Source organism: Quercus robur, chromosome 3 (genome assembly GCF_932294415.1).
Source record: "Quercus robur chromosome 3, dhQueRobu3.1, whole genome shotgun sequence".
NCBI classification, from domain to species: domain Eukaryota; kingdom Viridiplantae; phylum Streptophyta; class Magnoliopsida; order Fagales; family Fagaceae; genus Quercus; species Quercus robur.
The window spans coordinates 54,218,401-54,290,489 of NC_065536.1; the positions used below are offsets into that span (position 1 = coordinate 54,218,401).

A 72,089-nucleotide genomic window follows, 5' to 3' on the forward strand; every position below is an offset into this window, starting at 1 on the left:
ACCTGGTGGAGGGAGATACTACCATTTCTACCCTCAAGAGGTTAGGGCTTTTTACACCCTCGAGGAGGTGTGTGGGCTAGATGTTGACACCGTGGGTAGATTTAAGCATAGGTTTCAATTTTTAGAGTGAGTTCGTGTTTGTCGACCCAACAACGAGGATAGAGCTTGTCACTTCTTCCCTGGTGAGGTATGCTTCTATGAGGCCGCCTTCACTTGTGGACTTAGGCTCCCCGTCCACCCATTCATGATGGAGCTTCTAGATCACTTTGGCATTGCTCCTAGGCAACTTATGCCCAATTCATGGAGGATAGTGGTCAACTGTATGGAAATATGGTTGGCCGCTAATGGGGACATGATTAAGGTAGGTGAACTCATCTATCTGTATCGCTTGAAAAAGTCTAAGGAGTACAGATACTATGAGCTAGTACCCTGGGAAAAGAAAACGAGGATTGTCATGGGTTTACCTTCGTCCTTCAGGTATTGGAAGTCAAGATTTTTCTTTGTGTCCAAGGACAATTTTGAGACTCCCTCCAGTAGGGACTAGGGTGATATCCCGAGGTTGCTTCATCGATGGGGAACCTCGACCTTAGGTGTGTCAGTATTTCTTTCCTTCGTTTTTAGTTTGGTTGTGTTTGTTGTTATCGTCATTGACTCCTATGCTTCTTGTTTTGCACAGTTAAGAGACAACCTAAGCTCAAAAGCAGGCATAAAGAGGATGTTGAGAAGGCAATAGAATATGCCCTGACGATAGAGAGTTGGGATGATCTGGTAGATCTGCGGACCCTTGAATTTTATAATCTTGGTCCTGACCCATCTCCCTACGTCCTACGCAGCATCGAAATCGAGGAAAAAAGAGTAAGAACTCGTCAGTATTGATTCTCTCGTGTACACTTGGATTTTTTTTTTTTTTTAACAAGTGTTTTCTTCTTGTAGAAATGACAACCAAATTCAATAAGGATATGTATGTGAAGATGAGGGACAAGAAGGACAAGTCGTTGTCCAATATTGGTAAGAAGGGAGTGCGTGTCACGGGGAAAGGTCTGTCCGTTATTCCAGTTACCTCTGCCACTCCCATTGTCTCCGGGGTTGAGACTTCAAGGATAGCCTCTCCAACTACTTCAGTTGAAGAGATCCCTACTCCTTCGAAAAGGCAGCGATTATCGGACAAGGAAAAAGAAAAGGTTGATTCTCACTCGTCTACAGTCTGGGATGACGAGGGACTGGCCGTGGAAAGGGCGAACGGAGTTGTGACTGCTGAAGACTTGAAGGTTTTTTCCGGGGTGTCACTCAATGTGGTTACGAATCAGCACGTACACAAGATCATCCAGGTAAAATGCTTGTGCATTTTTTTTTTTTTTTTTTTTTGCGTTTAAGACTTCAGTTTTCTTTCCCAGGTGTTGGGGGAGAGCCTTCATATTGCTTTTGAGTTCCTTACCCAGGAAGCCAAGGTGGCATCTCTGGTATCCAGGATGGAGGCATTGGAGAAGGAGAACTCCACGCTGAAGAAGAAACTCATTGATTCCATGGGTGAGGCAAACACCTTAAAGGAAAACGTCAGGGTCTTAAATGACGATCTCAGAGTTGAGCGTCAGCTAAACCTGGAGAAGGACGACCAACTTCAGGTAGCCAAGGAGAAGCTCAAGACTATCGCTGCCAAGTCTGTTGAGGCTTTCCAGCAAATCGATGAGTACAACACAGTGCTCTTCAGTTGATATTTTAAAGGATTCGAGCTTCTGCAAAGGTACCTCGTCAAGCATCCCACTAGAGTTGACCTGCAGAATCTGGATCTCGAAGTGGTGGACCAGGAGATGATGATGGATGAGGCTACCCAATCTTCGACTCTTGAGGGTGACGCCCTTGAGAAGGCTCCTACTGATGATGCCCCTACTGATGCCTGAACCTGACACTTATGAAAATTTTCTTCCCTTTTTTTTTTTTGGATGCCCGTTATGTTTTGGGCTTTTGTAAACCTAATTTCAGAACAATTTCCTTTTAATCTGTTTTGAGAACAATAGTTTTAGCCCAGCTTTTATGGGTTTTTAGATGTAAAAACAATGGTAACTGGCCGTTATTTTTGGGCTTTAATTAAATTTATGGCTGCGTACTTACTTGCATTCGTGATTGTACATTTATTGGCTCGTGGCATGCTTGTGATGTCTTACATCCGTCTTGCCTTGTATTTGGTGAAATCTTCGGTTATGACTTTTCCTTTTTCTTCATTAGCGTCTTGCTTCTTGTCTGCGCTGGTTCTGTTACTTAGTTGATTCCCTGCAACTTGAACTTCTTCAAGGGATCTCGTCGAGGGTTTTGGTGAACTGGTTGGGAGCTCAGATTCAGCTTGAGCTTTGTTCTAATTTGTTGCAAGGTTCTTGTCTCTCTCTTCTTCTTTTTTTTTTTTCTTTATGACTTCGTCAGTAACTTACATCCGTCAAGGCGGAATCTTGTTACTTAACCATTTTTGTTTTGTGACTTACACCCATTGAAGTGATCTTGTCATGTTTATAACTTTGTCAATAACATACATCCGTCAAGACGAAATCTTGTTACTTAACCATTTTTGTTTTGTGACTTACACTCATTTAAGGGATCTTGTCATGTTTATGATTTCATTAGTAACTTACATCCGTCAAGGCGGAATCTTGTTACTTAACCATTTTTGTTTTTTGACTTACACCCATTTAAGGGATCTTGTCATGTTTATGACTTCATCAGTAACTTACATCCGTCAAGGTGGAATCTTGTTACTTAACCATTTTTGTTTTGTGAATTACACCAATTTAAGGGATATTGTCATGTTTATGACTTCGTCAGTAACTTACATCCATCAGGGCAGAATCTTGTTACTTAACTATTTTTGTTTTGTGACTTACATTCATTTTACAGATCTTGTTATGTTTGTGGCTTCGTTAGTAACTTACATCCGTCAAGGCAGAATCTTGTTACTTAGCCATTTTTGGTTTTACAGCTAACTAGACCTGCTTGCATGAAGACTTTAGCTGAATAATTCTTTTATTGATTTCAGGAATGAATACAATTACTTGTTACATCTATTGGTGGTACTTCTTCAAATGCTCAATGTTCCATGGCCATTGGAGCCTCTGTTCGTTTAGGGTTTCCAGGTGATAGCTGCCTTGCCTGGAGTAGTGGACGACTCGGTAGTGTCCTTCCCATGTAGGGCCAAGCTTCCCTTGGGCAGAATCTTTAGTTACTAAGGTGACTTTACGCAAGACGAGGTCGCCTATGTCAAGTCATCTGAACTTTACCCTCTTGCTATAGTATTTGACCATCTATTGCTGGTACTTCGTCATTCTATTGGAGGCTTTGTCTCTTACTTTGTCCAGACAATCCAAGTTGATCCACAGTTGATCATCGTTGTGTTCTTCGTGCAAAACCTCTCGTCTGATACTGGTTACTCCTACTTTAATTGGGATTACCACTTCAGTGCTATAGGTGAGACTAAAGGGAGTCTCTCCAGTTGGGGTTCTTGCTGTGGTCCTGTAAGCCTACAAGACATTGGGCAATTCTTCTGGCCACGCACCCTTCATATCATCTAGCTTAGCTTTGATAATCTTGAGCAGTGCCCGATTCGTCACCTCAGTCTGTCCATTCACCTGTGGATGCCATGGGGATAAGAACTGGTTCTTGATGCCTAAGCCAAAACAGAAGTCTCGAAAGCCTTGGCTGTTGAACTGCCGCCTATTATTTGATACGATCATCCTTGGAATCCCGAACCTGCAAACTATATTCTTCCACACGAAACTCCAGATTCTTGCTTCAGTGATGGTTGCTAGTGCTTCTACTTCGACCTACTTTGTAAAATAATCAATAGCAACAAGTAGGAATTTTACCTGACCTTTACCTCGGGACAACGGGCCGACGATGTTGATTCCCCATTGTGCAAATGGCCAGGGGGATGCTATCGTTGTCAGTTGCTCTGCTGGAAGTTGCTGGACATTCCCAAACCTTTGGCACTTGTCACACTTCTTGATGAACTCTACTGCATCCATTTGCATAGTAGGCTAGAAATAAACTGTTCGAATGACCTTGCTTACCAGGGATCTAGGGCCAGCATGGTCTCCAAAAACTCCTTGGTGGATTTCTTCCAAGATGTACTTAGCTTCATCTTCGTCGACACACTTCAGATATGGCATGGATAAGCCATTTTTGTATAAGGTGTTATTTAGTATTGTAAATCTGGCTGCCCTCTTCTTGATATTCTTAGCCTCCTCAGCGTCTTGAGGGAGGCGCCCGTATAGGAGGAAAGATGCGATCGGTATCATCCAGCTATTTATGCTCTGGACTGCAAATGTTGGGACTTCTTTGATGTAAGGGTGCTTCTAAACCTCCATGTCTAACTCCATGCTCGTTTGCTCTTCCTCTGCATTCTTTCCTCCTTTGCTTCATATTCTTCTTTGATCTGCCCTATCACTAATTTCAAATCACTCTGGATAAGCAGGTTCTTTACCCCAAGTGCCTTCCCGAGTCTCAGCCCCGTCAGTATTCCTTCATACTCGGCCTTGTTATTCGTGGCTGGGAACTTCAGTTGAACCTCGTACCTGAGTATTTCTCCGTCGGGGGCGACTATGATGATCCCTACTCCCCCTCCCCCCTCTTTTGAGCTGACGAACCATTAGTGTAGATCGTCCACTGTTCTGTCTCAATGGTAGGGTTATCCTCCTCTGGAAGGGTGAACTTGGCAATGAAGTCCTTGTGCTTTGATGGCTGTTCTGGGGTGGTACTCGATGTCAAACTGGCTGAGTTCTATCGCCCATTAGACCATTTTCCCTGCCGTCTCGGGTTTGTTCATGAATTTTTTGATGGGCTGATCTGTCGCTACCAGAATGGGGCTTGCCTAGAAGTACAGTCGCAATTTGTGCGAAGCCACTATTAATGCGATTGTAATCTTCTCAATCCTTGGGTACTTGGCCTCGGCCCTTTGGAAAGCCTGACTAACATAGTAAACAGGGAGTTGCTTCTTGTTTTCTTCTTAAATTAAGGTTGCACTCACTGTCGTAGCTGATGCTGCCAGATACAGATATAAGTCTTCTCCCTGCTTGGCCGGACTTAGGAGGGGTGGATTACTTAGGTAACGTTTGAGTTCCTGAAATGCTGTCTCGCATTCGTCAGTCCAAGCAAAAGCCTGTTTCAACGTTTTGAAGAAGGGCAAGCATTTGTCTGTCGCTTTAGAGACGAACCTATTAAGTGCCACGATCCTCCCTGTGAGTTTCTAGACTTCTTTGACGATCTTGGGTGACATCATGTTGAGGATGGCTTGCACCTTCTCTGGGTTTGATTCTATTCCCCTTTGAGACACCATGAATCCCAAAAAATTTCTCGAGGCTACACAAAAGGCACACTTACTAGGGTTTAACTTCATCTGGTATTGTCTGAGCGTGGTGAACGTCTCCTTCAAATCGTCCAGATGTGTCAGTTCTTCCTTACTCTTGACAAGCATGTTGTCCACATATACTTCCATGTTTCTCCCAATTTGTTCGTTGAACATTTTGTTCACCAGCCTCTGGTAGGTTGCCCCTGCATTTTTTAATCCAAAAGGCATTACCTTATAGCAATAAAGCCCTTGGCTTGTAATGAAAGTAGTTTTCTCTTAGTATTCTTCAGCCATCTTTTTTTAATTGTACCCCGAGAATGCGTCCATGAATGTCAACAATTTATGTCTAACTGTAGAGTCTACTAGCTGGTCTATCCTTAGTAGTGGGAAGCTGTCCTTTGGGCAAGATTTGTTCAAGTCCATGAAGTCCACGCACATTCTCCATTTTCTGTTTGCCTTCTTCACTAAGACAACATTCGTAAGCCACTCTGGATAATACACTTCACATATAAAGCCTACCATCAATAACTTGTTAACCTCGTCTGTAATAGCCTGGTTCCGTTTTGGGGCAAAGACCCGTTGTTTCTGCTGGACGGGCTTCTTTTCGGGATTCACGTTTAACTTGTGCTCGATAACTTTCGAAGATATGCCAGGCATGTCTTCATGGCTCCATGCGAAGACGTCAAGGTTTTCTTTAAGGAACTGAACGAGCATTGACCTTATCTCGGGACTCAATGTTGTCCCTATCTTTGTTTTCATAGTTGACTTTCCTTCTACCAGCTCTACTTCTTCCAGGGCTTCTATCTTATCTTCCTCATTTTCTTCGATCATCCACATATGGTTCTCCTTCGCAGCCAACACAGCCTAGTAGCATTCTCTAGCTAGGACTTGATTTCCTCTTACTTCGCCTACACCGTTCTCCGTTAGAAACTTCACCTTCAGGCAATAGGTGGACATGGTTGATTTCCATTTGTTAAGTCTGAGCCTTCCAGTGATTATATTGTATGATGAGGGGTAGTCTACCACCAAGAAGTTTAGCTGACGGGTCAATTGCCTCAGGTAGGTCCCCACTGTTACCGTCAACGTCACTATGCCCTTGGCATATACCCTGTCTCCACTGAAACTAACAAGAGGGGAGTCAAATGGGTGTCGTCTTTCTGGATCTAGCTTCAGTTACTGAAAGGTGGGAAGGTAGATGATGTCTGCAGAGCTACTGTTGTCTACAAGGATCCTTTTGGTATTAAATCCTTCTATCGTAAGCATTATAACTAAGGGGTCGTTATGAGGCTCTTTCACTCCCCTAGCATCTTCTTCATTAAAAGACATGTCTTGGTCTGTCCGTCTCTGCTTGAACGGGGGTATCGTGTGGACGCTGTTCACCTGCCACTGACATGCTTTTCGGAGGGATTTGAATGACCCACCCATGAATGGTCCTCCTGCAGTTGTCTTTATCTCCTCAATTATATTCTGTGGGGGCTGGGACATGTTATCTTCGTCTCTTGACGAGGAGTCATGCTAATTTTTGTTACCGTCCCTGAACCTGCTAGACTCTCCTTTCTTCACATACTATTGTAGTTTCCCTTTCCGTATCAACTCCTCTATCTATTCCTTTAGGTCCCAACAATCTTTTATGTAGTGGCCATGATCCTTGTGAAACCGGGAGTATTTATTCTTATCACGGATGTTGGGGGATGAATGTAATGGCCTCAGCCATTTGAGGTAGTGTTCATCTTTAATCCGTGTTAGAATTTTGTCAACAGGCATAACTAGAGGGGTAAATTTTACCGTTCGAGGAGTTTTATTATCTTTCCTTTTTCCCCTGTCATTGCTTTGACGATCTGGGCATTCCCTCTTTTGTCCTCTACGATCGTCTTCCTTCCTTCTCTTAGCTCCTAGCCTCTTTGCATCCCTTACGGCTGTTAATGCGTCTTCAACATTCATATACTTCTGTGCTTTCAAGAGCGTCTCTGTCATTGTCTTGGAAGGATTCTTCACAAGTGAAGCCACGTACTCTCTAGACCTCAGTCTCGCTTTGAAGGTCGTCAGCTGCACCTTGTCGTCAGTTTCGTCTACCTCCAAGGTCTTCTGAGTAAAGCGTTGTACATACGACCTCAGGGTTTCTTTCTTTCGTTGTCTGATGGTGAGCAAATGGCATTGTCCTCCAATGAAGTGGCGTAAAAAGGCATTACTCAGCTGCTCGAAGCTATCGACGAACGATATTGGCAACTTGGTGAACCATTGTCTTGCCGCTCCTTTGAGGGTGGTGGGAAAGGAATGGCATAGTATCTCGTCAGGTGGCTATTGAAGGCCTAGCATTGTTTTGAAGGTGCTAAGGTGATCTTGAGGGTCTTTAAGCCCATCAAATGGCTCGAGTTGCGGTAGTCAAAATTTCGACGACACTAGACACTCCAGGACTGCCGTAGTGAAGGGTGAGTCTATTGCCCTGACCATTCTATCCACACTCCGGTCTATTTTCTCCTTGATTGCGTTCCTCAGTTCGTCCATCTCCTTCCTCATCTCTCGAAGAAGATCCGAACTCTGTTCATCTAGAGTTGTAAGTCTTCGATGGTCACTTCTTCTATGGCTATCTCCTTCGTCTTCTAAGTTGCCTTTGGATCGATTTTCCTCTTGTTGAAGCCGTAGTTTCATTTCCTGATTTTGTTTAGTAAGCTCTTCAACAGTGGCTGCTAGGGCCTGGACTTGCTGAGCCAAGGCTACAGAATCTTAATTAAACTTCATCTAGATGTTACAGTTGATCGGAAACTACATTTTCGAATATGAATACGAAAATGTCTTTCCCCATAAACGGCGTCAAACTGATGAAGCGTAACTTCGTCAGTCGAATTGAACGTGCCCAAATGGATCCAAATTCTCGCTTGGATACCTGCGTAAATGAGAAGACTGCTCCTTTCAAGGTGGTCACCAGTGTGGTGCCTGCCACAACGTCTTCGATGCCCAAGTCAAAATAGGAAAATGCTTTGTAAAATGAAACAGAATAGCAAGATAACAATGAGTGTCTATGTACCTTGTGTTGGCAATGTGAGGGCCTAATATATGTTACCTTGGATTTTAGCCGTTGTGGTTGATATTGTGGCGTTAATGCCTTTCTTGGTAATGCCTCCTGCATAGTAATTGGGCTTCAATATGCTCTCAACAGTCTGTACAACTGGTTTTGTAACCATCCGAGACATTATTGGTGGTATTGAATGGTCCTACTATCCTCGTCGGTGACGTGGGCACTAGTTTGGGCTCGTCTTAGAGAATGACTTTGTCTATCTTATTGGATTCGTCTGTAGTTGATTTCGTTAGTCCCATCAAGATTTATCTACAGTTAGCCTCTGCTTTCAAGCTTTTCACCCCAACTAAGTCAACCACACCTAACAATCCATTTAAGAATCGCACTCAAAATTTAATATGAACTTTGATGATTGAGAAGCCCGTGCAAGATGGGCAATTATACTTATAGGCTATTATTTATGTTAGATTTACTTTCAATTTTACTATTTATTTAATTCATTTTTTTAAGGTAAAGCGTCGAGGAGATTTGGATCCAATACTTGGCCATTATTCTTTGTTGAAAAGTATCTTGTAGTGTTCTATCAGCTTATGTAAAATACCATATAGCCCAAAAGATAGGCAGAGAAGCATAAAAATCACCCTCGTCAGATTATGAACCGGTTATATAAAATGTAATTTTGCTACAATATTTACGCATATATACAAGTTACTGTAGCTTATGCAAAAATATTTTTTTATTATTTCTTTGCATTTCTCGAAGACGAAGAAAGAGGGTAAATGATGATTGTTTTGTGTGGAGAAAAAAATATTAAAAAATAAAAGTTTTAATGAAATAATGTACAAAATGGATAATCACATGTGGGTATTTTGAAAAAAAAAAAGTTAAAATAGAAAAAAGTAAATTATTTTTTCCTAAAATAGATAGTAATTTTTGCACAAGCTTACATGCATGAATGCTCTTATAAATAAAATGTTTGCATCTTCCTCACAATATAAGAGGAATGATAGATTTATAGGATCTATAGTGTAAGAAGGTGGATACATATATTTGAGTATGATAAAATTATTAATACTAATGGGAAGTAAATGGGTTACTTTATCCAAAAGTCTTTAATACTTATCTAGTCATTAACAATTGATTTGTTTGTTTGAATGACTGAGACTGGCGGTAATTAGATTAATGTGTTTTGGGATTTGGCCTACTTTAAAAGTCAAATCTGTTGCAAGTTACATATTTCCACTCAATACAACCAGTAAAGTATTTTATTGTTGAATAAAGGATCTAGATTAGAATTTTATTTACACCAAAAATTTATTGATGTGTTGGTATGATAGTAAAGAACAATTATCAGGAAATGAACAATCATTAAAAAGTGAATGTTATAGGTTTTAAATCCTATTGTATCTATTAAAAAAACAGATCAAGTTTTTTTTTTTTTTTTGGGTTTGTTTAGGATAATTTAAAAAGAAAAAAGAAAGAAAGATCAAGTTAGCAAGTTTTAAGATTAATTAAATAATGTATTTTCTACTTCTCGTACTGTGGGTGAGTCCTTAATATAAGAATTGTTAAAATTAGTCAATAATGTACTGATTACGTATAAAGAAAATTATTTTTTTAGTACGGCATTCATGCTCAGATTAAAAAAATGATCAAGAGACTTTCTTTTAGTCAAAACAAGAATTAGGAATATGCCAATAAATTGTAAGTACAATAACACTGCCCTTATTTGTTGGCTTGATTGTTGTAGTGAATGTTCATTTAACAAAATAATAAATAAATAGTAAGCTAAAGTGTAAACTACGCTCCTATAGTTTGGGTGTATTTTGGATTTTACACTGAAGTTTTAAAATTTTAATTTTACCGTGGAATCATTTTATTGGATGAATTAAACATAAGTGGCAAACTTATATAACTAAATGGAAAATATGGACGAGTGAGCAATTGATGCAAACAAAATATAATTTTACGCAATAAAATTCAAACTCTAAAATTTCAGAATATAAAATTTAAATACTTTCAAATTTTAGGGGTTTAATTTGATGGTTTAGCCTAAATAGAATAACAATATCTTTTAATTGAAATATAGGGAAGCAAGTATGCCTCCCCCACAAAACAAGCTATTAAGGATGCAAACAATCAAAGAGAATAAAAGGGTTTGAAATTGTAAAAAAAAAAAAAAAGAGGAAGGTCTAGTCTAGCGTCTATACCAAATTTTGGTCACCATTTGATGTGGAAGCAGCAAGAGAAATAGTGTATGGAAGGTGGCTTCCTAGTTTCCACTGCGCAATCAATTGGTGTGACTTTTAAAACTTTGGTGACGATGAGGTCAAAGTCCACCTTTAAGAATTGGTTTCCAAGACTCTCTCTCTCATCACAGAGTCACAGTCCTATCTAATTCCAGATTGCTGCCATAAATGGTGGACTACTTCCACGTTTCCAAATGGCCCAAAATCAATACATTGACTGTCATTACTATTCTATTAAATTAAATTGAGTTTCATTCATTTGCAATGGCATGGGAAAAAATAAAAAATAAAACTCATATATTGTGATGTGTCTATAATCCATTGCCTAATTTCCCACCATAATGGTCAACATGGTTTTTATTTTTTGAAATAAAACCAAGCATGCTTCCATAAAAAAATTAAAAAAAAAAAAAAACATGGTTGAAAGTTTCACTCACTTTCTTATTTGTGTTATTTTTTTCCCTTACTACACAAATTTATTTATTTATTTATTTATTTTGACAAAAATAGTGTAAAATATAAGGGCAATAATTTGGTGGACCTCATAACAAGTTGTCCTTGGTAAGATAAAAGTCCAAGAGATTAAACAAGAATTTTTCTTCGTCTCAAGAAAAATAAATAAAAATAAAGAAAAGAATTTGTCTTGGCTTCAAAAAAGAGAAATAAAATTTGTCTTGTTTCTCAAAAAAAAAAAAAATTGTCTTAGGAGAATTACTTGTGATTGTTGCCTAAAATGCCAACTTGCCACTGAATTTTGAAATTTCGAATCCTTTGGTCATGGTCTACATTTCAGCCTTCCGCGTCGTCTTTCCTTCTCAGAAAATAATAATAATAATAATAATAATAATAATAAATTATATTAATAATAATAAAATCAGTGGCTTTAATACCATGGACCCGGATCGGTTTGTCTATACTCTATGGGGCTTTCCTCCCACGTAGCAGAAAGTGACACTTTATCCCGTGAGATGGTACATTCTGTTAGATAATTTCTACTTTTCAAAATTTATTATTATTTTTGGAAATTACATTAAAAATATTTCAAAGTTTAATCTTATTTCAAACTAGTCGCTAATCCGTGCGATGCACGAGATAGTTAAATAAAAATTAAAAGTATTTATTTTACTTAAAGGTCTATGATTTGACTTTAAAAAAAATGTATAACTTGAAAATGAATGAAAATAAGTAATTTTTTTGTTTAATATAATGGTTTAAAAAAATTCTTTTTCTTTCATATCATTGGTTCCACATAACACATCCCGGTGTGAGCTATTTTATAGTGAAGACTTTACACAATACTCAACTGCAATTAAATCTACTATCCACCACCAATCTAATCTAAGTTATCTTGATAGCAGATCTACAAATTGTATTCTCATATCTTCCATCATTTAGAAGGTAACTGAAGTAATGATTGTATGTAATGTATAAATTTTATTTTTTTACAATATAAAATTATTAAAATAACTAAAATAAAATCTAATGTTCTCGAAATTTTTTAAAATAGAATTTTAAATTTCTTAAAACTTAACTAATAGAGTTTCTATTTTATCTAAAAGTGAACTATCACAATTAATGAAAATTTAACCATTTTTTGCAAAGAGAAGATAACCATAGGCCCAATTTTTATTTTATAACATAGGATGTTACAGTTAGATACGTACTATGTGTAATATGTTAGTCCATTATGATAGTTCTAAATAATATCCTAATACCTATCTATATGAGTTTTCTTTTTAATGATGCCATAAATGATGGAGTTTAATAGAAGTTATTTAAGATCCAACGTATCCGATAATTTTAAAAAAAAATGTAATTTCAAAAGTCTTTTAATTGTAAACTTTTTTTATCATAAAATAGAATCTATCTAAACTCTAAAGGAAAGCATTCAGAATGATCATATCATGATGGTTGCAAATAACAATATTATTATTTATGATTTATAGATGAACAATGAAACTGTGAATTAACAATTTAACAATTCAAATACCAAGTTTAAACTACAACAGCACATATACCAAGACTCCAAATACTGGAACTTATTTCTTCTGCCATTTTCATTATTCAATCAAAACCAAAGTTTCAAAGATAATTCAAATTCAATTAAACTCAATAAATACATACACATGAACGTAAAGAATTCCAAAAATAAAAACAACAATCTCCAAAAGCCTCTGCCTAATATAGTCACTACTTTTTTTTTTTTTTAGATTGTGCGTTCTTTAGTTCTTTTTCCTTTTATGTTTCATCAAACTTTTTCTAATTGACCAAAATATCGCTCATATATGTTAACATTAAATCAAATAAGAAAACTTTACATACCTTTTGTTTTGAAGGCGCTCCAAGAACCAAAATCAATATAAGAGACTGGATAGCAGAGCAGTGTTGGAAGAATAATCCAAAAAATATATATATTTAAAATATAATATAGGAATGAAAAGCCGAGTTGAAATTGTAACAAATAATTCCTAAAAAAACTATTTATAATATAATATAGGGTTATGGATTCCTAATCAAATTTAGTTAAGGTTTTGAATTCTGTAAGGACCTGATTCGAGTTCCCTAGCCCAAAGGTTGGTGGACTTGGGCCCAAAAAGCCCCAAAAAAATGAATTTGTAGAGAGTGGGTTGGAAAAATTGGGCTTTAATGATTCAAACCAATACTAAGGTAGATTGAAATAACAAAAGAATGAAAACAGATGAGTTTATGTTGAAGAAAAACGTCATTGGCAATATCTGAGGAGCACAACTCTTTTATATTGTTCTTAGGTTTGATTATAAGATTGGTTCCTGATTGCTACGACATTTCTCCCTTGATTTCTTTATCCCCTTTCCATGGTGGGTTCCTTCTATTATATAGTTCCCTTTAAACGATCTTGGCCTTCTACTTGTTGACCATCCAAGCCTTCACTTAAGTGTCTGTCCCATCGGACACCTCTTTAGGCTCCTTTGTGCGTTGGGGCGGCCAATATAGTCTTGTTCAGGAGTTTTTTCCACATTAATGCAGCTAGAAAGTTAGCTGCAGAGTTTTTAATGCGGTGGTATCAGCTTTCCCTCTAAATATTTTAGGACCTCCCTCTGCACTTTGTTTTTACAATGCTTATTCGTGCCTCCAGAATTTCCGGGAACATCCCCCTGGATGGCATACCACCTATTTGGACCTCGGCTTTGTTTATCCGAGGTGACATTCATCCTCGGCTTATACTTCTATGCCATTATGACCAACACCGACCTCATCATTTGCTAACATGGACTCCCTTCATAATGTTTACCCTTTTTCGGACGGTCTTAGTCCTCGGCTCGGGCTTTAGGCCCAGTACGTACATGGGTAATGGGCTCCTCGGCCCAATGTCCCTACAGATTCCTAATCAAATTTGGTTATATAATTTTTTTTAAAGGATGAATATGTTGGTAGAGTCCATTTGATATAAAATTTAAATCCTATTGAAATTATAATTTCTAATCAACGTTAATATATATATATATATATATATATAAAGGAAAAAAAGAAGAGAAAGAATTTATTTCATCAACGTTAATATGATAGATTTTTTTTTTTTTTAAATGTCATCAACGTTGAAATTATCAAATTAATGGAGATATATTCCATTTTTTGGGATATATTTATATTAATGGAGTTATTATAAAGGTTGTTAGGATTATCTAAAAATTCCCTGATTAGGTGATAATTTAGGTCTCCTTTAAGTATAGTGTTTGTATGGCACCAAAAAACTAAATTTAATTTAATTTTTTTTTATAAAGAAATTTAATAAACTTTCTGCAATTTGGTGTTATGAAATCAAAAGAATTAAATCAAATTAAAAAATATAAATAAAAAATGCTTATGTGGAAAATTGTGGAGAGATCAACCAAAAGTCAAAGGCTTCAATTATATATATATATATATATATATATATATTAGAGATCTAAAAATTTTAATTTTATATAAAAAAAAAAAGTTGTATTTTCCCTTTCATGTTTGTGGTATATTACAATTCATCTCCTTATTTTTGAAACCAACCAATTTATCTTAAATGTTTGAAAAATGAGCAAATACCCAAAAATCTGAAACTTTTTCAATTAAATCCAAATGAATCACAATGATTAAAAATATAATCCAGAAAAACAACAATGCAATTTTCAATTTTTCTCTACTTTGGGGTGTACAATTAATAACTTCAAAAAATTCTATTGAATTTAGCTGAGAAAGTAATACATTGGGAGTATTTACTTATTTCCCAAACATAAAGGGAAAAATTTGTTAGCTTTGAAGATAATGGGGGGAGATTGTGAACTACCTCAAAAAAAGTCTACAACTTATGAAATAGTTTCAATTTGAATCTTCTATCCTTATTTGTTATTCTTTTACTTATTCTGGAGTAAGGGGACAGGGAAAATGAAGAAATTGTTATAAAATTCTTCGATTTTCTAGCTATCACTTTCTCACTCTAAATGAACTAGCATTTAACTCATACATACACATTAATACATTTAAAATTAAACACAATTGTTATCCTAAAAATATAAATTATTAGTCATTTTTTTTTAATTTAGCATAATTAGTCACATATTAAAAGTTCTTACTTAAATCTAATACTAATTATGATAAAAAAAAATTTTTAATTTTTAATAAGATAGACCATGTGGTGATCTTTGTTGTGTGGTGATTTTTATTTAGTATTAGCATGTAACCCATGAAAACACATGGGTGTATTTAAGATTAAACACAATTTTTATTATAAAAATAAATTATGAAAATTAACAATTATTTCAATTTGAAATGATTTCATTAATTTAGGATTTTAATTGACAATATTAAAAATAACCTTGGAACTTAATCTAAAATATAATATAAAAAATCTTGGTCATTTTAGTTTTTAGGTACTTCTCCCCTCCCCACCCTCGCTACTTTTTCTTTAAAAGGAAAAGAAAAAAAAAAAAATCTTTTTGTTACATTTTCTTAGGGCACGTCAGGTAGATTGTAATAAGTATTATAATGTAATTGTTTTTTTTTAGAGAGTTTCAACCTATAGCATTCGCTCCTAATAATAGCTCTTTTATCATCAGACTAAGACACCAATCAGTTTTTTGGTGTAGGCAGGGATTGAACCCTAGATATCTTATACAATATAATGTAATAGTTATTTCTATGGTTTAGCCATTTTTTAGTTTGGTCATGTTTTTATTACAAGGAATAGTAATTCCTTATAAATAGTTATTTTTCAAAATGAGGAATAATTATTTTTCTATAAAAGGATTGTAATAGCTATTTCTTATTATGTGTAATAATTTCTAAAATTAATTTATTTCCAAATAAAAAAACTTTCCATATATATGTAACAATTATAAAAATAAAATATCATAAAAAATAATTCATCTCTAGGTGCAATAATTTCTAAAATTAATATATTTCCAAATAAAAAAACTTTCCATATATACGTAACAATTATAAAAATAAAAAATCATAAAAAAATAATTCATCTCTCTCTCAAATTTAAAAATTACTATTTTTAATAAAATATTATTGTATGAGTAAGATATTTCTTAAAATAAATTTTAAGTTTTATTTAATGTTACAACTCACAATCAAATTTATGAATACGTTTAGTTATTCCATTACAACACATTTTATTCTTAGTAATAAAGATTACAATTTCTATTATAATCCTCATTCAGTGTACCAAACGTGCCCTTATAAGAAAGAAAAATTAACACATATGACCGACCTCATTCCTCAAAATTTTATTTTTATTTTTTATCTTTACCATTAAGTGACGATTCAATTAACTAAATAGCCCTTATTCTTAGGAAGAATTTAATGGGTTAATTTATGTAAAATTTAACAAGTAAATCTATAACTATAATTGAAATCTCATTTTCTTGTGTGCATATTATTCTATTACAAACTTTTAATTATATTCTATAATTTTGCACATCTATCAAATAATATTTTTCTTGGATAGAGATCAAGTGTAATACCCACTTGATGCAATACCTCTCAATGGTTGAGATTGAGAGTTGAAAAAAAAAAAAATTCAATTCTACCATTGATTAAAAATTTTAAGAGAAGTAAAAATGTGAAAAAAAAAATTGTGAGGGGCTAGAGAGGTATAGGTATTGCACCAGATCTTAATTCATTTTTCTTAAATAGTAGAATAAATATTGTTTCATATATAAACATAATCATAATAAATGCATATTAATAAAAAAAAAATCATAATAATTATCTATTAACAAGTACCATAATTTAGTAAATTTATTACTTAGGAAAAAAATAAAAGATACAAAAAAAATATTTTGTTAACATTTTCCTTGCATTGTATGGGTTACAAGTGGTCATAAATGGTTGAAGGAAAAAAAATCAATACAAATCCAATGAAGTATTATAAAATAAAGGAAATAGATAAAACATGGTGAGAAGAAAACAAGGAATATATATTGTGGGGTCCAATAGTTTATGGGTCCAGCCCACACGCTTATGGGAAGCCCACCGGTCTTAAACTGAAGGAGGCCAGGGCCCAAGCTCGAAACTAGGATACATAAAAAGTAGCCCGAAGACATAGCCGAGGACGGTTTCGTCCTCGGCAGGTCCAAAACCTCATGGATAGAAATGGAATACGAGTAAGTTGGAAAGATCAGAAAATATCCTGGGGAAGTTGTCTTTAATACCCTTCCCTGACATGACACTGCCCCTAACAGAGCCGGGATCTTAGGCTTTATGGATCATCTCCAGCAATTTTTAGGATTAGACTGATGGGACAGATATCTGTCCCAGAAAGATCGACCCTACACGTGGACGAATGACAACAAACGTAGGCTAGTATAAAAGAGAATGTTATGTGACCAAAGGGGGGGCTCCCATCTAGCTTCTGGAGAAATACTTGATGAAAGAGAATGCCTGGATAATATATACCGGACACCACATAAAAACCCTCCGACGGGTAACCGGGGACAGCACCATCGTTCCTCGGACATGATCCGAGGAGCCAAATCCTCTTAGATACAAGATCGAAGGGCCTGAATATCCAGCCCAAAGCTCTTTCTCATATTGGTTCATCCATAGTTCGGCTCGAAATGTCACCCTGTGATCCAACGCTGGCCTTTCAAGCCCACTCTTTACAAATATTATTGTGAGGGACTTTCCGCGTGCGAGCCCAACATCGATGTTGGGCCGTTAAAGATTTTGTGTCCTTACAATTGGCGCCGTCTGTGGGAAGGCTTGCGCGTTGGCGCAGGAGGTGTTTGAGTCAACTCTCTAGCCAGCTGAGGTTTGTGGGATTCCCTCCATCTCCGGCGACATGCAGTCGTTGCTCCGACCCGAATTTTTGCTAGGGGCTACACCCTGCAGTGTCAACAGCGCGGGCAGCTCTAGGGGCTTCCGGCTTCAGGCCAAATCCCCCCGCCATGGTCTAGGGGCTGATCTCCAACAAGTTTTGGACAGAACCAAGGCCTTTCATGGTCCCCGGACCCAAGCCTCTGGGGAAACCAACTACTTAAAAGGAATCATACAAGTTTTGGACAGAACCAAGGCCTTGCATGGTCCTCGGACCCAAGCCTCTGGGGAAACCAACTACTTAAAAGGAATCATACAAGTTTTGGACAGAACCAAGGCCTTGCATGGTCCCCGGACCCAAGCCTCTGGGGAAACCAACTACTTAAAAAGAAGCATACAAGTTTTGGACAGAACCAAGGCCTTGCATGGTCCCCGGACCCAAGCCTCTGGGGAAACCAACTACTTAAAAGGAATCATACAAGTTTTGGACAGAACCAAGGCCTTGCATGGTCCTCGGACCCAAGCCTCTGGGGAAACCAACTACTTAAAAAGAAGCATACAAGTTTTGGACAGAACCAAGGCCTTGCATGGTCCCCGGACCCAAGCCTCTGGGGAAACCAACTACTTAAAAGGAATCATACAAGTTTTGGACAGAACCAAGGCCTTGCATGGTCCTCGGACCCACGCCTCTGGGGAAACCAACTACTTAAAAGGAATCATACAAGTTTTGGACAGAACCAAGGCCTTGCATGGTCCCCGGAGCCAAGCCTCTGGGGAAACCAACTACTTAAAAAGAAGCATACAAGTTTTGGACAGAACCAAGGCCTTGCCTGGTCCCCGGACCCAAGCCTCTGGGGAAACCAACTACTTAAAAGGAATCATACAAGTTTTGGACAGAACCAAGGCCTTGCATGGTCCTCGGACCCAAGCCTCTGGGGAAACCAACTACTTAAAAGGAATCATACAAGTAATGGACAGAACCAAGGCCTTGCATGGTCCTCGGACCCAAGCCTATGGGGAAACCAAGTACAAAAAAGAAATCTTACAAGTAATGGACAGAACCAAGGCCTTGCATGGTCCTCGGACCCAAGCCTATGGGGAAACCAAGTACAAAAAAGAAATCTTACAAGTAATGGACAGAACCAAGGCCTTGCATGGTCCTCGGACCCAAGCCTATGGGGAAACCAACTACTTAAAAAGAAGCATACAAGTTTTGGACAGAACCAAGGCCTTGCATGGTCCCCGGACCCAAGCCTCTGGGGAAACCAACTACTTAAAAGGAATCATACAAGTTTTGGACAGAACCAATGTCTTGCATGGTCCTCGGACCCAAGCCTCTGGGGAAACCAACTACTTAAAAAGAAGCATACAAGTTTTGGACAGAACCATGGCCTTGCATGGTCCCCGGACCCAAGCCTCTGGGGAAACCAACTACTTAAAAGGAATCATACAAGTTTTGGACAGAACCAAGGCCTTGCATGGTCCTCGGACCCAAGTCTCTGGGGAAACCAACTACTTAAAAGGAATCATACAAGTTTTGGACAGAACCAAGGCCTTGCATGGTCCTCGGACCCAAGCCTCTGGGGAAACCAACTACTTAAAAGGAATCATACAAGTTTTGGACAGAACCAAGGCCTTGCATGGTCCCCGGACCCAAGCCTCTGGGGAAACCAACTACTTAAAAAGAAGCATACAAGTTTTGGACAGAACCAAGGCATTGCATGGTCCTCGGACTCAAGCCTATGGGGAAACCAAGTACACAAAAGCGCCATCGGAGTTCCCTAACTCCCAGTCGATTGCTCGGATGGAATATTTATAAATCATCAGCCTTGGACGATATTCACGCGCTTATCACAGAATACCCAACTGATATCCCGGTTAGTTTCTTAAGTTTGATTTATTACAAGTTATCGATATAATGCCTGATAGTGCTGACAGATGAGAGTTGATTAGATTATGCTTCAAAGTAGATTTATCACAAATATTTTCAAAGCAACACATACATAGAGCACATTCGTTCACAAAGTTGTGTTGCCCATTAGATCAACGCTTAAAATATGTAAATCAATTTCCATTTTTATTACGATGAAGAAATAGTACAGTGTACAAACGAAAAGCTGGAATCAGCCTACGTCAAAGCTTACTACATAAGCAAGAAAAAGAAAAATACAAGAAAGCTGGAGAAAGCCGAGGAGGTATGTCGGAGGAAAGGTTGGCTACAGCTCCGAGACCTTATTCTTCCCCCGCGCTCCTACATGCCCATAACTCAGGCAGCCAAAGAAACCCAACTTGAGCCTGACACCGTTGAAGGAAAGATGCAGGGAATGGGAAACTGAGGGGCTTTCTCTAAATATTCGCCTGCTGCTAAGCAGAGGCGCTGATGGCGGAGAATCTTTCTTCTGACATACCAAAGTGTTGGCATGAACAGAGCCTGCTTCGGATTTTGACTGAAAGAGGGAGAGACGCCGTTCCCCCTCGGTGGAGATGGAGTACTTTCCTGAACTTGTGCTTCCTGTGCCCATACCTTACTGTTGTAAGCCTCATGAGGACACGGCGCTTCTGCGGCAGAGAAAGTTCTTTCTTCCCAACCCTCGCTTTCAACATGTTATGCCAAGAAAGGAGAACTCCGGATATGGGAAGCGTGATGTGAGAGAAAAATAAAAGGATGGGTGTATATATAAAGCAACCCTCTCTCCCTCCTATTTATTTGAAAAGACAAGATAATGGTAGTCAACTCACGCGGCGTCCCAAGGAGCACTACAGACAAAGTGGTCTTGGCTCAACTTCCAACGTCAACTGTAGCCAAGAGACTCAAAGAGCCTCGTAAAGGCGCGCCTCGATCCTTGGGGCGTCAGAGAAGTACTGCATGGCCAGAGGTTGCAGAAATATCTCTTAATCCGCGGATTCATTTAAATTCGCGGCCCAGGCCCGCTTTGCGTGAAGGCCCAGGGACACCCTGTTTGGCACCTCGGGAAATGCTCAATGAAAGGGAAAATCTGAACTCAAAGTCTTGGACAGAACCTAAGGCTTGCATGGTCCTCGGACTCAAGCTAAAAGGGAAAACCAAGTACTGATGCAGACATTGGTCTTGGACAGAACCTAAGGCTTGCATGGTCCTCGGACTCAAGCTAAAAGGGAAAACCAAGTACTGATTCAGACATTGGTCCCGGACAGAACCTAAGGCTTGCATGGTCCTCGGACTCAAGCTAAAAGGGAAAACCAAGTACCGATAAAGACACAATTCTCGGACTCAAACCTAAGGGAAAAATCAAGTACATAAGGTAAAACGCATAAGTCCTGAACAAAATCCAGGTTTTGCAAAATCCTCGGACTCAAGCTTCTTGGGAAATCAACTGCCCGAATGAAGAAATTTCTCGGCTTAAATACTGGAAAGGGTTAAGTCTCGCGTATCATGGAAATGGCAGAACAACCTAATGATCGTCAACCTAAAGAGGCCATTCATCCGGTGGGTAACACGTCCTCGGATAGCTACTTCTTACATCTTATCGAAGCATTTAATACCCATCACGGCTAATTTTAAGACAAGTCTCATTCCTCACTGGTCGGATTGCTATGTTGAATAATAATTTTGTTAAAGTCATCGTGGCATCTTTTTATCAACGATTACTTTGGCCTTATTTATTATTAATTGAAATGCTATATTATTATGCCGAGCAGCGCTTTCACATTTGTTAAAATATATAAACAAGACATACGAAATAGAGTAACAATAACTTTTATTAATATGAAAAATTGTTACAACGTACAAGGAAGGGCTTAAACGAGCCTATACAAAAAATGAACTGCTAAAACAGTAACAACATCCGTAACACAAGTAAGTAAACCATCAGGTGTCTTCTGAATTCGCCTTCAAAGTCTTTCTGAAATCTATGCCTCAGTACTGCTCATATCAGGAGAAGATCCTTATACAAAAATAATGAAGGAGAAGGAAGAAGAATTGGAAGACATGGAAGCACTTCAGCAAGCTCTTGTCACTGAAGAATGCAAGGGAAAAAGAAGATGGAGGACATGAGCGGGAAGGAGGAGAAGAAGAGGGAAGCAATGAAAAGAAAGTAAAAGGAGCAAAAGAGGGAGAAGGGGAGCCTTATTAGGTATGCTCATGAGAGAGCAGATGGAGATGACAAGGGAGGTTTTCGACTCAGTCACACCAGAAATGGGGTGTGACGAGTCCCTGCTTCGGATTTTGGCTAAAAGAATGGGGAGGCAAATCTTAAGCCTCCGCCATCCTTGCCCTGACCGAGCCATCTCGAGTTTTGTTAGGACATGGCATTTCTGGGAAAGGAATGATTTGTTCATGGTGGATTACTATGAGATAAGTATTATTGAATAGGGAGTAACCGGATGGAGGAAGTGGATTCTGGGAAGAACGTGAGGGATTCGGATATGAAAAGGTCACCCTCAGTCTTCTCTCTTTATATAGGGAACGAAGAAGAGGGTATGTGACACATTCAGATCCCCAGGGAAATCCAGAGTATAACGCGCCGTTTCGTTCTCCCACACCATCAGTAACCGTTGCATCTGGGAGGTCTCGTGAATGGGAAGATATTAAAGACACGTTGTAGATAACCACGCGGCATAATGGTAATGTACGCAAATCTAGGAAAAACGGCTCGTAGACCGGTACGTTCCTTGGGGAGGGGAAGAGTCGCCAGTGTAGATCAAGATCCGAAGAAAGTGAACGGCAATAAGGGCTTGACATCATCAAAATCCACCTGTCCTACCATGACGTTGGACAGCAGGATTTTGAGGGGCTAATGTGGGGTCCAATAGTTTATGGGTCCGGCCCACACGCTTATGGGAAGCCCACCGGTCTTAAACTGAAGGAGGCCAGGGCCCAAGCTCGAAACTAGGATACATAAAAAGTAGCTCGAAGACATAGCCGAGGACGGTTTCGTCCTCGGCAGGTCCAAAACCTCATGGATAGAAATGGAATACGAGTAAGTTGGAAAGATCAGAAAATATCCTGGGGAAGTTGTCTTTAATACCCTTCCCTGACATGACACTGCCCCTAACAGAGCCGGGATCTTAGGCTTTATGGATCATCTCCAGCAATTTTTGGGATTAGACTGATGGGACAGATATCTGTCCCAGAAAGATCGACCCTACACGTGGACGAATGACAACAAACGTAGGCTAGTATAAAAGAGAATGTTATGTGACCAAAGGGGGGGCTCCCATCTAGCTTCTGGAGAAATACTTGATGAAAGAGAATGCCTGGATAATATATGCCGGACACCACATAAAAACCCTCCGACGGGTAACCGGGGACAGCACCATCGTTCCTCGGACATGATCCGAGGAGCCAAATCCTCTTAGATACAAGATCGAAGGGCCTGAATATCCAGCCCAAAGCTCTTTCTCATATTGGTTCATCCATAGTTCGGCCCGAAATGTCACCCTGTGATCCAACGCTGGCCTTTCAAGCCCACTCTCTACAAATATTATTGTGAGGGACTTTCCGCGTGCGAGCCCAACATCGATGTTGGGCCGTTAAAGATTTTGTGTCCTTACATATATATATATATATATATATATTTATTTATTTATATAATCTTGTATTCAAGTGGCCATCCACTATCTTAAGTTTTTAATTTTTAAATTTTTTTTATACAAGATTGAAATTCTACTCCAGCTTAATTTAAGTATATATGTGTGTAAAGTTTCCTCTTGGAGACTTGAATCTCAGCCATTCCCTCCCCCCCTCCCTACACCCCACAAGCATAGATATAGATCCTCTAGATTTCCTAGGATACCCTATCAATAGATTTTTTTAAATTCTAACTATTCTTTTATGATTTAAGGGTCTAGATTCTGCCATGTTAGTATTCCACTAACAATACTCTTAAAATAATAAAATATTGTTGCAAACAAAACAATTAAGATTATTGTTAGTATAATGCTAACATGGCAAAATCTAAACCATTAAATCATTAAAAAATTGTTAAGATTTAAGGAAATCTATTTGGTAGAATACTCTAAGAAATCTCGATGATCTAAATCCTATAAGCACTTATATTTATAAAGCGACCGTCGCGCAAAAAATGTGTGCACTTATACCTATAGTCATTATTTTAAGTTAATATATCTTAGTTCCGTGCAAAATATAACAAAACATTCCCATGTATATAGCCTTAGGATGCGGTGCTAGGTTTAAGGGAAAAAACTGCATTAATGAGCACAATGGATTTTGGATATTGGATTTTTTTTTTTTACTTGGAAAATTTTGGAAATACATCACCCATGTAAACTTTACATTTCCCAAGTAAATTTTACTCTTTATTTATAGCATGAATAATCAAGGTGACTTACTATTGTTTCAAAAAAAAAAAAAAGGTGACTTACAATTAGTTGGCTTTTTTTTTCCCTAATTATTAGTGGCTTTAGCTACTTCAAATTTTTCTCAAAAAAAAAAGAAAAAAGAAAAAAAATTCTTCAAATTATAAAGAAGGGTCATGTTAATGGATGCCCTTAGGAAAATTGTTAATAAATTATTTAAAGAAAATTTTGATACAACTTTTATGGAAAATATAAAAATCAATTAAAAAAATTAATTGTTTTTGTTTTCTTTTTCCTATTAAAAGTTGTTAAAAATAGATTCTAAACCAATATCCTTAAATCATCTATTAACTTTTCTCTATAAAGAAATCTCTTTGACATTTATCTCAATATATATATTATATAAATAAATATATTTTGAATGGGCATAAAATTTTTCCTATTGAAAATGAGAGCAGCCCAGTCATGTTTTCATACAAAACAACAAAAAGAGGTGCCAAAAACAGATTAAAGCTCTTTTAAATTTCAATGATTCAAACTCCCTTGCCGTCATTCTATGCCTTAATTAAGATGCATGGTCATTCAAAAAAGTGCAGACCAAAATATGCTCCACTGCATCAATCTTTAGATTGTGGTCCGTGGACCAAGCCAACAACATAATCATCATGTTAAAGTTCTTTTATATTCTGTTTTTATAAGCCATTAATAATTTTTTTACCCCCAAATCTTGATTGTAGAAAATTGATATACATTCTAATTCTAACACCAGTTTTACAGTCCTACACTACTTATACTTCTTCTTTTTGGTGAGTTATTAAGCCTAGGCCATAGCTAAGTAAAAGGAGAACAAAAACCCACTCAAAAATCTAAAAACGAAAAAAAATATTTCCTAATCTTTTTACTTATATAAAATTAATGTTGGCATGTTGCTCTAACTATAAATCTTTAAATTGTGATCATAAAAAATTATTTTAAAAAAATTGTGATGCACACCTTAGTAAAAAAATATTAAAGAAAATTATTTATGAATTGACATAACTTTTATCACAACTTATTAAAATGATCGATTATGAGTGGTGTATACAGGTCTATCATTTTTTTTTTTTATCCCCCACCATTCACACTTGATCCCTTGAACAAATTGTGAAAAAAGTTGTATCCTAGAGTTAAAAATTAAACTTTTCTTCTATGAATATTCGTTGAGAAAGCATTCATGCATACTCTTGTGCTGACCTTTATAGAAATGTTATCTTTTTTTTATCTTTTTTTTTTTTAATTCTTTTCTTTATTTTGGGTTTTTTTTTTTTTTTTTAAAAAGAGAAATGTTATGTCTACAACGTTTCACCACACTTTTACAACAAATTATAAATGGCAGGTTGTTACGGGTTGTTATTGGTGGGAAAAAAGTGATTTTAGTGGCAGATTTAAATTTAAACCAATAACAATTTACAACCTATAAATTGTTGTGAAAGTGCCGTGCACATAACACAATTTTTTATTTTTTTTAATGATTCATGTTTATTTGGGAACAACTTATCTAGTTTTTTGTTGAAAACTTTTTGAATAAAAGGTATTTTAAAGGTAAAAGTTAAACTTAAATAAAGTAAGTAGATGATTCACGCGGGACTTGCAAATAGTAAAAGTAGTAGAAAAATAAACAAAAATTAAAAAAAATTAAGTAGGTAACTCACGTGAGTGTCTCAAATAATAGGAAAAATAAACACAAATAAATTAAAAAATAAGCAATAAATTAACATATAATCTAATCTAATCTCAATTCAATAAACAAAGAGTGAACAAAATGTTTCTTTATTTATTTACTATTTTTTAAATCCGTCATAATAATAACATAACTACTAGAGTTGGAATTGCCTTATCTGTTTATTTATTTATTTTTAAATAAGATTTATTTAGATAACTTTCTAAAAAAAAAAAGGATATTTATTTCGATAAGAAAAATGTCCTTGTTTCTTTACCTTCTTGGTATTTTTCCTATTTGGTAAAAAAAAAAAAATACATAGTAAAGTATTAAATACCAAATCCCAGGACTGTGTGTATATGAATGAATCTAAATATAAATTCATAAAGCACAAACACTACAGCAAAGCTTAATAACAACAATTACATCTTTACAAGTACACAACACCACCAACCCAACCAAACTTGAAAGTTGAGAAGAAACCAAACAAAAGAATTTTTCAGAAACCAAAATCCCATCTCTCTCTCTCTCTCTCTCTCTCACACACACAGCTTATTATTATAAACAGATTCTATTCCCTTTCCTCTCTGCCCATTAAAATTCTCTAGCCTTTACTCACGTTTAATAACTTTTTTTTTTGGTTCACAAACGAAAAGGCTTTCCCAGATTTCGTTTTTTCCAGAGGAAGTGGTTTTTCTCGTGATTCTCAAACTTTTCCTAACGGTTTCCCATACCCGGATCTTGTTCCGGCTATTTGGGTTATTCCAGGTTCGTCTTTTTTTTTAAAAAAAAAAAAAAATTTAAAAATCAGCTTGTGTTTGTGTTTGGTTGCTCAGTTAGGATTTTGTAGTTTAGAAGGAATTTGTTTTCCTTGCTTGAAACCCAGCAAAGAAAGTGAAAAACCTTTACTCAGTTGAGGTATATTCTTGTTACTACTGTTTTGCTTTGATTTGGGTTCCAAGTTTACTCTTTTGTTTTGTTTGTTTGTTAGTTTTCTCTACAATCTATAAGAAGCTGTCACTTATTGAGTTCTTCAAATTATGTATTATTAAAGTAAAAATAAAGATTAGATTTTTTTTTTAAATAATTTGCCTGCTGGGTTCTAAGTGGTTTGAGATTTTATTTTATTTTATTTTTTGGTTTTTGAATTAAAGTTGCTGTTGGGTTCTTGTGCCATGTGTTTGTTTCTCAAGTATCTACTTTAAAATTGAAGCTATAATAGTATAGGTAATTACTAAGACAAAAATAATGATTGGATTTTATTTTTATTTTTTTATTATAATTTTTGAGCTAACTTAATGGTTGAGTATTTTGTTGTTGGTCATTTTGTACTGTCTTTCAATGTAAGCAAGCCCCAGTTTTTTTTTAGTCTTAATGAGGATACAATTACCTGGGGTAATGGGTTTCTGTGATTTAATTAAGAGATTTGGGTATAAGTCAAAATGGGCACAAGGTTACATAATTTGGGGAGTAATGGCATGGCTTAATTTGTGTTTGTTCCTGGGTTATAGGCTTTTTGACTAGGGCAGCACATGGTTGCTTGTTTGGTAGAGTAGCCTGTAGAGGGTCATAAGGGAGAAACACATGGTTACTTGCTCATGGTTTCACTCATATTATGTTTGAACAAGGGCTACTTGCTGGCCTTGAGTGTAGAATTTTCTTTTTTTTGTGTCCAAAGAGAAGTGTTTTGCACCCGTGCGGCAGTGCTATACTGCTATTTAATGTTTCTTATTCAGGTTTTGGGATTACACAACACCAAGACCCCAGAGAGCGAGAGAGAGCTTCTTATATAAGCTTCTGAAGTTTGTGATAAAATTATGTTCTGTAGCAACTCTGGGTTGTGAGAAGAGCACTTTAAATGAGCTTCCAAACTTTGTGATATAATTACACTAGATAACAACTTTGGGTTGTCACTTGTGAGTACCACCCAAAAGTTCACCCAAAAATTCATAAGATTTTTTCAACCTAAAAGTATGTATTCTTATATGCTTTTTTTTTCTCCATCAAATGCCATGTAATAATTCACACTTAGATGAAATTTTACTGCTGCTATTATTTTGTTTTATCTTTCACAGAGTGTTCATATTCATATGGTGCAATACTTAAACTTATCTTCCTTTTTATAAAAAATGTATGGCAGGTATTGGTTCCTTTCATGAGGGTCTCTGTTACTTTCATGGAGGACTGGCAACTCAAAACTTGTTAGATAATGCAGATCAGCTGCCCTGCTTTCTTTGTTGCAGCTGTTTTTTTGGTGAATATACAGTCAGAAGATTGTAAATAAAATGGGAATCCTTTCGCGCAGGTTCAGTATTACTGCTGGCATATATCACTAGAAAGATATTTTGAGAAATTTAAGAGGCGTTTTAAGTTATGATAAGAAGTTTCTTTATATAATATATGAATCTTCTTCACTGCAGTGCAGTTAGCAGAAAGCCAAACGAGACGATGAGGCTTATTGTAACTACTTTTGTTGGAGTAGTTTTGGGTTTCTTCATAGGAGTATCATTTCCTTCATTGTCATTAACTAAGGTACACAGACTTAGAATTCTTTGTCTGGTATATATTCATGTGCTTCATCATTTTTATTTATTTATTATCAAGATGATGGGACATTTTTCACTGTGTAAATTTTGCAGCTGAATCTCCCATCCAGCATTCTTCCTTCCATGGATCTCTTACATGTGAGGGAATCAGGCGATGAAAAGACTTGGCTACCTGTGAATAGTATTAGTAGCCGCTCAACTGCTCAAAATGTAACCAATACATCAAAGGTAAACATCCTCTCATACTAGTATTATCAGAAAATTCTGGGGTTACAGGTTTTACTTGGTTTTGAACTTTGCTGAAATTAATAGGTAATCCAATATTTTTTGGAACCAGATCCATAAACGCATTTGAGATTCTTGCACTTTCCTACTTTCTTGGGAATGCTTTTTAGTTGGAGAGATCTGAGTTTTCTGGAAAGAACTCAAAGAACCCATTTGTTGTGAATGTTAAAGTGACACCTTTTTAACTTTACTGCTTGGAATAATATGGTATCGTAATTTATATGATGCAAACATCCAATTTTTTCTTCTCTGTTGACATCTTTCAACTATTGATCAACAAGTAGTGCAGTAGAAAAAACTTGTGGATTTTGAGGGCTGGCCAGGTGAAGATAGTGGATATAATGGTGAAATAGTCTTGAAGAGAAAAATAGGGAATCACTTTTAAGTGAAAAGATACCTTATAAAAAGGGTCATGCATCCATGACTTTTATCATTCCGTGTGCTTTACATTATTCAATACATGCATGTTAAGTATGATCATGGTGAAATTAGAAATAATGCGTGCTGCAAATTCTTAAGAAATAGTAATAGGTCATTTCTATACTTTTGTACTTTTCCTGCTTCACTTATTATTCTGCTGTAGATTTGGGTTCCATCTAATCCTAGAGGTGCGGAAAGACTACCTCCTCAAATTGTTGCAGCTGAGTCAGATTTCTACCTGCGAAGATTGTGGGGTAACCCTAATGAGGTGTGTATTTTTCTGCAACTTAAATATTCCTTGTGGTTACAAAATTTGTACAATGCCTACAACATTTTTCTTCATATGTGAATATGATGCAATTAAGAATTTCAGAATGTCATTTAGTTTAGAGGTCATACCTAGTGCACAAAGCTCTCACTTTTGTGAGGTCTAGGAAAGGTCATGGTAGCCAGTCTTTTTTTTTGATAAGTAGTCATGGTAGCCAGTCTTACTCCCCCAATATATTGGAGAGGCTGATTCCTAGACTCAAATCTGTGACTTGTCACTTTTTGATGAAAGGCACTTGCTATCACAACAAGGCTCGACCTCTAGAATGTCATTTAGTTTGGACCAACTAAATTAAATTATTGAAGACTGATTAAAATATGGTGTTTTTGTGAACAAATGTTTTTCTGGGATTTGTGACTTGGGATGAAGTGGAGAAGTTGTTTTACATGTGAGAAGTGTTAATGGTGTTATGTATGACCATAACATAGAAGCTATAATTTTCTTCATCAATGCTTTATCATATATAACTCTCCCCATGTCAGTGTTTGGTGTCATAATGTTTTTAGATTTCACAAAGCTGGTCTCAAATCTGAAGAAAGGAGGACTATTTAGGTCAAGGGCCAGCATAAAATTTAGTCGCATTACATAAATTTTGATCATTTAGAGAATTGAGTTGAGTACACACAAAGAAATATGTAGGACTTCGTAAGTGAAGAGAATGGTATTACTTATATTAAAAAAGAAATGAAGAGAATGATTATATGTCATAATTTCATACATGATGATAAAATGCATTCATTCATGTCCAGAATAATTCTAATACTTATTGTTCCAGTGAAAACTCTAACAGACAATAATAAAAAAAAATTCTCTCTCTCTCTCTCTCTGGTGCTGAGGAATCGTAAAATTTGCCACTGATGTTGTGACACTGATGCTTTAATGCCTCTGTTGATTTTTTTTTTTTACCCCCTGTAACTGAAAGACATCTGATGTTGGTCTATTAGAACATTTTAAAAACATGGAGTGATCAAGTTGGCATTTACAGGACTTAAAAAGCAAACCACAGTACCTTGTAACCTTCACCGTTGGGTATGATCAGAGAATGAATATTGATGCGGCAGTGAAAAAGGTCTCTCTCTCTCTCTCTCTCTCTCTCGTTTCTTTTTCTGTATAATTGTGTGTGTGACTGAATATGTTATTCTGGCAGTTTTCGGGAAACTTTACAATCCTTCTATTTCATTATGATGGCCGAACAACTGAATGGGATGAGTTTGAGTGGTCAAAGCAGGCTATTCATGTGAGCATTCGTAAACAGACTAAATGGTAAGTAACTGCTGCTAGGTTTTTATGTATTATTTATATGACAAGTTCTCATTCTGCTTTTGCTCGGTAGGCTTAGGTGGTTTCTTTAATTTATGCCTCTAATTTTTACCATCTGAAATTTTGTACAAGGTGGTATGCCAAACGATTTCTGCATCCTGCTATAGTGGCCCAATATGACTACATATTTATCTGGGATGAAGACCTGGGAGTAGAGCATTTTAATGCAGAAGAGTGAGTTGGATATGAAAACTCTTTCATGATAACTTTCTTTCAGTGTACTCCAGACAATTTTTTATGCCTCTTTTAAATTTTAATTTCAGATACATAAAATTAGTAAGGAAGCATGGCTTGGAGATTTCACAGCCTGGTTTGGAACCTAATAAAGGATTAACATGGCAAATGACAAAGAGAAGAGGTGATCGAGAAGTTCACAAGTAAGAACAATGGGACCCATTTATTGAAAGTCCGTTATTTCAGATTAATTATCACAGACAAATTAACCTTTATATTCTTTTTGCAAATTAATTTCTACCAGAGAGACAGATGAGAAACCAGGCTGGTGCTCTGACCCACATCTGCCTCCCTGTGCAGCGTATGTGAAAAGTTTTGTTATACGCTATGGTTCTAAGTTCTTCTCTATCTAATGCTTATATTTAATAGATCTTCCATTGTTTTTCCATCATTAACGCAGGTTTGTGGAAATCATGGCTCCAGTGTTCTCCCGAGATGCATGGCGCTGTGTGTGGCATTTGATTCAGGTATTGAGCATTCTACTATCTCCCAATTTAGAAATTAGTGTTTTTCAATTGTTTTTCTAACCTTCTGCACTATATTAAGTTTGCGTTACTTCGTTGAATTGCAGAATGACTTGGTCCATGGGTGGGGTCTTGACTTTGCCCTTAGAAAATGTGTAGAGGTGAGTGACCTACCTTTTGATTTTTCTGCTTTCTTCTTTATTTATTAATTCTTGGAGTGATTGCAATGCAATTCTTTATTAAAATACGCTATTTGCTTTCACGAAAACAGCCTGCACACGAGAAGATAGGAGTTGTAGATTCCCAGTGGATTGTTCATCAAACTGTTCCCTCACTTGGTAGCCAGGTAAAGCAGAAATCATTGGCAACCTTACATTCTCAAAATTTTGTTACTCTATAGAAATAAAACATTCTGGAATGAGAAACTAATATTTATTTATTTAATACTTTTGGTAGGGAGAATCACACGATGGGAAGAAACCATGGCAAGGGGTATGTAGAGCTTTTTTCACATTATAATTAGTTTTTTGCATCACTCTCCTTTCTCTCTCTCTCTCTCTCTCTCTCTCTCTCTCTAATAAATCAGCTATTTGTTTATGAATTGTGCTGACAATGTTTATATTTCACTTGTGCCAGGTTAGAGAGAGGTGTAGAAAGGAGTGGACAATGTTCCAAGATCGGTTGTCAAAGGCGGAGAATCAATATTTTAAAGCAATGGGAATTGGTTCTTCCAATTCCACAGTTCATTAGGGAACAGCAATAACAGAAGCTGATTGTACTACAAGCACAACACCTGCTTAGATTTTACATAAATTAGTAAAATTCATTATTATTACCTGTATCATTATTTGTTGAGAACCGCAATTTTCAAATCTTAGTTAAACACAAGGTGAAAGTCATATAGAATATTAGTGTCGACTGGAGGCTTTTTGGAGCAAAGTTTTAAATACCGTATCGGTCACCATTTGGGTTATATGGGCAGGTTGGCAAATAGGCAGTCAGATTGGAAGCTAGAAAATTGAGGACCAATTGTGCTAGGTGAAAATGTTGACACCCCAAAATCAAATGCCTTGCCTAGAGAGAGATTCTGTGTTCACCATTAAATAATTATATGGAAGCATGACCAAATAAGAAAACACATTTAAGGCTTCCTCAAATCAACTAGCAAAGAATCACACATTCTCGTCTCTTAATCTCTTTTTTGTATCTTTGCTTGTATGAATCATGAATTGCACTTAATGTTACCTAATAATGCTACAATGTCTCTAACTAATAGTCCCACTTATATAATTTTTTTCTTTATTGGAAAAACTCACACTTCAACGGCCATTCTGGGCAAAATGTGCTACCTAGAATTGAGGTTGGGGCATGCTGTGTCATTGAGGATGGGGCTACCGGAAATTCATGTTTTCACATGGTTTTGTGAGTTAATAGGACCAGTTGCGTGGTCCGCCATTAAATGCTCCAATGATAAACTGAACCGAAGAGTATGCAAGTAGATTCTTGGTATAATGTGTGTGTGGGGGAAAAATGATACCCATATGTTTTAAATGAAAAGCAACATATGTTTTACTCAAAAAAAGAAAAGAAAAAAAAAGCAACATATGTTGATATCTTGATTCCCTAATTTGTCAGGGTTCGACGACTTGGAGCTAGCCATCTCATCCTCATACCAATTTTTTTGAGAAGAATACCAGAAATGAAATGACATTTCTAAGGGAAAATGATTTATTTTCCATTATTTGATTCAAACCTGGAAAATGATTTGCCAAATTTTGGTTAAAGTGAAAACTCCAAACAATGCTGGTTGGTGTGAAAAATTGGTAGTAGTAGTCACTCACCAAATGATGGTGGGCTGGTGGTGACAACTATGGCGGTTAGGACTTAGAAATTAGAATGGATTCTAAGTTCTAAGTTCTAAGTTCTAACGTGATATTACTATATTAATTGTTACATTTGTAAAATAGAACATTTGATGAATATTTTCCAATAAAACTCATATGTATTTGTTCCATTAAAAAAAAAAAAAAAACTCAAATGTATTTAAATCTGTTCTGGTTTATCCAATCAGTTGGATGACTTCTTTTTTTTGAGAAGAATCAGCTGGATGAATTGAGAGTTGGGAAATTTTCCTTCAAATTTTGACAATATAGTTCTAGCAAACGTAGGGTACTCAACCTAGTTTAAATGTTAATAATAATTTTGTATTTCAATTGATATATTTTAGTATTTCCAATATAGTCATCTAAACTTCAAATCATTAATCACCCATGATCTATCTACTAAATCTCCAATTAGGAAAAAAAAAAAAAAAAATCCCTAGTTTAAACTAGGCATTACATATTTAAATTATATATAAAAAAAATTTGCATAAGTCAATCTTAAAGTAAACAACTTGAAAGTTCTAGAAGCCAATTTAACCGGATAGATTTATTTATTTATTTTTAATATGCAATAATCTTAAGAATCTCAATACGTTTCTTTGATGTGATTTTATGATTGTCTGATTCGAGCTCCGTAATTTTATTTTATATTTTTTTTCAAAGATTCCTTAAATTATGGAATATATAAAGGAAGAAAAAACCATCAAATAAAATTGGTTTGTGTCATCTTGATGACTTTGATGATCATAGAGTAGACCATTTCAAATTCACTTCAACGTGGGGCCCCACTAAAGCTTTGATTTCAAAGGTGGGCAGTAGACCATTCTTTCGGTCTACCGACATAGATCCTCACGGCCTAATAAAGTCACTTCACTCATAGGTCCTATAAATGGGTATAGATAAATTACAAAGATTTTTTTTTTAATTATTTATAAATAATAAAAAATAGATATCCACCATGTGCTCATCAAGTTCACGTTACATAACGGTAAAACTAATATTGGAGTTTTGATAAGACTATCGTTATAACTTTATAAGCACGACAATCAAGTCCACATTACATAACAGTAAAAGTAATATCACATATATTATCAGAACCTTGATGAGATTATCATTATAATTTTATAAGCACTGCATATTTGCCAAAATGTCACTGTTCAAACGGTCAAACCTTGTTGAGTATCATGTGAAGCAATAAGATTACTCATATACGCGGTGTTAGATAAAGCTTTTACGTTTTCTCAAAAAAATCATGACCTTTTACGTGTCACTAAGGAATCAAGAAGGTTCCATCCATTCCAACCCCAAGATGAAAGGTGATCAACCACTCCAAAAGGCGCCACCTAATTGGCCAGCACAAAGCTCCGCGGACACGCGGCTCTCTCTTATTTCACCCCTTCGTTCCAATTGAAAACGCCACCACAACCGATTTTTCCAACGCATTTTCTCTCATTGTCGTAAATGTAATCATCAATCATCAATCATTATCTTACTCAGAACGTACACGTGTTGCTCTACTGCCACATGTAACATTGACCCATCATGGTTAGCTCATTAACCCTGGTTCACACATTCGTGGTTAGAATCAGCTCCTTCTATGTGTCTATAAAGCTAAGCCCAAGTTGATAAATGTTGGTGAAGTCTTTTAAGTGTGTTGTTGGGCTGTGAGCAGTGTATTTGGAATTGGAAGTAAATTTTGCTACAAACTCTTCCACCACAAGTGTATAGCAAAAATTTTGTGCTATTTTTGTGGGATTTTTTGGGAACACAGAAAGATATGGGGCTCTCAAACTTTCCAAGTCCAGCTGAGGGAGTACTTCCTGTGCTAGTAATGAACACAGTTCTGTCAGTGGCTTTCTTGAAGAACATGGTGAGGTCTTTGCTCCAAGTGACGGGTGCTACTGCTAGTGATCAAAATCCTTCAAATTTAGAGGAAGACCCAGATGGGTGTGCTCAAAATGCAAGGGAGAGACGCATTTCAATAACCCAGTTCAAGTCTTTGTGCCAAAACAGGTCCATTAAGCTTGGCAGCACAAGTAAAATTAGAGGTGGAACTTGTACTAGTAGTAGTAGTAATGGGTGCACAATGGAATGCTGTGTGTGTCTATGTAGATTTGAAGCTGAAGAGGAAGTGAGTGAATTGTCTTGCAAGCATTTTTTCCACAAAGGTTGCTTAGAGAAGTGGTTCGATAACAAGCATACTACATGCCCTATTTGTCGCTCTATGGACTAGAAGAAGAATTAATGGCTTTGTTGGATGGATACTCTGAAATTTACAGCTTTATTTTTTCTCTATGTACTTTTTCCTTTTGTCATCTTTTTATTTTTTTTGAGCAAAATTAGAGAAAGTTATGTGACAATTTTGCTTTCATTGAAATAATTTTGCTTTCCTTGAGATATTTAAACCTCTCTTGAACTCCTTTTTTTTTTTTTTTTTTTTTTTCCCCCCTATATTTCGTTCATAATTTTGAGCTTTAAATTAAGGTATAACAAATGTTGGAATTTGATGGTTAAAAATGAGAAATGTGTAAAAAGAATATACACATAAGAAGTGTAAATTGATTTCCATACTTTTTTTTAATACACCTACAAAGTACCAAGAGGATATAGGGTTAAAAAAGGGGGATCTTGTGCCAAGTTTCCTATGAATAATGAGAATAAAATAAAATGGGCACTATTAATATTTCTTGTTGAATAAAATTAATGTGTTCAGTATTCTTTTTTTAGTTTTAACGTTGCAGCACTTAAAATGGGTGGGTTGAATACATGAAAGGCCGAAAGACCCAAAGCACTAGTCCAAGAGTGTTGGGCCTTTAAGTGAAATAACTCAATAAAACTCCAAGTCGGGTAAAAATGACCCGCATATCTAAAGCCAAGCAATTCAATCTAGGCTTGATGACGCAATTCAAGCCGGGCCTTATGGTTTCCAATTTCCACAAATCTAATTAGGCTAAAAGACCCATACCTAAATGGGCTGAAGGACCCACAAACTATTTTTGGCATTGTGATCCATTACACTTCACCCATGCAGATTGGGTCCTACAATTAATACCCTTATTTACAGCAAGTTTCGGATAGCAATGAAAGTCCATGCCGAAACCTCAAACGGCTTTAGTTTATTGGGAAAAAATCCATCACCCATTGCAAAGGTAATCGTCTCTTCTCGGCTTCAAATCACGGTCCAAACCCATGTATTTTCATGGGGGTTAAGAAATAAAATGGGAATTGTAGTTCGGAATGGAAAGTGTGATTGTGGTTTAAAATTTAACAGAAAGGAAGAGCTATACTTATACATGTGGGCTTGCCACTCTTTCAAGGGCATTGATTTTCATACACACTTTATTTATTTTATATTATTCGAATGCACCAACTATTTCATGTTTTAAATGTGGACATTAATATAAAAAAATAACAAGATTTAAGTACAGTACTTAAGTGTTATTCCTTAAGTTTTCTTCTTAAGATTTTGTTATGTGATTTTTTTTTCTTGAATAGAAGTATATTTTTTAGTTAAGTGGTCATGTGTTTTGTCTTAAAAAATATATATATAGACACTACGCGTAAAATTATGGACGTGTGTACAAAATGTACACCAACAAGTGTGAGAGAATAATTTCTCTACCTTTTATAGGCCACTTAAATTTCTAATATATATATATATATATATATATATATTAATAGGTAAAGTTAACAGAAAATCCAATTAAATTTCAAATTGTAATTCAATTAGAGTCTAATTTTGCGTCATTTGTCTTATCTAATCTAAGGTTTATAATTTTTGTGTCAAGTGAGTTAATTTAGTGTAAAAATTAAATTTCAATTAAAGTTTAATTTTGCGCCATGTGTCCCATCTAATTTAAATTTTTTTAATTTTTGCATCAGGTAAGTTAATTCAATGTAGAAAACGAGGAGTCCAATATAAATAAACCTAGGTAATATATATAAAACCAAATCTTAAATAAAATTTGATTAGAATCTAAATTAGATTTTGCCTTTGTTAGCTTTTCATACAAATTAAATTATTCATATTTTTTTTTGAATTAATGAATATATTTTTAATACTGTTTCTATTTAGATATTTTGTATGTGAAGATCTTGAATGTAACAAATTGTAAATGAGCTAAACGATCCTATGCACCTATTCCTAATCAATTTAGGAGATACTATTAAACAAATTTATTCTTTTATTTTGTATTGTATTTAGTAGAATTTCACGGACAATGATAGTGAATTGGTATTATATATGTAGTATCCAACAATGATTTTCAAAATTATAACATAACCAATATCATTAAAATTGCAAGGAAATATCATTTTAGTATCTCCAAATATTCTAGTCGAACTAATGTCCTATATATAATAACCCAAATTAATATCAATAGCACCACTACAATTCATCTTTCCTATGCGAAAGCACGGATTATATACTAGTTTTTTTTATTGATGTAAAGCAAAAGATTAAAAGATTAGACACATCATCATCAGTTTGATTTATTTAATGAAAACAAGTTAGTATTTGAAAGGAAGAGTTATACATGCGGGTTGCCCATTAAAATTAAATGCTTCTAGCCATGTTAGATCACACCCTTTCCCTAACTCAAACTCATTTGATCCTTTTTTGCAAAATATTTTAACCATTGAACTAACTCAAGACTTAACAGTTGGCTCTTAATCCTTTCTTTTAGCGCTTTCAGATTTTGTTTTGTAGGCGTGCAGTGATAAACACCAGTCATCCATTAACCAGTGAGTTTCGAAAGTGACTCCCTTCAAGAACCCGGATCTTTCAAAGTTATCATTCAAAATCTTACATATGACATTCATGAAATAGCATAATAATTTGAGTAATATTATTATCAAAATTTATCCAATGCTTTTAAAGTGTTTTTATTTATATAATTTTTTAAATATAACAGAATTTCAATTCAATATGTCCACTTCTTAATGATTATTTTTATTAATGCTTTAAAGAGTAAAAAATATTAAATTTCAAAAATATGATTTAACATTAGATACTACCTGTGTCTAATTTTTTTTATTAATTCCTAAAGTTAACAATTCATTAAATTCCAAAACATAGAATTAGATTTGGAATAATCACATGTATAGAACCATAATCTAAAAGAAATAAAATCAATTAAAACTTGAATGAAAACTGTTATAGATATTTGTTTATATACAGAATTAGTTACAAGGAAAAGCGGAAAAATAATTTAACTATTTTTTTTCGGTAAAACAAGCTTAAACATAACTTAGGAATTCACAAGTCTATTATAGCGTAAATTTGCCTTATCAAAGGCTAATATATCCTCCACCACAGACGGTGGATTACAAAAAGTTACAAAGCTAGACAAAAAATGCGTTCCAAATTTAGCCAATGCATCAGCGCATTGGTCTATTGAACTTAACTAAAATTACTCAAAAAAAAAAAAAAAAAAAAAACTTAACTAATTAATGGCTTACAGCTATACACCTTAATAGCCATCAAAACTACTGTCGTTTGCTATAGAGGCGGCTTGTTCTTCTTTCTTCACAGCTTTCTCTTCTTTCTTCTTCTTTTATCTTAATCTTTGACACTCTCCCCTTACGGTGAAAGGTTACAGATGCCCATCTTAATAAGAAGGGCTGAAGATTGATTAGAGTTTAATGCGTTTGTTAACAAATCTACCAACTAAGAGTGTATATTGATTTGAAGCAATTTAAATCACTTCAGCTTGTGTTTTATCTCTTACCACATGAAATCAAAGAATACGCAATAGCCAGTGATGGTTCTTCTTGAATCTGGACAAGCATCCCAAGCATCCGAGTATGCATCTTCAAAACCTTTCACATGTAGAAATATGCCTTGGACAAAAGTTCTATTTACATATTGAACAAGAGAAAACATTGGGTTCGGAACTGGCGCAAAACCAGTGTATTACGCTAGCCAATGAGACCACGCCACATATACGCTCAGCTTAAAGAAACATTTCACACCTTAAAAAAAAATATTTCACGCTCACACGCTCACACACCTCTGCAAGTTCAACAGCCCCAACACCACCAAAATAAATAATAACAAAAACCCAGAACACAATATGGTTCTTGAGTTGTGTATTTGTGTTGTTGAGATCTTTGTAGGTTGTAATTGGTGTTTTTGAGGGTTGTGATTGTGGGTTTGTGGGTGTTCTGTGTGTTGTTGAGAAAAAAAAAAAAAAAAAAAATCTAAAGAATGAGTTAAATCAAAGAAAGGAAGATGGGTTTGTGGTCACTCTGGGTCTGCCATGGGAACTTGCTTGTGGTATGGTGGGTTTGTCAAGGGAGGTGAGTTGCTGATTCAGGTTTGGTTGAGAGAGAAATAGCAGTACAGTGGGCTCCACAAATCTAAACCCCATGAACCCAGACCACCTCCTCGACTCTGCAACCCAGACCAGCTCCTCGGCTTGTGGACCAAGACCGTGAGTAAGTTTGTTGAAGCCATGGAAATTGGAACCAAAGATTCTGGGCAGGCTGAAGACAAAGAGAGCTCGAACAAAACCAAGTGTGTTATGAATATACAAGGGTACCCAGTAAAGGGTTTGTCAATTGCAGGCCATGAATCCTGCATAATTTTCCCTTCTCTCAATAGAGCCTTTGATATTGGTCGTTGTCCCCACCAAGCTATATAGCAAGACTTTCTCTGTATCTCCCATGCCCACATGGACCACATTGTGAGTGTCCCTTCTATGGTTTTTTTTTTTTTTTTTCATCCTTTGTGCCTTTGTGTTCTGGGTTTTTGTTATTATTTATTTTGGTGGTGTTGGGCTGTTGAACTTGCAGAGGTGGGTGAGCGTGAAATGTTTTTTTTTTTAAGGTGTGAAATGTTTCTTTAAGCTGAGCGTGTACGTGGCGTGGTCTTATTAGCTAGCGCAAAACACTGGTTTTACGCCAGTTCTGGACCCAATGTTTTCTCATTGAACAATCCACTACGCTAACAAGATCGAATACACACATAGCTAGATTTGCTACATGCGATTGGATTGATAAATTTGGTGAGGCCAGAGTCCAGCATTGGATTGACTCAACCTCAGATCATTGTGCTCTGGATAGTGAAGAGATGTACTGGAGTCAACGTTCAAAATCTCACTGGCTCAGAGAGGGAGACAAGAACACTAAATTTTTTCATGCTAGGGCCTCTGAAAGAAGGAAGCAGAATACAATCTGGGGAATTTGGGACAATGATGGAAACTGGTGTGGAGACCAAGACAGTATTGCACAGGCTGCCATTTCCTATTTTGAGAACATTTTCTCTACTTCTCAGCCGAGTCAGATAGAGAATGTAATCGCTCCCATCCCAACCATTGTAACTGCTGAGATGAATTCGGAGCTTACTAGAGCTTTCACGCGAGAAGAAGTGGTCTGTGCCCTCAAGCAGCTGCATCCCTCGAAATCACCCGGCCTGGATGGTATGTCAGCTTTCTTTTTTCAAAAGTACTGGAATATTATTGGGACTAATGTTTCTAATATGGTTCTAAATGTTCTTAATTCTGGTCTATCTTTATCTGATATTAATAGAACCAATATTGCTCTTGTGCCAAAAACCAATAACCCCCAAAAAATGACTGAATTTCGACCAATAAGTCTATGCAATGTAGTATACAAGCTTATCTCAAAAACTCTAGCTAACCGCCTCAAAGCTATCCTTCCATATATCATCTCGGAAAACCAGAGTGCCTTCACTGCTAACCGACTTATCACTGATAATGTTTTGGTGGCGTATGAAATTATGCACTACTTGAAACATAAGCATGGAGGGAATGATAGTTTTTTGGCTGCAAAGTTAGACATGAGTAAAGCTTTTGATAGGGTTGAATGGTCTTTCATTGAAAAAGTCATGAGGAAAATGGGCTTTGATGAGAATTGGATAAATCTTATAATGAAATGCATTTCCTCGGTGTCTTACTCAGTAATTATTAATGGCACAGCATATGGGAACATTATACCCACTAGAGGGCTTCGTTAAGGCGATCCACTTTCTCCGTATTTGTTCCTTCTATGCGCAGAAGGTTTCTCTGCCCTAATTCATGATGCTGCCCGAAACAACCAGCTCCATGGCATCTCCATCTGTAGGGGGGCTCCAAAAATCACTCATCTTTTCTTCGCGGATGACAGCCTTCTCTTCTGTAAGGCAAACGGTAATGAATGCAGCAAGCTAAAAGAAATTCTTAGCATGTACGAGTCAGCCTCGGGGCAGAAGATCAACACTGATAAATCCTCTATTTTTTTCAGCCCAAACACCTCTCAGGAGCTTAAGGATGAGATTTTTAACACTCTAGGGTCAATGCATGACTCAAATCATTCTAAGTATCTTGGCCTTCCCTCCCTCATTGGCCGATCCAAGAAGCTTGTGTTTGCGGATATTAAAGAGAAGGTTGGCAAGAAACTTATGGGCTGGAAGGGTAAGTTACTTTCAGCTGGAGGCAAGGAAGTGCTTATCAAAGCAGTAGCCCAAGCCATTCCTACCTATACAATGAGCTGCTTCCAGCTCCCAAAAAGCCTTTGTGAAGATCTTGAAAGGTTGATGAGAAGTTTTTGGTGGGGGCAGAAACATCAAGAGACAAAAATGGCCTGGATTGGGTGGAGAACGATGTGCAAACCCAAATCTCAAGGGGGAATGGGCTTTAGAAACTTGCAAGCCTTTAATCTTGCTTTGCTCGCAAAGCAAGCCTGGAGAATTCTCACAAATCCGGGTTCCCTTGTTGCTCGTATCCTCAAGGCAAAATACTTTCCTTTTTGTGATATTCTCCATGCCAATCTTGGTAGCAGCCCCTCCTATACGTGGCGGAGCATTTTCAATAGTTTGGAGGTTCTAAGATGTGGTACAAGGTGGAGTGTGGGAAATGGTCGACTTGTTCACATTTGGGATGACAAATGGATCCCAAACCCCTCATCTTACAAAGTCATCTCCCCTCCCTGCTTTTTTGAAGACTATCCAATGGTCTCATCCCTCATTGATCCGGTGACTAGATGGTGGAAACCGGGGACTGTCCGAGCTCTCTTTCTCCCCTTTGAGGCTGATATGATTTTAAAAATTTCCCTTTGTTATAATCTGCCAGAGGATAAACTCATCTGGTTAGGGAATAAAACAGGGGTCTTCACAGTAAAAAGCGCTTATTTTATTGCAGCCAAAATCCTTGACACGAGAGTTGATGGGGAATGCTCACTTGGTGATCCAAATGCTTGGATTTGGAGGAAAATCTGGTCTCTAAAGCTTCCTGAAAAAATCAAAATTTTTTCTTGGCGTGCCTGTGTAAATGGCCTTCCTGTGCTCACAAATGTGGCTGCAAGAGGCATTCAAACCTCCTGCACCTGCCCAGTCTGTGATGAGGAGTTTGAAGACCTTGTTCATGCATTAATCTCTTGTGATTTTGCTCTCTCAGTTTGGTCTCTGTGGCAAGACTGCCCAATGGATCTGCTTCTCAGGACAAAGAGCTTCAACGATTTAGTATTCCACCTATGCTCCTTCTCATCAGGCCTGAACTTTGAATTATTCTTTGCCATTGCCTGGTCAATTTGGCTTAACAGAAACAAACTTCTTCATGGAGAGAATGGGCTGCGGCCCCTTCAAACTCTTGAAATGGCCAAGAGCATGGCTGAGGATTACAGGGAGGCTTTTTTGTTGGACATTCCCCCTCGACAAGTCCCCCAAAGCAGCTGGACAGCTCCTCCCCCAAGCTACTTCAAGGTAAATGTTGATGGTGCTTCCTCCATTGATGGCAGTGGAATCTCTGGTATTGGAGTCCTCATTAGAGATGAAATGGGAAGGGTCATAGCTGCTCTCTGTAAAGCTCTCCCGGTGCACTACCCAGCTGAATTAACAGAGCTTTTTGCGTTGGAACATGGAGTTCTCTTAGCCCAAGAGTTGAACATAGCAAGGGTGATTTTTGAGTCAGATGCTTCCTCTGTCATTTCTACTGTTTCTCAAGCTTGTTTTGGTGGTGTTACGGGTCACTTGGTGCAGAGCATTCATTCTGCAAAGTCAGTCTTCTCCTGCTGCTCTTTTGTTCATGTGAGAAGAGATTGCAACAGAGCTGCTCACGAGCTAGCCCAATATGCTAAGTGGAACCAAGCTTCTAATCTCTGGAGAGGTGTTGTTCCGCCCTTCCTAGCTCATTTAGTTCATAATGGCCTAGAATGATCTTCCGTTGTACCTTTAGCTCCAGCTCTCTGTTGTACTCTGTTTTCTTCTCTTAATGAATTTAAGTTTCTTCTCAAAAAAAAAAAAAAAAAATTCTCGCACGATGTACGGTTCATTTTATTATTAATTTCCTTCAATATTTTAATAATTTTTCTTGTACAAAATTTTAATATTTAGCGTTCTATGTTTATAGACAAAATAAAAAGACAAAGTAGTGTAGTGATTTGATCATACTATATATATTTAAAAATTTAAAAATTGAATAATATAGTAACTAATATAGATAGGCATTTTTCATGCCTACTCAGGAATGCAAATATTGTTTTGGTAAATAGAAATTCTTTTTCTTTTTTTTACATTCTTAATTGTGTGTAATTAAAATTTTCTTCTTTTTGTTGGACTTTGTTTCAACTGTCCCAAAAGTAACTAAATTTGACCTAAAATACCATATTTCAAATCAATTGTTTCTCATACATATAAATCTTAGAAAAATGACATCAAAACTTTATTATAATTAAATAATTGTATTTATCACATTAGTAATCTTTTTAATTACATATAATAATATTTTAATACATAACATGAAAAAGAATGTCATATTCCAAATCAACTACTACTACTACTCTACTTTATTGTAAGGACTTGCTTTTGACTCTCAGCCCACTAGCAATGGATGATGGCCCAACGAGCCCACAGCAATATATTTTGTTAGAGAGTGAATTTTACAGGTAATACTTAGCAAATCATGTATGGGCCACAAGGGATTGGACTTATGCCAAAAAGAAAAGAAAACACAGTTCTACTCTACTTTATTGTAAGGACTTGCTTTTGACTCTTAGACCACTAGCAATGGGTGATGGTCCAACAAGCCCCAAGCAATATATTTTGTTAGAGAGTGAATTTTACAGGTAATACTTAGCAAATCATGTATGGGCCACAAGGGATTGGACTTACGCCAAAAAGACAAGAAAACACAGTTTAAAAGGGAATAATGCTCCTCGGTCAAATCCGAGGATCATCAACTGTTCTTATATTCACTCAAGCTTCTTTAAGTACAAGATATTCTCTCTCTCCCTCTTTCTCCTATTTTTCTTTCTTTCTCCGTGATTACATGCCCCAGTTCTCACAGGGGTCCTTTCTTTATATAGTTTTACTCCCTTTCAATCCCAGTCTTTCATCTATTGATTGTGTAAATGATCTTCTAAATGCTTGTCCCATCAGAGCCCTCTTGGAACCTTTGTATATAGCTGTAAGGCTCAACGTCACTGTTCAGGCATCATTTCCACATAAATGCGGCCAAATGGTTAGGTGCAGAACATTTAATGTGGTGGTAGCAACTTTCTTCTCAAATATTTCCCGGTTCACTATTGACTCTTTTATTTGAAACTTATCTTTTGAAGTATGGTGCTCCCTTGCATGGTATCTTCTAGGCAACCGGGCTCCAATCCTCCCATAACATTTCCCGAGGAAGTTTGGATCCTTGAGAGACAACGTTTGTTCGTCATTACTTGTCCTTGTCCTCGTTCCTTTGCTATACAAGTTTATCTTACTGTTCAACCCTCCTCGAGTAATCCTACATCCTTAGACAAGGCTCACAGCTCAATATTCCAACTTGGCCTATTTATCCCCACAATTATTATTATTATTATTATTATTATTATTATTATTCCAAATAAAAATAGTTTCTTGGAGAAAGTCACTCTAGATATCCTTGTATGGCAACCTTGTTATGAATATGTGCTTCAAAGGGCATATATCGATAGGTTAAACTTTTGTTTGAATATAACTTCTAGAAGAATGGAGACGACTGATTCTATCATCTCACTCAAGCGAATGTCAAGCATCTTGTGAACTTTTTATTTGACTTTAATGATCGTTCAAGAGAATCTTGATTTTGCTCTACCAAACATTCAATTCTTTGATATCTTCAAGCAACTCTTTGATATACTTTTACCTAACATAAAAACTCTTACAAAAACCCTTATTGACACATGTTTTGTCACATGGAATAGGTCAATCCAAACCCTAACTAATTGTGCTACAACGCTCTTTCTGATTATATATTTGTTATTCATGCCACATATGATGTGTTTGTTCAAAATCTTCAACCAGTAATTTGATGAAAATATCTGTCATGAAAAAAGGAGAGGAACAAAAAAAGTAAAAAAAACACAAAACACAAAACACAAATCACTTTTTTAGGAAGTATTTCACCATTACATATGAGACATAATAATGTCAAAAAAATAAAAATAAAAGGCAATTTGATGCATTATTTAAGCTATAGATAATTTGCAGCAAATTGCATGTACACAAATTAATGCTGTATAAACCTTATAATTGTTATCACTCAGCGAGACTTCATGGACAGCATCTTGCTCCTTTCAAACTTTTTGTGCTCAAGTTTGATAAATTCTTCAGCTTCTTGGTCGACAGCTTCATGAACATGATTACCACTAGGTTTGGCATATTGGGGAGCATACTCGTACTTGGCAAGTCGCGCCCTCCTTGGGCCCTCTGTAACACGTTCCTCCTCATAATCATTATTGTATGTCACATGTTGTTGGACATTTGGGTATTGAGGACGATCAATATTGAGGCTTTCAGTCATAACTTCAGAAATTGTGTTTTGATAAACTTGGTTATCATCTGAGGTACTCCTATTCCAACCATGATGATGATGGTGATGGTGATGGTGCTTGGAATGAAGATGATGATGAGTACTTCCGAACATTTTGTGTCGCTATTCAACTGTTTTTTTTTTGATGTGGTAGTTGTATTTTCGACAGTAATTTATAGAGTAATGGTTTTATTCCCCAAGGATGTGATTGAATATAATACTCTATTTTTTGGCCGAATTTTTGGACCCACGAGCCTAGAAAGAAAAAAGAAACAGCACTACGTTTTCTACCATCCATGTTTGGGTCATATCATCAAGGCATAAGGAATCTATAAAGTACTTGTAAGCTGTAACTTTGTTGCCAATTGAAATTTCTTAAACTAGTTGGGGATAATTAATGTTCAATTGATGGACCAAATATAAGGAAGAAGCATTCTCATACATGGAAACAACTCCGAATCTTTCTTTCTTTCTTCTTTATTTTTAGGTGAACAAGCCGAACGAATATCTTGCCGAACTTCTGGTTTAAAATAGTCCAAATTGTCTTTTCACTGGTTTTTGAAGATAGATGCATGAGAAGTTTGACATTGGTTTTTTTTTTTTTTGGGTTATCAGAAGACAAATTTGATTTCCTGACTTGGACTATTTAGTTTATGCTTGGGAGTTTAAGTTAGGTGTGATAAACGTTTTAACAATCTGCATAATTTTAGGGATAAACTTGTGGAATCTTAAGCCATGTCAGCATAATTGCGTATTACCAAATTCTAGTTGATATTAAGATGTGATTCGTTTTGATGAAACAATTCAGATAGATTTTCTTGAAAGTAACATATGACCCTTCCCAATCCAAACCATTAATTTATCATTGTTTCAATCCTGGCCATTCATTTAATTTTAATGGAAACCTGTTACTGGTAAAGTAGGTTAGTGTATATAAACTAAAAAAATTTCAGATGGTTCCTATCTCAGCTTTTTCTCTTTCTTTTGTGTTCTCTTCTTGTTCCTTTGGTTCTCCGATTCTTTCTTCTTCCTTTCTCAGATTTTGCTCTTGAGTTCACTCCACTCCCTACAGGGACGGAACCAGGATTCATACCTGAGGCGGACAAAGCTTAAAACCAAAAAAAAATTTGTGAAAATAAAAACTAGCATCTATTTCATATTCAATAAAATACTACATACAAAATAAGTATTTCTTAAACATTTCATATTATAAAACGCATCAATAAAGTATAACATACAAAATGAGTGTTTCTTATTTTGTGCGCGATTTTTGTTTAGTCCATATTTATTTTTTTATTTTGTTTTTGTAGTTAAAGGGGCATGAATTTTATTTATTTATTTATTTTCTTGTAGGTCAATATTTAAATATTTTAGAGGAGGAAAGACAAATATATATATATATATATATATATAAATAAGGGCAAATCTTAATTTTTTTATACTAGTTTTTTTTTTTTTTTAAATGTGGAGGGGGGGGCAATGGCCCCCCTCTGCCCCAACGTAGATCCGTCCCTGACTCCCTATATTCATGGTCACATTATATTCCTGTTTTTCTATCATTCTAGGTATGATAGAAAAAAACTACAAAATTTTACAAAGGTTTCCGATCTGCAAATCAGAAGCAACTTGAAGATAGAGATAGGTTGTTGCAGGTAATTCATCTCTACAATACAATTCTGTCGTTTCTTGCCCTGTTGAGTGAGGAGAAATCATAGGACCTGAGATTAAGCAGTGATTTTCATGGCAAAAAAATCGTTCTTCTAGAAAACAAATCCATATCCAGTAGAAGAAATTTCCGACTCTAACCATTCTCAGGTTGGTATTTCTTAGTCTAGATCCTTGCCTCTAGATTGGCAAAATATGGGATCTTTAATTCTTTGTAGGTCATGTATCTGTTTGGGGAAAAAAATTTCTTTGGTTTTTTTAATTCAATTAATAATCGAAATTTATGCCATGTAATTGATCTTTGACATGTACATGCCATAAGGTTCTTTTCCTCTCTTTCTTCTTTTAATTTTCTTGGATTTTATGATGTGAGAAGATAAAGTTGAATTGTGATTGAGTTAGTAAATAGGATTTAGGATGGAGAAATTTTTTGCATTTAAATTTTGGGTTTATTTATTTATTTATTTATTTTTATAAGAGTGCTTATGCATATACATGTTTGTAAAAATGCCAAAAAAGGCTTTTGTTTATTTATTTAATATTTTTTTCCTCTATGCATAATGTTTCCTTTCCTTAGTTATTTAATAGGCCATTGTACTGTTTTTGATGTGTTTGGATTCGATTGGCTTTTTGTCATGGCAATAGCTATGCTTTGCCATGCTTGGCTGAGCTTTGCATTTGAGCCTGAGGATAATGTCTTAATTCTTTTGAAAAAGAAAGAAAATCATGTCTCGTATTCTATGTTAATGATTTACTTGTGTTCTTAGTGTTTTTAGAGAAATAGGCTTTATTGGTCCAAAGGTCTACACGTGGAAACTATCATGATGACTATTATGATCATCATCATTATAGTTTCCATATGTAAACCTTTGAAAATGATAATAAATAGTCAAAATAAGAACTTATGGAACCTTGGTGTGAAAATAGTAATAATTCTAGAGACTTACAACATCTTTCTTCCATAAAAAAAAAAATAGAAACAGGCTGTCCTAACTCCTAAAAGACGTAGTAATTCAGCAAAAAAAAGAAGAAAAAAATGATGTTTTAATTCATAAAAGCAGAGAACTTAAGTAGTTTGCATTTTTGCAATAAATATTATATTAATGGGTACAACAATGTTTGCACTATAATTTTCATCTAGGACTTCAGAATATGAGGACAATTATGCAGAATGCAAAAGAACTCTTGAGGTTTATATCCATGAGATTTGCCTCTCATTAAATAGAAGCAATAGTTGCTCTGTTTGCCAATACAGTCAAGTGACTTCTACACTAAATTTGTATCATGAATATTGTTGATATCAAAGACTAATGTTCACGTTATATAAAATAAAATTCCTCAATTGGCTTAAGAAATTTGTTGGTTTCTGAAGGGTGCACTAGTTGGTTCACACAAGGGGAGTTGCCGTTTATACAATACATCTAGTACTAGTTTAGAAAGCTCTCTATGTGTGCATGGTTGGTTTAGTCAAGTTTTTTGTGCACCAACTGTTAATAACTTCTTTATCTATTCATAATTTCAGAGAATAAGTTGCAACAAAAAGGCCAAATCAATCTGCAGAACAAGAAGAAGAAATCTCATCACAAGAAAATTTGGTTTCCAGGTATTCTGGTGGCTCTACCATCTTGTACTTTTTATGAGATTATTATAAATTCAACTATGTTTATTTTTAGACCCCTTAAAAACACAATCGGATTAACCTAGTGAATTAACCAAGTGATTACTTAGTCCAAATTTCAGATCTAGGTTAACACAATCATATAATCATATCAATGTAAAATGCGAAATATAAAAAACACAAAGATATGATGACCTAGGAAATCACACCGGTAAAAATCTGGGGAGGATTTAACCTAACTATCCTCAAGGTAAACCTGAATCCACTATGAAAGAATCGAAGTTTTACAATAGCAACTTAGACCACTAACATCCTATTGCTACCCACCTGTAGAAACTTACTAACACAACCACGTGCAAGCTCCGAGACCATGGACTCCTTCTTTCTTGGATTCTCCAGCAAGTACAAGCACTCCCGCTTGTTTATCTTTAAGCTCTTAATGCAGCAACTGAATCGATCACCAAGTTCTTGACATAATCTTGAATCTTGGAAACCCTAAGTATGTGTGAAGGCAACCACCTCTTGATCTCACAAAAGATTCACACACACAGCATAAGGAGCAACCAAAATGTGGTTAGGATTTTCTCTTTTATACTTAAGACAAAACATAAAACCTTACATGTCAAGCGGGCTTGGGCTGAGTTGGAAAATTCTGCAGAAAAATATTTTGCCCGAGTTTCGATCGATTGAGTCTAATTCTCGACCGATCGAACCAGACAGAATTGCACAATAAATTCTGCAGTAACTCGATTCCAACTTTACATAAAACGTATACACTTTGAGCAAGTCTAAACAAGACTAAAACCTGTTTTGATCATGGTTTGTCAACAATACAAATTAGAGTTCTAATACATTAGTTCCTAATCCTTAGAACCTAACAAACTACAATTAACTTGCCGATTTCTTTCTATTTTACTCTCTCCTTGTTCAGCTGATTTTCACTTGCAAAGATGGTTTGTATGCCTACTTTGAGAGACAAGTTCAGCTACTAATCAGTTTATCTAAACAATTTGCTCCAGGTAGTTCATCAGAAGTTCTCATCACATCTGCAGATTCATGAATTCGGGTTGTTGACGGTATTGATCTGGTTCACAAGTTTAAAGGTATAAATAAGATACATCAAATTGCGTCTTCATTTGTTGTTGTTACTTTTCTTTTATTATTATTTATTAACATGAAAATGCTTGATACATGAAATTTTTGTCTTAAACCTGGTTAACACGATTAATATCATTGTACCTCCCAAAGTTGATGCCTTTCTTCATTTCCTGGAGTTCTCAATGGTACTTTCATTATGCAAATTGTTAAAAATTGCTTTGAACTTAATGGCCCTGGTACAGTGGTACTCCATGGCTAACTCTTAGATTTAGGCTGTTATAGTTCTGACTTGCAACTACTAAAATATTGTAAATATTTGATCTTTAGGAAGGACAATGGTAAGTCACTAATTTGGTGAGCAAGAACCTATTGTTAAGCCACTGTGGATCACAATTTTTTTTTTATAAACCATTATAGTAGCCTTTTAGTTACAATACGCTAAACCTGTGACCTTTGGAAATATGGTGTAGCACGAATGTGCCTGACTTGGCGCTCTTTAGAGGCGTGTAGAACTTACCTATAAAGGAAACTACATAATAAATTAGTTGAACTTTTCAATAAAATTACTTATCAAAAAAATAAATTAACAAATTAGTTGGAAAAAAACTTGCTGTCAAAAGGCATGAATCTTTGAGTTGGACCTTATAAAAAACTTATCAATATTTTGTTATAAATTTTAAGGATATTGATTTATTTTTAACTCTTGTGTTCCTTTTGTGTTTTTCACTTTAGTCATAATGTCTTTATTATATGCTTTATTTGATAAATTCCCCTTTGATGTGCAGAAAACTACCAGAATTCTCTAAGCAATGAGGTGTGCTCTTATGAACATCTCATTTTTCTAAGTGTTGATAGTTATACCATGTAAATGCAGATACTTTAGTTACGACTTGTGCTGCAAAAGGGACAATAAGAAATTCCTACAAGTTAGAATTGCCATGTTGAGAACTTAGGAATGAATAATCCAAACATGTAGACCAATTGCAAGATGCATTTGATTGTCTCTTTTTCAATTATTGCCATGATGGTATTCAAATATAGATATGAAGAAACACATTGTAGTGGATTTCTTTGTGAATGAATTTTTTCCTTCTTATGATGAGCAAGTAGCAAAGTAAGTAGAAGTCAAGATACTTATAATGGATTTCTTTGTAGTTTTTCAGCTTCCTTTAGATACTTTACAACAAGAGACCTGTTTGTAGTGCATGAAACTGGGTTGTATATCATTTCACGTTATCGTTATTATGAGGTAAAAAAACACTATATTTAGCTCCAAGTGCAAGTAGGTGGTATGTTTTCTTTGGACCATCTATGACATATACAAATAGAACTCATATATGAATTATTTATCCTTTCGTATATGAACTTGAGGAAAATGGTTTCATATATCATTCAGATCAAGAGAGCAAAAATATTATAACACCCAAAATTTGCCCAATCAATGCAAAAAAAAAAAAAAAAAAAAAAAAATTTACATCAGTTTATGTATCAATTGTGCAAAATATGAAATTTAAAATTTCAAAATATTTTAAAATAAATGGCCGGGAAGGGGTCATATGTGATGTTTGTTTTATTGAATGACTTTCCAGGGCTAACTCAACTATATGGTTGTGTGCTAACTACTTCCTGGTATTGCAGTTTTCAAGCTATAACGAGTTTTGTCCATGTTTAAAGATTGTTTTGAGAAAATTTTGTAGATACATAATGCCTTTCATTTCTACATAAGTTTATCACTAATACAATCATCACATAATGTCCTACTTTTTTTCCCCCTTTCCTTTGTTTTATTGTCCAATTTATTTTATTTAAGTTAACTCATTGCTTTTTTTCTTTTTTCTCCTTAGAAAAATACGAAAGCATGTGCTTATAAAAACAGAGTTATTGACAATTGGAGGACATTGAGATCTTGTGTGGGAGGAATAGAGCTCCTAGAGTTGGTGCAAAATTTATGGATGTTGCAGTTGAAGTTATGATTGAGGAAGGAGAAAAGTGATGAATTCTCCTATTGCACAACAACACGTCAACATTTGGTATCAATAAGTTATGCAATTGAACCTTGCCAAAGAAAAAAAAGTAGAAAATATCCACTTCGAAACAATTTTTTAGCTTGGGATTTTGAATGTTGTTAAAAAAAACCCATGTATTTTGGGTACTCTCTCTCTCTAAAATATTTTAGTTGGCAAGCGAATGGCGAGAAATTTTTTTAGTTGGCTATGGTGGAAGATATTTAATCATTATCTTGTCAATTGGTCTATCAATGGCTTCTTTGTTTTGAATTTTCTATAAAAAAACATATATTTTGGATATTTATTGTCTCTGTTGAAATAGAACTTTTTAGTTGTTAAGAACTTTGAAACAATTTTTTAGTTTGAGATTTTAAATGTTGAGAAAAAACTCATGCATTTGGGTTCCCTCTTTATGTTGATATAAAACATTTTAATTGCCAATAGTTTGCAAAAAAAAAAAAAAAAAAAAAAATTAGTTGGCACGATGACAGATTTTTAGTAATCATCTTGTCAATTGGATTATCAATGGCTTTTTTATTAGCTCATGTATTTATTAAAAAATGTTACTAAAATTAAACTATAGAGGGTTTAAAAAAAATAATAATTGGAAAAAATATTTTATTGATTTTTAAATTCAAATTGAAATCCAAATCCAAATTTAGGTATCCAAACAATGGAATTTCAAATCCTTCATTGTATAAAAAGACCCAAACAAGGAATTTAAAAATCAATAGATTTCAAATCAAGGCTTTTTAAATCCATTAATTTTAAAATCAACGGGTTTCAAATCAAGCATATAGAGTGGTTGTATAAAATTTTTATTGTCATTTTAGTCTTGCAAATAGAGGTTTTAGGAGGTATTTTGGTCATTTTTAGATTTCAAGGGTCCTTCGGTCATTTTTTAGGTTTCAAAGGTATTTTGTTAAGTTTCTAGGTTTTGGGGGCATTATAGTCATTTTGTTAGGTTTAATGGTCATTTAGGTCATTTTTTAAGTATCTAAGAGTATTTCGATTAATTTTTTAGGTTTAGAGGATATTTCAGTCATTTTTTAGGTTTTAGGGCCATTTCGATCATTTTTTTAGGTTTTAATGATATCCCAATAATTTTTTAGAGTTTCGGGGTTATTTGGTAATTTTTAAGTGTTCGGATGTGTTTTGGTAATTTTATTATATTTAAGCGTATTTCGGAAATTTTAGAGATTTTAGGGATATTTTTGTTATATATATTTGTCAATTAGTAGATAATTCGATGGCATTGGGTTGGGTTGGCTATGCCCTTATGTAATATTGGTATGGCTTAATGTGACGACAAAATTGTCAAATATGACTAAGAAGAAAAGAACCATTAATTGTAATAAAAGTACGGTCATGTGTGATGTTGGTACTATCCAATGTGACAAAGAAATCATCGAATGTAATATTGGTACGGCTTAATGTGACGACAGAATTGTCAAATATGAGTAAAAAGAAGAAGAAAAGAACCATTAATTGTAATAAAAGTACGGTCATGTGTGATGTTGGTACTGTCCAATGTGACAATAAAACCATCGAATGTGAGAAAAAAAATAAGGGAACCACTGAATGTGACAAAAGTACAGTCACATGTGATGTTAGTATTGCACAATTTGAGGATGGTCTTATCAAATGTGAGAAAAAAAATATGAGTACAACCGAATGTGGCAAAAGTATGGTCAAATGTGATGTTAGGATTGCCCAATGTGACAATGAAACTATCAAATGTGAAAAAATAAGGGAACTACCGAATGTGACAAAAGTACATTCACATTTGATGTTGGTAATGCCCAATGTAATAATGGAATTGTCAAATGTGGGGAAAAAATTCAAGTACTACAGAATGTGAGAAATGTACAATTAAATGTGATGTTGGCACTGCCTAATGTGACAATGGAATAACCAAACATGAGGGGAAAAAAAAAAAAGAATCATCGAATGTGACAAAAGTACAATTCCGTGTAATATTGGTCTTGCACAATGTGAGGATGGTACCATCAAATGTGAGAAAAAAAATAAAGGAACCACCGAATATGACAAAATTAATTATTGTGGTTAGGCTAATTTCTTGGGATGCTTTTTATTTCTTTTTATTTAAGATTTTAGATCTAAATTTTTTAATAACTTTTAGAAAATTACTATTGTGATGAGCGGTTATTAGTAAGTGAAAAAGTGACTTTAGTGATGGGCCGAAATGTAAAATTATGGTTAGATGTGATATTGGTAATGCTTACTGTGACAATGGAACCATCAAATTTGAGAAAAAATAAACGAACCACTATATGTTATAGAAGAACTGTCAAATTTGATATGGGAATTGCACAATTTGATAATGGAACCATCGAAATTGAAAAAAAAATAAATGAACCATTGAATGTAACAAAATAACTGTCAAATACGACATTGAAATTGCACAATGTGACAATGAAACTATCAAATGTGAGAAACAAATAAGGGAACCACCGAATATGACAAAAGAACTGTCAAATGTGATATTGGAACTGCACAATGTGAGAATAAAACCGTCAAATGTGAGGAAAAAAAGTAAGGGAACCACCAAATGTAAGAAAAAAACTGTCACATGTGATGTTGGAACTGCACACTGTGAGAATGAAATTGTCAAATGTGAGAAAAAAGTAAGGGAACCACCGAATGTGAGAAAAGAACTGTCACGTGTGATATTGGAATTGCAAAATGTGAGGATGGAACCGTCAAATGTGAGAAAAAAGTAAGGGAACCACCCAATGTGACAAAAGAACTATCACATGTGACAAAAATAAAGCAGATGTGATGTTGGTACTGCTTAATATGATAATAGAACCATTAAATGTGAGAAAAAAAAATAAATAAAGGAACTACTATATGTGACAAAAAAATGTCAAATGTGATATTGGAATTGCACAATGTGATAATGGGAACCGTCAAATGTGAGAAAAAAGATAAAGGAACCACCCAATGTGAGAAAAGAACTGTCAAATGTGATGTTGAAATTGCATAATGTGAGGATGAAATTGTCAAATGTGAGAAAAAGTAAGGAAACTACCGAACATGAGAAAAGAACTGTCACATGTGATGCTAGTACTGCTTAATATGACAATGAAACTGTCAAATGTGAGAAAAAAGTAGGGGAACTACCAAATGTGACAAAAGAACTGTCAAATGTGATATTGGAATTGCACAATGTGATATTGGAACTGCACAATGTGATAATAGAACCGTCAAATGTGAGAAAAAAAATAAGGAAACTACCAAATGTGAGAAAAAAACTGTCACATGTAATGTTGGAACTGTACAATGTGAGGATAGAACCGTTAAATGTGAGAAAAAAGTAAGGGAACCACCAAATGTAAGAAAAGAACTATCACATGTGATGTTGAAATTGCACAATGTGAGGATGAAACTGTCAAATGTGAGAAAAATGTAAGAGAACCACCTAATGTGAGAAAAGAACCGTCGCATGTGATGTTGGAACTGTACAATGTGAGGATGGAACCGTCAAATGTGAGAAAAAAGTAAGAGAACCACTCAATGTGATAAAAGAACTATTGCATGTGATATTGGAACTGCACAATGTGAGGATGAAATCATCAAATGTGAGAAAAATCTAAGGGAACCACCAAGTGTGAGAAAAGAACTGTCACATGTGATGTTGGAACTGCACAATATGAGGATGGAACCGTCAATTGTGAGAAAAAAGTAAGGGAACCATTCATTGTGACAAAAGAACTGTCGCATGTAATTTTGGAATTGCACAATGTGAGGATGAGACTGTCAAATGTGAGAAAAAAAGTAAGGGAACCACCAAATGTGAGAAAAGAACTGTCACATGTGATGTTGGAACTGCACAATGTGAGGATAGAACCATTAAATGTGAGGAAAAAAGTAAGGGAACCACCCAATGTGACAAAAGAACTATCGCATGTAATATTGGAACTGCACAATATGAGGATGGAACCGTCAAATGTAAGAAAAAAAGTAAGGGAACCACCAAATGTGAGAAAAGAACTGTCACATATGATGTTAGAACTACATAATGTGAGGATAGAACCATTAAATGTGAGGAAAAAAAGTAAGGAAATCACCAAATGTGAGAAAAGAACTGTCACATGTGATATTGGAACTGTACAATATAAGAATGGAACCGTCAAATGTAAGAAAAAGATAACCTGATATAGCAGGTTACCTACTAATGGGTACCGTACCCCCTTTTTTTTGGGGTACTGTAGAATTACCCATGAAACATAATATGATTAGTATGTTTTACTTTCATGTTAGACTCAAGAAAACATCATTGATGATGTTACGTATATGGGATTAAAGTGATGCAAGTTTCTCCCGTTAATGTGGGTGTCTAAAACTCTTCAAGCATGGATATATCGTGTATAATCTCTTGTCTAACACACATCACATAATTATAGGGAATATGATCCCTAAGTGTGTACAATCTCTCATCTAACACACATCAACATAATTGCGTATTACCAAATCCTAGTTGATATTAAGATATGATTCGTTTTGATGAAACAATTCAAATAGAAAAGAAATTTTCTTGAAAGTAATATATGAAATATAGTATGATTAGTATGTTTTACTTTCATGTTAGACTCAAGAAAACAAGATTGATGATGTAACATATATATGGGATTAAAGTGGTGGAAGCTTCCTCCATTATTGTGGGTGTCTAAAGCTCTTCAAGCATGGATATGCTCGAAGTGTGTATAATCTCTCATCTAACACACACCGTGTAATTATAAGGAATATCATCTCCAATGCTTTAATGGGGTACATAATGAATATATCTAGAATAATCTAGAAGACTAGCAAATAAAATTTATAAGGTGAAAATTAATTAATTAATTTTAAAAAAGGAGATAAGATCTGTAGTAATTACATCCAATTAGATGGTAGATAGGAATATGAGAAGAGGAAGAATAAAGGAAGTTGCTTTTCCAAATGGAGTTGCACTGACTGAAAAAATAGCTTCAAATTAATGGGATTGTGACACTTTAGTTTGAAATTATTTGATGGAGAAATGATAACCATTTTATTCATGCTTGTCATGTCCTTTTAACATTTTGAAGCTAGAACTCATGTATAGAATCAGATTAGGATTCTCTGAAATTCTTTGTATAATTTTTCCATGAAATTTCTAAAATTTTATCCATCTATAATGAGTGGTTTGAATTTTGCCACTATATCGATAATTAAAAAAAAAAATATTAAAATGATAATAGTTAATATTTATTTAAATGTTGATGACCAAAAATTTAGTCCACTCATTTTGTTGGCATATTTCAATTGAAAAATAATATACTTGCAATGAAAAGTTAAATTTTGACTATGAACTTTTACTCAATGATGGAGTTTTATATGAAACAAGGATTTTATTAACGATTTGCAATTATAATACCTCATATTTCTAGGCAACTAATTTGTAAAGTTAATTTTTATCAACTGAATGTGTCCATTGCATTCATGGCTGTGACTAAGAAATAAGGAGTACTAAATAGTTGAACCCATTTCTTTGCAATCTCTCTATTATCCCTGTATCCATCTGACTTCTACACAGTAATCTACATATAAACTCTCATAAATTAATTGATTTACCTAATAAAGCTGGAGGTTCTGAGATCAGTCCATAGACATCCTAATTTTTGAAAGGTATTAGAAATAATACATTGAGATACAGAAAACAAAAGGCACAATATTATAGAAAGTAAATTGATCTTCCTCCCTATTGTGAAAAAAGCATCCCATGCTCCAAAATAACGTTGAGACACCCTATCCAGTAATTTTCCTTCAAATTAAAGTTCAACTTTGACAATTTGCAATCCACACAACAGAACCAAATAAAAAAAAGAAGAAGGGACCATTAAATAGTAAATAATCAAGTTGGGTCTCTCTTCGATAACGACTTAAAACCTAAAAGATGGAACATTAAGGAAAAATCTTAAAGATACAAACTTACCCTTATTGTATGGTCCATAAAAAAAGGAAGAGGTTTTTTTCCTCCCCATTTTTCAAACAGTTTGTCATAATTTTTGAGTGGTGTATTCGCCAAGTCCAATGCAATCTCCATATACAGTTCAAAGAAGAAAAATAAAGGCAAGAGAGATAGAGAAAGGGAGTACCTTCAAGATAACACTTCTTGCTTTGTAAATCAATTTGCTATATTCAAATGAAAATATTAAATTAACACGTGTGATGCTCTCAACATAGCTATGGCAGCCATCCACAATCTTTGGCAAGGGATTAATTCAGTATGGATTATAATAAGAGAACCATAACTATCTTTAACAATAATGCCCAAACTTGCATAATTGGTGGCTTTTCGAAAAAGTTCAGGCGCCATATTCATTTTGAGATGAGGCGAAAAAGGTGACTGCCATTGCCATGTTTTAGGAGCTGCAGTTGTTGGCTAGCATTGCAAAACCTAAATAGCTAATGGTCCTAGATTGAAATTTTCATATAAAAAAATCCAAATTGCATAGAAAAGTTCCTAATTTTTGCAATTGAAAATAACCCCCCCCCCCCCCCCCCCAAATGATTAATTGCAACCGAGAAACTCAAACTTATAATTTGCTTGGTTGACATGTTCAGAAAGTGACCTGATCCTTTGCATTGAAATAGCATCCATGAGGTTTAGAACAAACCACCATCTAAAATATCACTTGCAATGTTATATTAAGTAGCAAATGAAGGACTCATGAGAAAAAAAAGAATATAATTTGTTAATTTGATGGACCCAACTTCCCAAAGTCGGCAATTGAATTCCCCATGAAAACTTGTTAGGCCTAACCTTTCATAAGCCAATCAACATTGAACAATTTGCACTAATGGTTGAATTTATGGAAAATAATGGTTCTGGAGAATTAAGATGTGAAAGACCCAAGATGAAATGATTTATCATGTAACTAAATAGGCTTCAAAGATTGATAAGTCTGAAGAGGACCTTACCTGTACTCTAAGAATTGGAGGTAGAAAATGCACAACCATACCAAATGGTGGATTTAATTTTAAGGCATGCAGGTGCTTTGTGGTCAACTTCACATCCAATTTCTATTACAAATCTCAACCACATGTTACATGAAATTCACTTGAACAAAAAGCAGCCAAAACACCAAAACATTTACAAATTCTTATAAGGTATATGCACCCTAAAATCCAAAAATAAGAAGCTAATCAACACTGGAACCCTTCACTTTCTAACCCAACAACTTTTGAGTGTAAATATGCTTTATTAACAGGAAAAAAAAATAAAAAATAAAAAAAAAATTCCCAAAGCCAAAGTTCACATGTAAAAAAAAAAAAAAAAGCGAAAGCCATTCAAACGAAACCCAAATAACTCAACATAACAAAGTTTTCAGCCTTTTGAGGGAGAGAAAGTAACAATTAGATAGTAAGGACCCAAGGCCACACATAAACCCAATTGGCAAACACAAATTGAATATAGCAATATGAATATATATGTAGAGCTTACATAGGTCAATCTCACATACATATACTTGAATAAAACCACAACATTAAATAGAAAACCAAATTTCCAAAGAACTAATATTGATATCACAATTGACAACATAATTTAAAAGAAATATGTAAATAGCATTGCACGTGCATAAGCAATTGGGTTCCACACATCCAATCCAAAGTTTAGTTTAAGCATTTCTTCAAACACTTGTGCAGCATTAAGAAACCAAAGAAAAAAAAAATAGAATTCCAAAAATTGAGAAACTAAATAAAATAACAATAAGCCAGAATTGAAAACCCAAAAGGATTAAAAAATGAAATATGGATGTTACAATACCAAAGAGAGAGAGGGAGAAAGATTAGGTATTGTTGTCATGATGTACCTATCTCCGTATTCATCTAGCCAATCTGATTGCTAGATGACGTTGTTGAAGCTCTTGGTGATGAGCTCTTCAATTGTGTAGTCGTGGCACTGCAAGGTTGAAAGATAAGTAGAATGGAAAAATTAAAAACAAAACTAAAAGATACATGGAGACTGTAAAAAATTCACCTTGCATTAAATACCCTGCCTTTGGTTTTTCTGAAACAGCAGCAACTGAAAGGACTTGAACATCTGGAGGAAGGAAGAGCTGCAATAATAGAAGAGGGAGAGCCCGGCAGGCATTATGAATCTGAAGTCTGAACTTTGAAGATTTGAAACTGTCTTTGGGAGAGAGAGAGGTTGCTGTTAGCAAGCTTGAAACCGTGAAACAAGGGTAAAGTAAAAGGTGGGGGGAATAGAAAGGGTTTTTTGCCGTTAAAAATTAAAAACCATTTGGCTGGGTTTGGGCTTTATGGTGGACAACATATAGGTCTGGGCTTCATGCTAGTCATCATTAATGTGAGATACATGTCTATAATTAAAGCTATAAAGATTAGGCTTTACGGTGGAGATAAGGTTGGGAATCATTTTTCTTTTATTGGTATTTTAAAATTTAGCAAAAGCATTTTAAATTATAAGAGAAATTCAGAATTTAAAATTTAGGAAAAGCATTTTAAATTATAAGAGAAATTGAAAAAAATTGTTGGTAATGACATGGTTGCTGATGTTACGTTTCAACTTTTAGTATTATATAGATATAAATTATAGCCATATTAAACTCACATTTTATACCCGCTAATCTATATTAACTTGACATATTTATTCTTTTTGTCACCCACTAATCCACTAAACATATAAATAGATTATTTTCATATATCCACCTATTAAAAAGATACACCATTTTTAATCTAATGCCTAATGGTTGGGAAAATTTATTCTCATATATATATAAAATAACTAATAGTCGAAACGTTTGACTTTTTGTTGACTGCTGCTTATTGCGTCAAGTGATTGCATAAATTAATGCAATGTCTACCTTTAAAAACACAAAACAATGTATCTTTTCATTTGGTGATTATACAAACCATTTCAGTACAATTTTTTTGCTATAGTTGGTGTTCAGTAGCATACTTGCATTGTTCCAACGGGTAGTTATAAATCTTACACCTTCTCTAATAAACTTCACCCAAAAAAATTCTTGCATATACTAAACTAGAGACGCATCGTTCTGCCTCTTGGATAGCAGTTACAAACACATTTACATATAGGATCCCACAAAAAAACTAAAACATAAAAAGTACAAAACAACACTTCTCTCAGTACGCTCTTCTCTCCCTCTCCCTCTCTCTGAAATTATTTTTCTGTCCACAACTTTGAAACATTTCTTTGGTGGTCCAAGGCCAATTTACTCCAACCCACAAATCTCCACAACTTCCATTACCAAATGGGTTAACTAATTGAAGAGAACACAAGAGAAGGATAACAAAGAGCAATACTACAAGAGAAGGATCAGTGTAGAAAACAGCACTACTACAAGAGAGGGATAACAAAGGATTTGATTGTGGGGAAAAGAAAAAGATAAATAAAGAGGCAAGAAGAGATAGTTACAGAAGATACGACGAGAAAGAGACAGAATTTTTCGTACCGGTACCTTGACATTGTCCCGCCCTTCTTCTTCTTTCTTTCTTTTTTTTTCTTCCTCTTCATGTTGCTTTACCTAGATGTGTAGTTTGGGTTTCCTTTTTAACCTTTTTTAGTATGATGTTTTGTTAAACATGCCCATACCTGTCTGACACACCACATGAATTGATTCTAATTCAAGTTTTTGCACATTACCAATGTTAATACTTAATAGCATTTGGAAACAGATGCTTTTAGCCTTTCTTTCTTTCTTTCTTTCTTTTTTTTTTTTTTGATAGGAATGCTTTTAGCCTTTTTAGTTTATAATAATAATAATATTATAATAATTATAATTGTACTTAAATTTTTATTGATAATATTGAAGTATATCAACTATTATAAATCTTAAAGTTTTTAAAAATTTATTTAAGTTTTGCCTAATAAACACATAAATGCATAAATAAATATTTATATCTATTTATTTATATATAAAATTAGCGATAACTTCAAAACAATTCAAATGTATTATCAAAACGTGTTTCTATTCAGTATTGACTCTCTTGAGATAGTCCCGTGAGATAGTGAAAAATGAAGCTTTTTGAAAGGTGCTTGATTTACAAACACCATTCCATACTTATTTACATAGGTACCTTTTCATTCAATAGACACATTTTTGGTAAGTACATTTTCATTCAATAGGCACCTTTTAATATATCTAATACAAAGAGTTATGACATTTCAATAAGCACATTTTAGTATATATATTACAATATATATTTTATATACCTATATATATAACACAAATTAAATTAGAGATTCAACATTCTGTCTCTTATTCCTTCCCACAAAAAACTGATAAATAAAAAAATGAGAGATGCTACGTCTATAATATTTTTACAACAAATCACACGTGGTTAGTTGTTATTGGTTCAAATTTGAAACTAACACTAAGATTACTTTTTTGCCCCATTAATAACAACTAGTAACAACCTGTCACTTAGGATTTGTTGTAAAAATATCGTAGACATATCATTTCTCTAAAAATATTTTTTTTTCTTCTATCTAACTAATAAAACTTTGTGCTATTTCTTTCAATATCTTTTTTTTTTAATATTTTATTTTATGCATTTTTGCTTACTACTCAAACTCAAAAATAATGGTTTTTTTTCCCCTAAAACTCATCCAAAATCTATTTCCAAGTATTGCACGGGTTAGCGAATAGTGTGTGTATATATATATATATATATATAAAATTTATTTTTATCCGTTAGAAACTTAGTATTGTCTTTTTTATACTAGTAAATTGTTGTTTCTATAAACATCTTTCAAAATGAATGGATATGATTTAGAAACTCAATGCTTGAAGTGGAACTCTAGAGGTTCATGATCCATACGGATCCCATATGCACGTTTTGCTTCCTAATTCGAATCTGAATTCTGTCCAAATAAGGGATGTTATTCAGTTTCAACAGTCATTTTCAGATTTTCTCAAACCTTACCAATATGATCAAGAGCACCAAATTTTGTATCAACACTAAAACAATAGAAGAGAATTCAAGACAACCAAGTTTCCAGTTAATAAAAGCAAGCTATTATTGATGCCTCTGGGTCAGCAAGTAGAAATTATTTAGTTTTCATATTATACACACTTAGCATCTTAATACAACACACAGAGGCCAGATAGTACAAGCAAAGAGAACACCAAGCACACTCTTCTTAGAAGATGTCAAATCTCATAATGATAATAGGATTTAACTAGGCATTCCAGCAGCCATTCCCATTGAGCATCACCATATTCCTACGGCGGGGATGGCCATTGTCACCCCAACTGCTATGCTCATACCTCATTTCCTGCACCCTCACTGTTGATGGAACTTGCACCTGGTTGAAAGTTTCATATTCAAAATCTTCCTCCATCTCATTGTTGAGCATGACCCCTTGTGAGAACTGAGAAGCAGCCTTGAAGCCATTGCCCCGTGGCAACCTATTGCCGCCAGAGACATGGCTAGAGTAGGCACTTGTTTCATGCCAGCCATTTTGGCTCATATCTTGGCCATGCCAGCCATTTTGGAGCCCCTCTTGGCCCATCCAGCCATTTTGATGCAGACCTTTCTTTCCATTGAAGTTATTTTGGCGCCTCAAGAGCTGAGAATCAATGCATGCACTAGGCATAATTTCCATGCCTGAATATTGGTTTTGATATTGATTTTGGGATTTCCAAGCCTCCTGCTGGCTCATGGCATAGCTCTGCTGTTGAACCTCTTCCTGCATCGCATAGCTCTGCTGTTGGTAACCATAGCTTCTGCGCATTTTGAAATCTTTTTAAGTTGCAAGAACTAGCTAGTAATTAATCTGTGAGATTTCTGTGGTATGCATTTCTTGGTCACTTGAGGAGTCATTTATAGGCTTCCACATTTGGCTGTTCATAGATAAGATTGCATCTCGTATCCAAATAATGGCCATGTTGGAATGGCATATGTTTGACTGAAAAGCTTTCACTAATTGGCAATTTGATGGTTCTGGAAACTTTATTCCCAACCAAAAGGAAAGGATACCCAATTTATAAAATTCTATGGACAAGAAAATAGCTTAATGGGTAGATTCGGATTTCTCTAAGGCTCTCACTATTTTTTTCTTCATTTGCAGAATAAATGATAAATAATATTGTTGATGCAACTGATCGTACAGTCAAACCCACAAGGGGTTGTAATGAAGATGAAAAATAAAATGGAGTGAGCTGCCAGGGACTGATAGGGACCTCTAATGCTTAAGTTAGCGAAGGCAGTGTTTAATTATGATACAATCTTAGAGAGTGATGGCTAGGTTTTTTTGTGCATACCTTAGATTGAGGTCAATGTGAACCTTGTATGTTGGTTGATCACCATGAAAAATCAAACTCCTTGGTGAAAAAATATAATTAGAACCCCTAACATGTTTAACTTTGCAGAATTAATAAATTTAATAATTAAAAACGCCAATATGAAAAATAACTTAGCAGATTAATATAATAAACCCATAGATATAAAATAAATTAAATTAGTGCAAGCAATAAAAATAGTGACTGAGAGATTTGGTCACATAAGTGGAAAACCAAGTGAGAACATTTCCAATGGAAAAAGCACTGCAAGACATAAACAATAGACGAATAAATTAGGTGTTGTCTCCATGTAAGTCCCTTATAGTTATATTAGGGAAAACATAATCAATAAAGTTCATTTTTAAGGTTTTAATTTTTCTTCGTAAATTAATTAGGTGTTGTCTCCATGTAAGTCCCTTATATTAGGTAAAACATAATCAATAGATGAATCTCCACCATTGAAATTTGCTACCAAGACATTTATTCTCTTTACACGTTAAAGAGGGAATCTAATGGTTCCCATGGGTCACAATTCTCACACCAAGCACTCATAATATTCTAGGATATAATCCTCGTTTCTTCTTTCGATCACCTAAAATGTTAAATATGAATAGTTATTTCACACTTTTGTCCCTAAAGTGTTGGAGCAGTTTTCTGTAACCTTCTAGATGGTAGGTTCCTTTCAAATTTGTATGGAATCAAATAAATGATTCCTCCAATCCGAAATAATAATCCTGCACATGGAGAGAACATAAGATAAGATACGACCACTAATTTCTTTTTATCCAGTTGTCCCTTTCCCAGTTTTTATGTTTAGCCAATGAGAAAATCCTAAGTAGAGATTTATTTATTTATTATTATTATTTTTTTTTTTTTTTATGATAGTATCAAGTTAGAAATTTGACAAGAAAATTTAAAATCTAATTTTCGTAAAAATAGAAACAAATTAAAATGAAGGAGCTATAAAACTTGATGGTTAAAATTAAGATACTACATATCAATAAATTTTAGTATCTTGGATCAATAATTTGTAAAGTCTAGGAGATATGTTAATCATAGTAAAAGAATAGGGGGATGAAGTAGAGTATAGAGAAGTGCAGTTGAAGTATTGTGTAATTGTAAAGTACCTACAAAATTAAAAGGAAAATTTTACTGAACTACTATAAGAACAATTACATTCTATGGTACTAAATGTTGGGCTATTATAATTCACAAGTGTGTAGGCTTGTTCATATGCACAAGTACAATTAAAAATAATCACAATTATATGATTTAAATCATACATTTTTTTTTTTTATATAGAATATGTTCAAATTATACATGGTATTAGTTTACACTTTTTTTTTATTCTTTAAAAAAAAAAAAAAGCTTACATTTTTTTTTAAACCATGCATTTCTAAAATATGTAATGGTTATATATAAATAATTGGTTTTAAAGTTTTCAACTTTTGCATCCAATAATTCATTTGCCACAAAAATTAAAAATTTAGATGGACATGTGGCGGAAAATTAGACTTTGATTGAAATCTAATTTAGAATCTAGTTGGATTTGGACTTTTCAATTTTTACACACAATAATTCACTTGACACAAAATTAAAAATTAAATGGGACACACGACACAAAATTGAGAATCCAATTAAAATCTAATTGGATTTTCTCTGAGGTTTTACTATTAATATATATGTATATATTATATGTATATAAACTAGCATATAACCCATGCAAACGCATAAATGCATTTAAAATGAAACACAATATTTATTATAAAAATATAATTAATTAGTCAAATTATTTTAAAAAACTAGTATGTAACATATGCATACGTATAAATACATTTAAAATTAAACACAGTTTTTATCATAAAAATATAAATAATTAGTTAAATTAGTTTTTGAAAAAGTAAACATAATTAGTCATAAATTAAAATTCTTACCTAAATTTAATACTACTTATTATCCTTTGTTTTTCTAATTTTTAATAAGATAGAATGTGTGATGACTTTTATTGAGTATATGTGATTAGTTTTTTTTTTTTTTTTTTAGTTTATACTGTAGGGGTGTCAATTCGTGTTTGCGGGTTGGGTTCGTGTCGTGTCGAGCCATAAGTACTCTGCTATATGAGTTGACCCGAACCCGACCTGTTTAGTAAACGTGTCAAGAATCCTCAACCCTAACCCGACCCGTTTATTAAACAGGTTGACCCAACCCGACACGTTTAACCTGTTTAATTAATAAGTCATATAAAAGTTAATACAAATAACCTATTTAATAACCTGTTTGATTAATAGGTCATTTATGACCTAAATAATCTATTATCAATTTTTATATATCTAAAATTAAAATACAATTACGGCCATAAATATAGTAATAAACATATAATTACAACAACAAAAAATTAAGCAATAATAACAAAATTTAATGCCTTTATTATTTAAACGGGTCAAACAGGTCAGACGGGTTCACATGTGTGAACCCGAACACGACCCATTTATTAAACGGGTTAGCCGTGTCAACCCGAATATGACCCGAACCCATTTAGCCTCAACCCATGACCTGTTTATAAACAGGTTAGTCGTGTCGGGTTCACGGGTCGTGTCAGATTTTGCCACCCTTAGTTTATAGTCCATCTCTATATATTAAGTGGATTCAAAAAGTTAGTTATGATTTCAAAAAATGTCAAAAATATTCCTAATCTAATTAAATAATCCTTATTCTTAAATTAAAAAAAAAAAAATTGGGTTAAAATTGTAATTCAACAAAATTCAAAAAAAAAAAAAAAAAAAAAAAAAAAAAAAAAAAAAAACCTACCAGAGAAAAAATTTTCCTAAAAATTAGCACACTCTCTATTTAAATATATATCACGTACATTTGATATATTTTTTCCTAAAATTTCTTTAATCTTTATATTAAGAGGATTCAGAAAGTTAGTTGTGACTTCAAAAAATGTCAAAAATACCCCTAATCTAATTAGATAATCCTTATTCTTAAAAAAAAAAAAAAAAAAAATAGGGTTAAAATTTTAATTCAACAAAATTCCAAAAAAAAAAAAACTATCGGAGAAAATTTTTTCCTAAAAATTAGCACACACTCTATTTAAATATATATCACGCATGTTTGATACATTTTTTCATAAAAATTAGCACATGCTAAACCCAACAGTTTACTCCTTTTCAAATCCTAAATTTTAGTTTCATAAAAATCCCTTCCGGTGTAACCTCACTAACAATAGATAAATTCAAATTGAAAAATTACATTAAACTAAAAAAAAAAAGTCTCATTGCACATGCGGAGCGTGTGTGATGAGACTAGTTAATATTAGATTCTTAGTATTTTGCATTCATTAACTCACTTGGCACAAAGATAAAAAATTTAAGTGGATATATGACACAAATTTAAGTGGATAATTATGGTGTGGTTCCCACATAACACATAAATTTAGACACATAACGCAAAATTGGATTCTAATTTCAAATTCTAATTGAACTTTCTCTGAATTTTACCAATTACTTCTTCCATCTTAGTTTCTTTGTCTTCTATTCTATTTTGGGATGTCCCAAAATATTGTCCTATTTCTAAAATTAGAAGTCATTAATTTACTAATGTTCCTATTATACCCCTACTTTATTTGCAAAACCATTTGAAAAGAAAACCAACAAATATTGGGTTTTTAAATTTTGATTAAAAAGATAAAACTAGAATTTGTATTTGAAGTAATCCAAAATTGCTTGGAGACAATACCTAATAGTTTTTGTATTGTGGTAGTTGTAGATTTTTCAATTTTGATTAAGAGGATAAGTTACAATTTGTGTTGTGTAATTTCAAAAATGCTAATATTAGTAAGGAGCATATTTTTGTGCTTGTAATTTCAGATTTTATATTCAAAATTTTTTATAAATTTTTTTAAAGGTAGTTTTGAAAATTTATTCCTTTTTTTAAGGTAGACAAGATAATAAATGGTGTTTCCTTAAAAAGTTTGATTTTTGAAATAGGACAAACAAATTAGGATGGATGGAGTAATATATACTAGCCTCATCATACGCACTTCGCGCATCGATGAGGCTTTTTTTTGGGTTTTGTGGCCCTATTTTATAGCCAAAAAAAAAAAACTGTCTTTATTTTTTATATATAATTTTTATTTTGAAAATCTAATTTATAAGTGGATAAAGCAATTTGAAAATCAACAGGAGAGTGACCTTATTTTTTAGGCAATGTTTTAGTGGGAGGTAGAGTGGTATTTTTACTGGATTGTCCTTAGTTTTGTCTCTACTTAAACATAAATGTGTAGGAGAATTTTTGAACCAAAAAAATGAGGATCCCAAACGAGGAGAAACCCCTTAAATAATAGTATAAATATAGATTTGTAATTGAAATGAAAATATTAATTTAGATAAGTGAAAAATATAAGATTTGAAATGAGAAAATTCGCTTAAAGATAAGGTAGCCTCTATTGATGGAAAGATGACGAAAAGTCACTTGAAATAGTTTGGTCATATTAAGAAGAGAGCAATAAATGTATTAGCTTACAAAAAAAAAAAAAAAAAGTAAGTTGACTCAAATGTAGGTAACACTTTCTCAAAAAAAGTCTAGGTAACGATTAAAAAAAGTTAAAGAATATCATAGATAATAAATAACATCAATAAAAGTAGTAAAAAAAAAAAAAAGACATGTAAATTAAGATAATAACAAAGTATATGACTTTAAATGGAATAGAGTGATAAGAAAATGAAATAACATAGCATACATTAAATGTGTAATTGAAATGAAAATATTAATATAGATAAGTGATAAATATACAAAAATATAAGATTTGAAATGAGAAAATTTGCTTAAAGATAAGGGGTAGCCTCTATTGATGGAAAGATGACGAAAAGACACTTGAGACAGTTTGGTCATATTAAGAAGAGAGCAATTAAAGTATTAGCTAAAATAAAAAAAAGTAAGTTGACTCAAGTCTAGGTAACGATAAAAAAAAAGTTAAGGAATATCATAAATACTAAATAACATCAATAAAAGTAGTGAAAAAAGACATGTAAATTAAGATAATAACAAAATATATGACTTTAAATGGAATAGAGTGACAAGAAAATGAAATAACATAGCATATGCAAATGCCCACTGGTCTGCAATGGATGGTGAGGCCAATGTGCAATCACTATTATATAGCAACGGATCAGATCAAGCAACCCCGGCAGCTCAGGCCAAGTGATGAAGACTAGTTGTACGTACTGCCCACTTGTTGCCAAAAAGGCATTTAAGTCTTTCTTAGCCAATTGGATTTGTAAAAATATGTTAGGGATGAAGCCCAAAAACAATACCCATTTTGTCATCAACAAAGAGTAGTGTTTACTTTGTTTGTTTGTTTTTTTTTTTTTTTTTGATGGGAAACTTTGTTTGTTTGTTTGTTTGGTTTTTATTTTTTATTTATATATATATATATATATATATATATTTTAGATAGAATTTCAACCTAATAGCTCTTTATCATACTTAGTAAATACTTATTTACTGACAATTCTATAAGCTGTTTAGCAACCATTAAAACCAATGATCTTATAAGTTACTTGTGTGTCATACTGCAAAGGAAATAACATAGAACAAAGTGATCATAGAACTTAGTTCGGAACCACTATGACTACTTTTAAGACTCCAAAAGGCTCGTATGACCAGTAAAGAGATAAGCCATAAATTCCAAAAACTTGAATGTTTGATGCACATGATCTGTTAAAAAATAATTTAAATTCAAAATTGCCCATTAGTTTAGAGATTAGAGTCATTAGACTACAGAATCTAAAAGAATTTGAATGTTTGAAGCACAAAATCTCCTACAAAATATTTAGGGATTAAAGTTTCTGTTTCCTATCAATTTAAACTTTTAGAACAAGCAGTAATTTATCAAGATCATATAGATATCATGGCAATCTCTCTCTTAACGGCTTAAACTAATTTCTCTTTTTGTATAAATTTTTAAATTAAAAGTAGAATAAAATGAAAATCCTATCAATGCTAGGATGATACGGAGTATTTGCTAGAAACAGTAGTACTGTATTTCATTATGTAATTAAAAAAAAAAAAAAAAATTGTCTTTTTGGCAATTTATTTTCCAACCTTATAATGTGCTTGACACAAATTAAGTTTTTTAAGGTTTCTTAGCTGCGCTAAGACTTCTTTGTTATAAATTTAGTGGTTGTTGCAGGCTCTCAGCTTCGAAAAAATATTTTGTATCAAATGATAATATGTTATTCATATCAAAACTCAATAAATGAGAGACATGTGTGTAAAAATAAGTACCCACTTATGGGTCAAGGGCCCAGCCCACGTATTGGGCTTTAGGCTCTGACCGAGAGCATGGTGATTCGAAGACAAATAAATGGAGTTGACAGAGTCAAGCTTAGAATCTAATAAGTGAAATACGAATGGGAGGGTAGTTTGAGGAGGAATGTCTCCTTGGATAGACTAAGCACAACTCAAATATGTCTCCTAAAAAGTCAAGGTGACCTTCAAGGAAGGTCCAGTGATAAGAACATGCCTTATGAACGTACAAGTAGGATGGGAGCTAGGAAATATCTAAAGGAAAGTTGTTGCCATTGCATTTAATGCCTTGTAGCTAACTTTCTGGTTGCATTTATGTGGATAAGACCCCTAAACAGTGTTGCCTTGGTTACCATAACTAACAGAAGGCCAGATGGGGTGTTTGATGGGACAGACACTTGAGTTGTGGCTCAAATAATTAACAGATGTAGGATCGAGATCATCCTAAGGGACCTATATAATGTAAGAGGTCCTCCATTGATAAGGGAGGGGGGAAAAATAGAGAAAAGGCATTGTAGCAATCTAAATTGCACTTGTACTCTGTTTAATTGATTTATATGAAAACTTACCTCCTCGGACGGTGAATTCATTTAGCTCTATGTTCTTTGTTCTTGCTTAATCATTTTCTACATCCATACTAGCCGTTGTCAAATTTATTAGAGCCTAGTTCTTTAACTCACTCTCTACAAATTCATTGTTTTGGGCTTTTTGGGCCTAAGTCCATTCATCTTGGACTGAGTCTCAAATCTGGTCCTTACACCACTAATACATGTCTTTCATTTATTAGTGTAGTAGTTATTTTTTGCTGACATATTTCATACTTATTGGATTTTGATACCGCTGATATGGTATCATTTGATACCAAATTAGCTTCATGGTCATCCAAATATTGATTAATAAGTTTCTGAGATTTTTATTTTATTTTATTTTTTATAATAGATTTCACATTTATTTTTAGAAT

The 72,089-nt window shown here is 34.5% G+C and overlaps 2 protein-coding genes across 4 annotated transcripts; both read left to right on the top strand.

Moving 5' to 3' along the window:
* The first annotated feature begins 26,253 nt into the window (after window positions 1-26,253).
* LOC126718392 (uncharacterized) lies at window positions 26,254-32,303 on the top strand. Of its 3 annotated transcripts, none has more exons than XM_050420543.1 (15): window positions 26,254-26,630; window positions 28,003-28,167; window positions 28,283-28,394; window positions 28,502-28,636; window positions 29,277-29,381; window positions 30,427-30,510; window positions 30,589-30,704; window positions 30,834-30,935; window positions 31,025-31,138; window positions 31,240-31,296; window positions 31,396-31,462; window positions 31,567-31,620; window positions 31,731-31,805; window positions 31,916-31,951; window positions 32,096-32,303. In XM_050420543.1, exons 2-15 carry the CDS (start codon window positions 28,148-28,150, stop codon window positions 32,207-32,209), a joined length of 1,191 nt encoding a protein of 396 aa, XP_050276500.1. In that variant the 5' UTR covers window positions 26,254-26,630; window positions 28,003-28,147; the 3' UTR covers window positions 32,210-32,303. The 3 variants fall into 3 exon arrangements, with proteins under 3 accessions (XP_050276500.1, XP_050276501.1, XP_050276502.1); XM_050420544.1 differs by lacking the exon at window positions 26,254-26,630 and adding an exon at window positions 26,653-26,780; XM_050420545.1 differs by lacking the exon at window positions 26,254-26,630 and having other exon boundaries at window positions 28,288-28,394.
* Window positions 32,304-34,966: 2,663 nt separating this feature from the next.
* On the top strand, window positions 34,967-35,737 carry LOC126718394 (probable E3 ubiquitin-protein ligase XERICO). The gene has a single exon (XM_050420546.1). It carries the CDS (start codon window positions 35,120-35,122, stop codon window positions 35,573-35,575), a length of 456 nt encoding a protein of 151 aa, XP_050276503.1. The 5' UTR covers window positions 34,967-35,119; the 3' UTR covers window positions 35,576-35,737.
* The last annotated feature ends 36,352 nt before the right edge of the window (window positions 35,738-72,089 follow it).

What these genes read in the sequence shown, in the direction of transcription:
- LOC126718392 (XM_050420543.1), top strand. Translation starts at nt 28,148, where the DNA reads ATGGGAATCCTTTCGCGCAG. An exon ending in ATGTAACCAATACATCAAAG is followed by an intron (nt 28,637 to 29,276) that starts GTAAACATCCTC and finishes ATTCTGCTGTAG; the next exon opens with ATTTGGGTTCCATCTAATCC. An exon ending in GGAAGAAACCATGGCAAGGG is followed by an intron (nt 31,952 to 32,095) that starts GTATGTAGAGCT and finishes CACTTGTGCCAG; the next exon opens with GTTAGAGAGAGGTGTAGAAA.
- LOC126718394 (XM_050420546.1), top strand. Translation starts at nt 35,120, where the DNA reads ATGGGGCTCTCAAACTTTCCAAGTCCAGCTGAGGGAGTACTTCCTGTG.